General features: G+C 36.1%; 4 protein-coding genes across 6 annotated transcripts; 2 read left to right on the forward strand and 2 right to left on the reverse strand.

Moving 5' to 3' along the window:
* Nucleotides 1–12,680: 12,680 nt before the first annotated feature.
* On the forward strand, nucleotides 12,681–13,840 carry LOC107784558 (RING-H2 finger protein ATL8-like). The gene has a single exon (XM_016605704.2). It carries the CDS (start codon nucleotides 12,803–12,805, stop codon nucleotides 13,406–13,408), a length of 606 nt encoding a protein of 201 aa, XP_016461190.1. The 5' UTR covers nucleotides 12,681–12,802; the 3' UTR covers nucleotides 13,409–13,840.
* A 5,132-nt stretch (nucleotides 13,841–18,972) lies between these two features.
* LOC107784559 (uncharacterized) lies at nucleotides 18,973–26,602 on the reverse strand. The gene is made up of 6 exons (XM_016605705.2): nucleotides 26,371–26,602; nucleotides 22,067–22,127; nucleotides 21,814–21,949; nucleotides 21,385–21,709; nucleotides 20,128–20,256; nucleotides 18,973–20,030 (listed from the first exon to the last, which is right to left on the reverse strand). The coding sequence occupies exons 1-6, from the start codon at nucleotides 26,483–26,485 to the stop codon at nucleotides 19,579–19,581; spliced, it is 1,218 nt and encodes a 405-aa protein (XP_016461191.2). The 5' UTR covers nucleotides 26,486–26,602; the 3' UTR covers nucleotides 18,973–19,578.
* Nucleotides 26,603–27,517: 915 nt separating this feature from the next.
* LOC107784560 (monosaccharide-sensing protein 2) lies at nucleotides 27,518–34,422 on the reverse strand. 3 transcript variants are annotated; one of them, XM_016605707.2, is made up of 7 exons: nucleotides 34,189–34,422; nucleotides 33,944–33,993; nucleotides 32,628–32,775; nucleotides 31,635–32,201; nucleotides 29,568–30,463; nucleotides 29,007–29,194; nucleotides 27,518–28,344 (listed from the first exon to the last, which is right to left on the reverse strand). In XM_016605707.2, the coding sequence occupies exons 3-7, from the start codon at nucleotides 32,704–32,706 to the stop codon at nucleotides 27,909–27,911; spliced, it is 2,166 nt and encodes a 721-aa protein (XP_016461193.1). In that variant the 5' UTR covers nucleotides 32,707–32,775; nucleotides 33,944–33,993; nucleotides 34,189–34,422; the 3' UTR covers nucleotides 27,518–27,908. The 3 variants fall into 3 exon arrangements, with proteins under 3 accessions (XP_016461193.1, XP_016461192.1, XP_075085901.1); XM_016605706.2 differs by lacking the exon at nucleotides 34,189–34,422 and having other exon boundaries at nucleotides 33,944–34,182; XM_075229800.1 differs by lacking the exons at nucleotides 33,944–33,993; nucleotides 34,189–34,422 and adding an exon at nucleotides 33,684–33,823.
* Nucleotides 34,423–60,194: 25,772 nt separating this feature from the next.
* LOC142169159 (actin-1-like) lies at nucleotides 60,195–61,471 on the forward strand. The gene is made up of 2 exons (XM_075230391.1): nucleotides 60,195–60,291; nucleotides 60,583–61,471. Exons 1-2 carry the CDS (start codon nucleotides 60,229–60,231, stop codon nucleotides 60,898–60,900), a joined length of 381 nt encoding a protein of 126 aa, XP_075086492.1. The 5' UTR covers nucleotides 60,195–60,228; the 3' UTR covers nucleotides 60,901–61,471.
* The last annotated feature ends 10,618 nt before the right edge of the window (nucleotides 61,472–72,089 follow it).

The raw sequence follows: 72,089 nt of genomic DNA on the forward strand, positions 1-72,089 counted from the left end.
CTTTCGGTCTAATCTTGCATCAAAAGCAAAGCAAAAACTGGATTTAAAACTGGCTACAGTTTCCCCGTAATATCGAGCATAATTTGGACCAAATACGGCATTGACGGAAGCAGGAATCCATCTATGATCTCTTTTGATAAGGCGGACAAAGTGTCTCAAAGAAACTGAAAAGGTCGCCTAAGCAAGACTTGCTTCATGGGAAAAGTTGATAAGCACTACAGACAGAAATTTGTTCTGGGTGCAAGACAACTAAATTTGATTTTGAAGGAAAATTGCCTTGCCTTAGGGACAAGGATTAGCGGTACCATGGACATCCGGGTATGAAATAGCCAGGGGAAACGTAAGAAAGACAATGTCTCTAGAAAGCGATACAGAGTATCCGAGAACCTCGGTACCACACTGACAAAATCAGTTCTTCGACAGCGGAGGGGTGAATTCAAACTACTCAGGGCATCAAGGCCACAAACTGACCACCACTTTAAAAACTCACAAATTTTTCTTTGTTTGAAGCAGGATCAAAGTAGTGCAGAATGGCGATTCTCAAAGGGCGAATGTCACCGAAGGTAAGTTTCCTCAAAATCGCCACTTTCCTTTATTTGCAGTGTGCATCATTACTGTCCATACCTCCCATTTTTGTAGCTTAAACTAGGTAGAACATTTTCGCCTAGGGGGGTCCAGCACATAGTTCTGGGTAAAAGTACTATTCGCTCAGGATGTTTTACGTAGTTTAACACAGGTAGAACCTTTTCGCCTAGGGGGATCTAACTCATAGTTTCCGGGTAGAAGTACTCTTAGCTCAGGCTATTTTTTGTAGCTTAACCCAAGTAGAACCTTTTCGCCTAGGGGGATTCATCTCATAGTTCCGGGTAGAAAGTATTCGCTCAGATGTTTTACAGTAGCTTAACCCAGGTAGAACCTTTTTTGCCTAGGGGGATCCAGCTTATATTTTCAGATAGAAGTACTCTTCGCCCATGTTTGTTTTTCATAGCTTAACCCAGGTAGAACATTTTCGCCTAGGGAGATCTAACTCATAGTTTCCGGGTAGAAGTACTCTTCGCTCAGGCTATTTTTCGTAGCTTAACCCAGGTAGAACCTTTTTGCCTAGGGGGATTCAGCTCATAGTTTTGGGTAGAAGTACTCTTCGCTCAGGTTGTTATACGTAGTTTAACCCAGATAGAATCATTTCTCCTAAGGGGTTCCAGCTCATATTTTCGAGTAGAAGTACTCTTCGCCCATGTTTGATTTTCGTAGTTTAACCTAGGTAGAACATTTTCGCCCAGGGGATTCAGTATCCTTTCAGTAATACAAGGTGCCAGCCCCTGGTTACACTCCTTTATGTAATACAGGGTACCAATCCCAGGTTACGCTCCTTTCAGTAATACAGGGTGCCAGCCCTTGGTTACACTCCTTTCAGTAATACAGGGTAGCAACCCCTGGTTACACACCTTTCAGTAATACAGGGTGCCAACCCCTAGTTATACTCTTTTATATAATACAGGGTACCAACCCCTGGCTACACTCCTTTCGGTAATACAGGGTACTAACCCCTGGTTACATTCATTCTCAGTAATACAGGGTGCCAACCCCTGGTTACACTCATTTCAGTAATACAGGGTACCAACTCCTGGTTACACTCCTTTCAGTAATACAGGGTGCCAACTCCTAGTTACACTCATTTCATTAATACAGGGTACCAATCCCTGGTTACACTCATTTCGGTAATACAGGGTACCAACCCCTGGTTACATTCCTTCTCAGTAATACAGGGTACCAACCCTTGGTTACACATCTTTCGGTAATATAGGGTGCCAACCACTGGTTACATTTTCTTTCGATAATACAGGGTACCAGCCCCTGGTTACATTCCCTTTTCAGTAATACAGGGTACCATCCTCTAATTCCATTTCCCCTTGTAACATAAGTTACTTCCCCTCGTGGTTGCATATCCCCACATCGTTAGTTTATACTACTCCCGTTGTCTTCATTTCAACAAATTAGATACTTTATAGCTTTCTCTAACTCACAAAATTTTTCTAGCGCCAAATTGGGGCAGAAAAAATTTGTTCGTTTTGTTCGTCTTTGATGGCTTTGCAGGCCCCGCCGCATAGCACAAGTGATGATTAAAGCTTGCAGTTTCAGCTTTTTCATCAGAATAAAGAAGTTTTTCGGTCACAAGATAGTTGGAGTTAGCTTGAATAATGTGTCAGCAGCCCAGCTTCTCGAGTTTCATTTTCTCGAATTCTTATCCGGAAAGCAAGCAATCGAGAATGAGCCATGATCGTTTCCTCAAAGAGCATCAAGATCCAATCTAAGGTCAACACAAGCGAGCAGGTCAAGAATCAATATTTGACTCCACAAGACACATAGATTAGGAATTTTGTAACTCTTAGTTTGCAGACATATGTAGTTCTTTCTCTTTTCATTTTGATGTAAGCAGCACGTAACAGTAACAGCAACAACAACAGTAACATCAGTCTTAAATCTAGTGTCTGGTAGTCCCAGCTACCAAATTTTCCCATAACTACACTGACCTGATTCCTCTAAACAAGGATATGTAGGCAACCTCGGAAGCAGGGTTTGGTCACAATTTTAAAAAAAATGCTTTCATTGGAGTGATATGTGAGCAAAAATTAGCCATGGCTTTCACTTTTCTTTGCACGAAAACTCTTCATCTTCTCGAGCAAAGAGGGGCAGCTGTGAATACTTAGTTTTTGTACTGTTTTAACACCTCCTAAAGTCATTAGTGTTTTGTTGCTTTAATTATATTTTCCAATTTTTGTGTCTTTGATTGCATATTTCCTATCATAAAAATACCAAAAAAATAGTTCTTTCTTTATTTGTGCATTTTAGGAATTAACTAACTATTCAATTGATGAATTAATCTAGTTAATTGATCATTTGAATAAGTTACTTAATTAATTTATTTGTTTGTATAAATTTACTTTAATAAGTAGGATTAAGAAAGAAATTGGGTCAAATTTGAAAGAGAAAGTGGCCAAAAGTGCAAGATAACGGGCTGCCCTTGAAAGGGTCTGAAACGACATAGTTTTGCCTCAAAACTACGTCATTTCATTAAGTGACCTAAGATCAAATCTCACCCATTGATCACCTCTTGATCTAATGGTCCATATTTGATCTCTCAAGAGGTATTTAAAGCCTCAAAAATCTGAAAACATTCCCTCATTTCCCCCATAACTCTTTCTCTCTTCTCTCTTCTCTCTCTCTCTTCTCTCTCTTCTCTCCGCCGCCGCCGGAAATCACCCACCGGCGGCGGACCACCTCCAAACACCTCTAAATTAATACCATGTAATCTCCACAACCTCCTCTTCCCATATCTCTAAACCAATTCCTTCAAAAATCCCTCAAACTCCTTGAATTTTAGATCTAGGAAACTTTAGCCGCCACTTTTTGGTCCAAATTCTTGAAGCTCCGGCCAACACCACCCTACAACACATACATGAATGGATAGAGCTCCACGAGACCTATCTTTTCCTACCCATTTCATCCCCAAAATCCCCGTCGTCGCCGACCCGCTCCTCACCGCCGCCACGACTCCACTGCCTCACCACCGCCAAAATGCCCCGAACCCCCATCTTAGCTATTTTCTACTCAAAGACACTCATTTCTTTTGGCGAGAAGCTGGAACGCATTTCGTTTTAGCATCTACCCGAAAGAAACGTGCTTTTCGGAGTCGGGTAGTCGCCTTTTAGCATCTCCGACGTCTTCTCGTGGCTCGAACAGCTTCAAGCATACTTGTTAGGTATAACCGTCATCTCTTTAATTAATTTCTGATTTTTTATATTAGTAGATTAGTTTCTGATTTTTAATTTTTTCTGTTTTGGTTGTTTCTTGTTAATTAGAGTTTCAAGTTAGGTTTATTTAATTAGTTATCTCTATTTAGTTTAGTGGTTTGTTAGATTTGTTATTGATTTAAACATGATCAAATAAAGTCCCTTTTTCAGGCTGTCCTTTCACCTTTGGGACAGATCTTGAACAGTGTTTAGCACATAAAGTTAGTCTTTTGGATAGATTTTTGGTGAACCAAAATCTGTCCCAAGAAAGGGACTTTATTTGCCTATTTAAGGAGGCTTACTCACTGAAAAGGAACACACACTCTATTATACACTCTGATCTTACACTTAGACATCTCTCACTCTAAGAAAAATACACAACGAAGAGAGTGAAAAGTTCAGTTGAACATATCTAATATAAGCTGAAAATTGAGTGGTTTGAAGAGATATTCTGGAGAGCAAAAACTTTTCATATCAAATACTAGAATCCTTGAAGTTCTGGTTTCTGGTTTTCCTCAAAAGTACTGAATTTTGGGTCATCTTTCTGGATATTTTCTGGGGTCTGTTCTCTGCTGTTTTGTTGCTGAAAGGAGCTGTGTTCAAGTAGTTTTTACTGGTATCGAAGCCCTTTCTGTTTTGTCTTGATTTTGCTGCCGGTAAGGTACTCTCTCTTACCTTTGCGATGTAGATTTGAATGCAACAAATGACGAGATAATATCATGAGCTCGCTCCAGTTTATTTTAAATTTATTTGCTATTGGTTTTACTCGAAAGGTGCATACTATTTCGGTTCTGAATATCTGTTAAATTTGTCAGTTCTCAATAACATGCACTTGAGCCCCATATTAGTCAATATTGAGTTACTTAACTGTTATGAGATAAGATTTTACTTCAAAAGTTTAGAAAAAAGTACTTAATATTTGAGTTGAAAATTTGTGCATGGTGGAGTTAATGTTTGAGTTGAAAACCTGTGCATGGTGGAGTTACGCTTTTAGGAGCATTTTATTGGTCCTTTTTGGCCCAAGCTTCGTTCTCTTTTCTGACTTTGAGCTTTTGTTAGCTTGCTTATAATTTCTTTTTTAGATTTTAGTTTGTCTTAATCAAATTTCTTGTTTTGATAAGTTCAAAGTTTAAGGTATATTATTATGTTGAAAGATCATGATTAGACATATAAAATTTATTGGGTCTAATCCATATAAAAATTGGATTAAATTCAATTGGGTTAAATAATTAATTTGAGCTTTACATGTTAAATTTGTCCATTTTATTATTTTCGAGCCCAAGGTTCATTTCATCTTAAGGCCCAGATTCATGCCATGTGTCAAGTGACATGATTTATTTAGTCAAACTGTATGCCAAAAAGATGACACCACGTGTTAAATGATGTGGCAATCTAAGTCAAAAAGCAAGAACCAACCACATGTCATCAAGTGGCTTAAAATGGCATGGGCCAATCAGAATCAAGCAAGAGAGTTCATGTGTAGCTGGACTGTCCATCCTCTACAACTATAAATAGAGGGGTTGCATAACTCTCAAGACATTCAGAGTTGGAGAAAAACACTTCGCAATTGGTGAAGGCATCCACAAACAGAGAGATCAGTCATCAAGTGCATAGTTCTTCAACAAAGGAGTGATCAACGGAGTTCTTCCCGGAGATCAACCCGTAACAACAAAGTGCTGCTCAACGTTCTTGGCGATTAAATACATCACAAGGAGGTCTGCATCGTCCTACATTCGAGAAAGACGCTTCTCAAGCCCTCGAATCATGGAGAATTTTAGAGAGGAGAATCAAGGGATACATAGAATTGTACTCACAAATATTTATCAATAAAATCTCTTTTTCTTCATATTATTTTTGTTGCAGTTTATTTTCTGGACTACGAAAATTTGTTGCGAACAATTAGCTATCTCATTATTTTAGTATAAAATTTATTTCAGGATTAACTAATACTTATAATCAAACATGGGATAAATATAATCCTGAATTATATCCTGAAATTATTATCGTTATCCCATATACCAAACGAAGTCTTAAGGCATCGTCGAGTTATGGGGATTACCAAAAGCAATACCAGTACAAATCAAGATAAAATTTATATTTGATTGTGGGTATATATTATTTCAAATCAAGATAAAATTTATAGCAAAAGCTTGGGATTAACTATCCTATATAGGAGTTGTTGATTGAACCAAACCACTCCTGGAGGAATATAATTAAGATATATATACAGACTACAGTAGTTGACAAGTTTCTTAGCACATATATATATAAGTGAATCTCTTGTATATTTAAATGTAATAATTGCATAGTCATATTCTTCAACCACTCTATTTGCCTTATTTTGAAATTCTTCCTCAATGATTGGCGTATTTAATTTAATTACAATTTCTTTTTCAGGCATCCATAGTCAAACACTAACAATCGTTAAGTATTCAAGCATGCATGCCTACGTGGATAAAATTTATGCAATTCACTAACCATTTTTTGGACAAATTGACTTGCCAATAATGCAGCAATGCCCCTCCCCCCTAATTTTATTTTATTTTTCTTCTTTAGTTTGATACTACAAAAAACAATAATTACACCGCAGTTACAAACAAATTTGAAGTGACTATAGGTTATATGAATCCTTAATGTTATCATTCTTGTGAAAATTTGTCTCGGTTCAATTTTGTATTGCAAAACAAATTATAGGTATAAAAAGTAGTAAAAGATTATTTCCGCATTTTCTACAGGCATAATCAGCACTTCTTTAGCTTGGTACTTTTGCTATATAATTTGATAAATTATTCGTTCGTAACTAAGCAGATAAAGTACATTATATATATGGGCGTATCCAAGGTATGGGGTGTGGATTCACGAGAACCATACTCTTCTCTTATGGTGCTAATAGGCATTGGGTGCACGTCTAGGTTGAAGGTACAATTCCTATGCCTATCTTGTGTTTTAATTAAGTACTCTCTTTTTTGTCTTTCTTTTTATATTTGGTTTATTGTTTCAAAATCCTCAAGTTTAACACATTGAAATCTCGATTCTTTTTATTTAATTTTAAAACTTTATAATTGAACCAAATGTTTATATTACATCTAGTAGTAATGGAAGATGTAGCATATAGTCAATGGTTTCAACTGATTATTTGATATTTTCTTAATTAAATATATATGTGTGAAAAATTATAATTTTTAAAATAATAATTTGAACCTATAATATAAGAATGTATAATGAATTCAATGGTAAGAACCTAAAGAGTTGAATTATCAAATTTTAATATGAATTCGCATATTCATAATAGTACACTCATCCTCGTGAAATTCTGGATCAACATCTGATTACATAATTCAGGGATTAACTACTTACCTAATAGGTAAGGTAGACGTTAAAATGTTCTCAAAATAGAAACTATTGGGTAAAAACAATATAATAAACTGTTGTTTGCATTGTTTTATAAATTAAGAACAGATTAGAATCACCTTTTATGTTGAGGTAGAGAAGCAAATCACATGGAGCACTATAAGCAACATAAGTAATGGAATTTGCTTTTTGATTTGGTTCCATGTGCAGGAATTTATTTCCAGATATATGTCAACTTTGTTTAATTTTAGAAATTTAGAATTCTATCCTTCATTATTTCTCACTAAAGAACGATTTTTTTTTTTTTTTTTTGCTGAATGGATTTCAGTTCCAGTTCTGGACTACTATAAAATTATAATTTACAAAATAGGATCAATCTAAATGTAGTTGATAAAGTTGTAAAATTCCAAATAGAAAAAGTGAAAAAAGAAATGGATTCCATGTTTTGAAAGTTTTTTCGTTGTATGACTCTATTGTGAAATGAGCTTCCTCCACCTTAGAGAAAAGGAAACTGATGTTCGGGGGGGGGGGGGGCGGGGGAGGGAGGGGGGGAATTAATATCTCCCTAATTTTTGAAAGGAAACAATCAGCCAAGGAAGTTGTGTGTGTGGTTGTGCGTGTGTGTGCGCGTGTTTTTGTGCCGAAAATAATGGATTCAGTTGAATATATTGATGAAAGATTGCATCATCCTCTCGAGTGAATATATTGATGAAAGATTGCATCATCCTCTCGGGTGAACCGTGCACTTACATGTATTGTCATAGATAATACAAAGATGTTTATAGTCTATTTGATCAAGCTTTTTTTGATCAAAAATATTTTTTTTTAAAAGTATTTTTTTCTTAAAAACACTTTTTGAAAAAGAAAAAAACGAAATAAATTGATTTTAAAAGTTTGGTGAAACGAACTGTTACTATCAGTAGACCTTTTCTTTTAGTGGAGACAAATTTTCTTATAGTTGTGCCAAAGTGAGAACAAAGTTCATGGAGGAAACTTGAAAGTCTAATATATTAAAAAAAAAAAAAAAAGTGCACTACAATTATGTAAGGATTTTGTTTTTAAGCCCTATTCAGAAACTATTTATATTCGGTAATTGAAAAAGTGTATAAAATTTATATAATTTTGTATATAACATATATAATGTATATATATTTCAGCTATTATTTTGAGAGTAACTATACAATGTCATTTTCTTATCTAAGTTAAAGCAAAAAAGTAAAGATAAAGTAAAAACAGGACCATGGTGGGCTTGGGAGGAGAAATTGTCACATGTTGAAAGTATAGGCCAGTCCATTTATAAGCGATAAAAACTCAAGATTTAAATAACCGCTTATTCATTCATTTAAATTAAAAATAAGCCGATAAATATATAGTATACGCATAATATATATATAATATATGTATAATATATGTATATCATTTAAGAAAAGTAAGTAATGAATCCAGCGTCTATTTGTGTAAAAATCTTTAAAAACAAGAGGATATTATCTCCTCTAACCAGTTACAATTTGAATACTGAGTGTTCATTGTTTTGTACTACTAGAGGTGTCAATTCCCAATTCCCACTTTTAAAAGGAAATCTTAAGCCGAAATCTGCGCTTTATTTAGACAACTTTTGCTCTGTCGTATATGATATGATATTTTAACTTTTTTCCAATTGGACAAAGATAAGATAGGGATTATAGACGGATATAGGCTATTGGCAACGACGGCGAACAGATTCCGTTTTCGATTCAAATTATCCAAAATTATGTAAACAATATTTGTTTCCACTCTAACTTACGTAAAAATTACTAATTTATCACAGGCATAAATCATAATCCTATCTATTGTCCATTCTAACGACTAATTATGAGAAATTTTTAAAAAAACAATTATATATGGTGTTTATTTCAAATTAATTATGCAAGTGCCTTACCTTATGTACACGTATCACTTTGCATGTTCACTGTAATTTTTAATTACTAAAATTAAAAAATTCGATTTGATGTCAACATAATTTTTACCGTTACATAACTAACATAACTTATGTGAAGCTTTCTTATTACTAAAGTTCAATATTGAATGAGGTAGAAAACTTGTGTGTAACGACCGAGGTCTATCCAAATGGATTTTCATATTGAGATTGGATGCATTTGGGAAATTGTATACAAGAGATAGATTATTCAAGTGGGGTGGGGCTCAAGATCAATTTTGTGATCCCTTATGTGAGCAAGACCATGAAAGCTTGGCCCATTTATTCTTTACATGAGACCACTGCACAACTCTGGAAGAAGCTGCTTAACTGGATAGGTGTCACTAGAAATCCAATGGCCCGGGAAGATGAACAACAGCGGGCGATGCAATATGCTAGTGGGAGCAGTCCAAGAGCTGAGGTATATAGAATGCTACTAGCAACGGTTGTTTACCATGTGTGGATGCAAAAGAATTATAGAGTGTTTCAAGGCAAGCAACAGAGTATTGAGGTACTGGCTAGACATATAGCTCAGAAAATCCATTTTAGAGGTTCAATGAAGGTGAAGATTGCAAAGTGGTTGAAGAGCTTAAACTACTACCCAGCCTAATTACTTTTGTTATCGAGATGATCTTTTTGCTATTTTAGTTTCTAAGCTTAGACCGAAGGTTGAGATTTGATGTCCAACATTCGGTGTTTGTATATTGTACATAACTTCAATTTTGGTAATAAAAATCTAACTAATTACAAAAAATAAAAAGTTCAATTTTTCTTAATTAAGATATTGTAATAATAAAAAGACCACAAAAGGCAAGAAGAGGGTGAAAATATAGTAACAAAATATATCAGCTATTTCTTTCTTGTGTGAATCACCACATTATTCAACCATCAATTGATAGAAACAGAAAAAAAAAAAAAAAAAAAATAAGAGAACTGAAAAGTGAGCAATAAAATAATATAGAGAAAATGGTTAAATTTGTTCATAAACTATGTGAAATGGTTTAAAATTATCTCCATTAATAGTTGGGGGTCATTATGTCTATGTCGTTATTACATTTAAATCAATCCATCCTTTTTTCTTCTTTCTTTTTTTTCCTTTTTTTGAAAAAAGTTTCATATCGTCTTTGTAATTTTAAACTTTTATAATTGCTGCCTTCTAGTTGGAACATAAAATTAAATTGATACAGTTGATCTAAAATGCTGTGTCCTAATTGGACAGTCTATAAGCTCGCTTCTTTCTCTTATCTCAAGAGGTAAAGCTAAAGACAACTTTTCACGTACATATGCGACACATTATTTGGGAGCCAATCTTTTTTGTGCCTCTTTCTAAACCCTTATTTTGGAGTGGTTTTGTTGGTGACAACACCTGCCTCCATGTTTGACAATACCATGGGCATCATTACATAGGCAACCCACGATTTAAAAATGACGGGCGTCGTTGTCGAATAAAATTTTGAGCAAATGTTATGGTAGGAATCGAATCCAAACAGCACACTAAAGTCAAATTATAATCCCAAATCGATCAATGCAACTGTATAAACTTTTTTTTTTGAAATAACTAATATTCGGTTTAAAGTATACGTATTTTTATATATATTGCCTCGTATTGTGCTCATGTTTCGTAGATTTTGAATGTATAATATATTGATTTGTACTAATCTATGGTGTTTCTATGTGTGGGAATCATTCGGATGCGATTTGGCACGAAAGTACGTGAATTGGAGCGAAAATGGGAAGAAAATACAAAAGTGACCAGTTGAGCACCACAGGCAGTGTGGGGCGCTACCTGTGGCGCACAAAACAGAATGTGAAGAAGTTGAGCGCCAGGGCAAGCGCCCTACGCTGCCCTGGGCGCGCAAGACGTGAAAGTGTCCTATTTCGACCGGAACTCAGTTATTTCGACCCCAAGACGCCCCAACTCATATAAAAGCGAACATAAACCTATTTTGGAGGAAAAAATATTTTTTAGAGTAACTTTTGACAAGGGGAGAATATTTTTTAGAGTAACTTTTGACCAAGGGATAGCATAGAACCATCGTAGAGACCGAGTTTCATCTTTTCTTCCACTAAATTTAGTAATATTTATGTTTCTTTGTATGATTTGTTGTTTGGCTACCATGTCTATATGGAGCTAAATTTTACGTTCTAGGGTTGTGGTTCTTTCATAACTATTGTTATTCGGATATTGATTTTGCTTTCTTGATTTATTTATTCAATTGCGCTTAATTATTTGATTTCTTGATCACCAATTAAATAGTATCTACGAATCTAGAATTGAACTCGAAAGTGGGAATTCTAGATTGCATATAGGATTGAGTAGAGCAAGTTCTTGAACCCGGGCATCGGGGAACAGATTCGCGGTTAGGATAGACATATACCTAATTGCCTTGCTTGGTTGATGTACAGAAATTATAAATGTGTTCTTTTTAGTTCTAATTCCATATACATATAGGCGTTAGGTTAGCTTGAATAGGCGAGTAAGAACTCGACAGATTCTTATTAGCGATATTAACCCTGTCAACCAATAAGCTAGATAAATTAGTTAGTCAATTTAATTGAAGAATACAATAGGAATGTTAGATAGCCCATAACCCTAGATCGTTTTCATAACATTGATAACATAAAAATATGTTCTTCCTCTGTTCAAAATTCATTATGTGTTTTTCTTTATTTTAATTAGTTTAGAATGAAATACTTCTAATTTTAATTCTTGTTTAGATAGTTAGGATAGTCTAATTTAGTTAATAGTTAATCACAAGTACTCGTGGGTTCGATATCCGACTTTTAATCACTTTATTACTTGACGACCGCGTATACTTACGTGTGCGTTTGGCCACAACAAGTACCGGGGCCGGTGATTCCTACACGAAGGTAATATTGAGCTAATAATTCTCGATACTCGATGGTTAAAAAAAATAGTTCAAATTTATATGATATAATATATTTTACGAAAATTCACTTTCATATTTTAATACTTATCATCACTAATATAATGTAGTTATTTCTTATAGGAGTATCATATTTGGCAATACTCCACTTATGAACTAGTTTTCCTAACTGAATTTGATCAAATGTGCAATTTTTATATGATATCGAAGTCAGATCCATTTGTATTCTTGATTTACACTATTGGCTCCTATGATATATTATTGTTCATGCTACAAATATCTAATCGGTGGTACTTATCTCCTTATAACACTATGGTGTTAGACAATACTTACCATATTAGCTACGCATCTTTTAGTATTGATTTAGGTGATATATCAATTTTTATTTTTTACTTAATTTTCGTATTACATTGTTGTTGCTATTGCTTGTTGCTTTATTTTTATTATTTTTTGAGTCGAAAGTCTATCTGAAATAGTCTCTTTACCTTTATAGGATAGGGATAAGGTTTACGTACACACTATTCTCGAGAGACCTCACTTGTTGGATTAAATTACATTTGTTGTTGTTATTGGTGTACTTAATTTATACTTTTTTTTATATTTTTTACATAGATCTTTAGATTGTCTTCCCATACCACCCCAAACCACGTTCCTTTCAACCCTCACAACAACTCTGCCCACTATATATTTATAATATCCATAGCTGACCTGACACTTACATATATCTTAGCTAAACTGTGTCCTTTACCCATAACGACATTTCAACCTCTTGACATTTAAAACTCTTTTGCCTCAATTATTACATCTGTCGCTAAATTATGACTCGACCACCTAGATTTCTATTAACCACCACCAACTCTTCCTCCACTCCACCGCCGCCGCCAAATCCCGCTGCGATGGAAGCGGAGGCTGAGCCACCGTATTCGGTGACAGCAGAATCCGATTTCGTCGTCATCTTAGCTGCTTTACTTTGTGCAGTAATCTGTGTCTCAGGTCTCATTGTAGTAGCTCGTTGCACTTGGCTCCGGCGTGATACGCCGGAAATTCCGCCGCCGGCGAATAAAGGCTTGAAGAAGAAAGTTTTAAAGTCCTTGCCGAAGTACAAGTACGATCCTTCTTCTACAGGCGCGGGGAACAGTGCGCTGCCGGTCACGGCGGAGTGCGCGATTTGTCTGGTGGAGTACGTTCAGGGAGATGAAATTCGCGTGCTGCCGCATTGCGGTCACGTGTTCCACCTCCAGTGTGTGGACACGTGGCTTGCATCTCACGCGTCGTGCCCGTCATGCCGGCAGATTCTCGTCGGTTCTCGTTCTCGGTGCCGGAAGTGCGGCGAACTTCCTCCATTTTCCGGCGACTCCAACTGTGGTTCAATTACAACGCCGGCGGAATCTCGCTCTTGTCATATATCTTCCAGTACAAGCTAAGTAACCTTTGACTGTAAGAAAACGGAAAAGTAACGGAGTTAACACGTAAAGTGTTACCGACCATTATCGTAACTGTAAAACGTTAAGGGACTTTTGTCCGGTGTTGGAAACGGGGCCCACATGAGCTCGAGGAGAATTGGATAAGGATGAAGATATTCCGGTTCTGATTGTAATCAGAGTGTAGAAGGTGACAAAAGTGGCATGACCCGAAGAAAGCTGCAGGAGTGTTACATTTTTATTTATTTTTTTATTTTTGCCTAAAATATCTGAAATTTATTGTCCATTTAGTTCGAGATTTATGTGAAATATCGACACTAAACGGTGATAATTATTTTTCCTATTAGTTCGAATTTATGTGAAATGTCCGACACTACAAAAGGTGAAAACTCTTGCCAAGAAGTATTTTTATTAACAGAGGTTAAATTCGAAATCCCTCGTTGATTTCAACAATCTTCATTTTTTGTTTTGGTTTTCCGTTACGGATATTTTTTCTTAATGCTAGTTATAGTTGGATTAGTATCGAAAAGTTTCACATTAGGGTAAGAGGTGATTCTATCGAGGACTCAAACTCAAAATCTGTAGTTAAATATAAAAGACTACTTATCACTTAATTATTGGTACCATCTCTGATTTAATTGGTTAAAAGAAAATGTTTAGCAATTAAAATTCCGATGAAAAAGAGAGTTCTAGTCGGGGAGGCGTTGACATGACCATTCAAAAGATGTGCCTTAACGTAGTGCCGTGCATTATTTGGGTCAAATAGAAAATCCGAACTGATCCGTATTATTTGGATCGGTTCTGATCGGATTTCAACTCTTTGGATCGGATTTCAAATTAAAGATTTAATTATTTTGAATATCGGATACGGTTTGGCTTAATTTAAATTCTAACTGATCCGAAATCCTAGGGTCTACATATAAAAGTGAAGGTGTCATCAATTTCATGGGTGGTCATTCAACTTTATGTTCATTCCGCAAAAGTCATTTTTTTTCTTTTTGTTACGTAAAAATCATTTAACTTTGTGTTCATTACCCAAAAATTACTTTTCTTTCTTTTCTTATACAAAAAATATTTTACCTTGCTCTATTTATCATAAAAGTCACCTTGGCCATATTTTATAATATTTTTACTTGAAAAGTCTATTATGTCATTGACATTATAAATTCTCTCATTTATGTATAATACCTTTTATATTATATACTATATAATATAGTTTTACCTAGGTATTTTACTTATAATTAAAATAATATTAAATTATTTTATTTATTATTTTATAGTATATCCATACATTTAATTTTTTCATGGTACTCAATTTGTTTAATCATATTCAAACATGAACATGTTTTAAATATAAAAAAAATAATAAAATATTTATTTTTTAATATTTATTTAAAATAATAAAACATAATTGTTTAACAAATGATAATTTTTTATAGTAAATAAAAATTTTAAAAGGGGTGTCATTTAACTTTGTGTTAATTACATAAAAGTTACTTTTTTGTTACGTAAAAATCATTTAACTTTGTGTTCGTTACTCAAAAGTCATTTTTCTAAGTGGGTATTATTTATTAAATTAATGGGTATAACTTGGCTGATAAATCAATGAGCTTTGATTTTTTAAATTAAGTATGCTTAAGAACGTGGACTTGAGATTTGTTCACGGTAATGTTATTGACAAATTTAATAATGCTACTTATATATCTTGAAAATTAATATTAAGAAAAAATAAATAAATGTACGAATATATTATAAAAATAATAAATAAAATAAGATTAAGTTATTTTAATTATAAGTAAAATATATGGGTGAAAGTATATTCTATGTCATATAATATAGAAGGTATTACATAAATGGAAGAATTTATAATGTCAAAGGCATAATAGACTTTTCAGGTAAAAAATTTGTAAAATCTGGTCAAAGTGATTATTGTGATAACTGAAGTATAGTAAAATAATTTTCTTGTAACAAAAGAAAGAAAAGTGACTTTTGGGTAATGAACACAAAGTTGAATGACCTTTACGTAACAAAAGAAAGAAAAATGGCTTTTGGGTAATGAACACATAGTTGAATGATCACCCATAAAATTTACTAGATTTATCCAGCTATGTGTTGTGCGGCTCCCGCGAAGCGAATGAAGGGAAGCTCTTAGAGCTTCCGGGTGAGCTTACGCTTACTCTCAGCCTCTTTAATTGTGAGTGGAGATTCCCCTACAGAGAGCCAGATAGGGGAGACCCTTACGTCCGATTCAGAGGGATTCGATCTTAGTGAGAGAGTTGGGATTGAGCTTTCACTAATACTAATAGAAGAATTTTCAGTAAAGGAAGGAAAGAGCAGATTGCTTATCTCATGTCTACTTTTCGTGAAAAAATACCAATTGAAGTGGAGGGTTTGACGTTTTTAAGACCTCACTAATCAGCCAACCACGTTTTAGTTCATAATGAATGAACCCTCGTGCCAGTAGCCAACTCTGACGTGTCAGCTTAGTTATTCTCATCAAACCACTTACTTGATGTCTAGCTTCCTAACTGGTCAGTTCGTTCTTGACAGATCCGATCAGGTGTTCATAATCTGGAGTAAAAGGATTCGAACCTTTGCATGCCGGTACCAAAAATCGATGCCTTACAACTTGGCTATACTCCATAGGCTTAGTTGCTGCCCCCTACTTGCTCATTCACAATTACTACCACAAGAAAGTCACCCCTATCTAAGGGGCTTATGCGTTCCACGACCGCAACCCCTTTCTTCTTTTTAACTCGAACTATGATACACGACCTTCTTTTACGACGAGAGAAAGAAAGGAAATGAGCCCATTGATTCACCTATCTGAAGATGAAGGAATGAAAGCATTAAAGTCTTGATCCCCTGCTTAACCTGAAATGAAACCTCTCAAGCCAGGGAAAGATTGACCATCGGGTTCATTTCCGAGTCAGGTTTCATTTGTCTTACTTATCTCATATTCTTTCATCAAGAGCACGTAACGACAGAAATGAAGGCTCTCAATGGGGTCTAATACTAGTTGAGAAGCTTGCATCAATACTTGATGTTGATTGTCTTGTGCGAAATAATAGGAGAAGTTATTTAGACAGTAAGAGCATCAAAGTATATTTCATTATTTGGCAGCAATTAGTAAAAAATTTGGACAAGTCTTGTTTCTCTGAGTTTTCTTGCTGAGAAACACAAGTGAGGTTAATCATGTCCTTATATTTTTGCTCTGGCTTGGTATGTGATGTTTGAAACGGGTGTGCTTTTGCCTGTTTCTCAATCCAAGTATGTTGTGATCTTACATAGTTTCCTTATCATGAAAGATTTGAGTAATTATATGGAATGTTGTGTATGACTCGTTAGTTATAGCTAGTTATACTTAAAGTCTTTTATCTTAGCATCTTAATATATAAGGCTTACCATCCGAACCGTAATCCGAAATATTTATCCGATCCAAATATCAAAATCCAATCCGAGCCGAATTTAATTTGGTTCGGATTGTAATTTACCAAATCCGAAATCCGAAATTATAGTCCAAAATATGCCAAATCTGATCCAATCCAATCCATGAACATGCCTAACCACATCTATCGGGTGACATTTGAAATAAGGCCTTAGCTTCCGAGCATTTCTTGCCTGAGTTTTGACCATTACCTGACGTCACACGAGAGGACCTTAAGCAGTGGTGTTCGATGACTTCGATCACTAAGAAATTCTATTGATTCCATGCACCGAAAGGAAAAAATTCATGTGTTATACCCAATATGTTGAATTGAGAAAGGCAGGAGAATGGAGGATGTAAATTGGGATTCCGAAGACATTGTTTGCTCCAAGTTGCAGGTTTCATTTTTATATTTGTATTTTCAAGCACTATTTAGTTTTATTAAGGTACTAAAGCTCTGTTTATATCATGCCTTTTTTCATTTTTTGTCTTTTGACTATCCATGTTAAAGGACAATATTACTCTCAATTATTGAGAAATTGATACGTGGGTCGAATTAAATCCATATTTTTGCTCTTTTAAGTGTTTCACTATTTAAACTCAGATTATTAAATAAAAGTTAACAAATGAGATCATATACTCCTTTATAAAAAGAACAAATATTATCAACTTTTCAGACATCGCGCAAGCAATCGCATTAGATAATTTGCCTTAAAAGAAAGAAGACATTGTTCGCCTTAAAAGACAAAATTGAGTTCTGAATAAACGAAAGTAATAACAGCGAATTCCCACAAGTAGGTGAATTCTCACAAGTAAGGTATGTGAAGGGTAGTGTGTATGCAGACCTTAACCCTACTGAGAAGGGTAGTGTGTATGCAAACCTTAACCCTACTCTGGAGGGCAGAAGGACCGTTTCCGATAGACCCTTGGCTCAAGAAAAGAAGCAGTGGCAACAAGCAATAACAACAGCAAGATATTAAGAAAACTAACGCGAAAGATAGCAATCAAACCACATGTAGTAATAGAAATCCAAGAACAAGAAAGATACCATGCTAACATTAATACTACCGTTATTGGAAAGAAAAAGAAAAACGCTCGACCACCTACTAACCTTCTACCCTAATTCTCGACCTTCACACCCTCCTATCAAGAGAAGCTGAAGTTACGTCATGTCTTGCCTAATCACCTCTCCCAGTACTTCTTAGGCCTACCTCTACCTCTCCGCACATCCACTAAGGTTAACCTCTCAAACCTCCTAACTGAAGCATCTATGCTTTTCCTTTTTACATTCTCGAACTATGTTAACGTTTTGGTAATAAAGAGATCTTAAAAAACAGACTAACTTTTTGAAAATGAGGTTAGCCGATTGATTAATCAATCTAAGAAACACATTAGTTGGGAGTAAATGTTTTAGCATCCAGCGTCATCGATCGCCCTAGTGGTCCGGTCCTTTTCCGGACCCTGCGCATAGAGGGAGCTTAGTGCACTGGACTGCCTTTTTTAGTCATCGATTGCCCAAAGCTAAAGATGCTTCTATACAGGAATCAATTGTAGACCAATCCCATTTCTGCCAAAAAGCAATGAACCAAAAGGATATGTAAAGATAGAGAAGAAACCCACTTATCACAAATACCACCTATCATTTCATTGTGTTATAAAGCAATAATAATAATAATAATAATAATTGAGTTAAAAGGCAACTAAAGGTGAATCTTCTCAACTAGTATATGTCAATATCATCAACTTGTGTAGGTGAATGGAAAGTTGGAAACAAATCTAGCAAAGATTCCCAATAATCAATTATTTCATGCAAGTAACCAGTAGAACAAGCAGAAGGATACTACATAAAAAATGGGTTTGGAGATAATAAGACAGAAAAAGTGCAGAAGATATATCAAGAATGCAGACCCGCATTATAGCGACATACCAAGATAAAAATGAGGGTGACACACATCTCCTTTAGAAACTTGGTCTTTGCATTGCCTTTATATAAAACAGAAACCACTCTGTGAAATAACTTTCATTTGAGACAAGAAGCAGGGAATATTCTTGAAATGTGCCGTCTGTATGAGGTAAAAATTTTAGTGGACTTAAATGTATCGCCAGGATTTGAGACAAATGGGAACAGCAAGAGAAACTCACTGCTAAACACTGTCAAATAATCAGACAAATCCAATACATATTCAGACCCCACTTGTGGGATTACACTGAGTTGTTGTTGTTGTTGCAATACAGATTCATAATGTAGAGTTAGTGCGTTTAGAATGGGTACAATCCTAATATATGTAATCCATGATACGCCTCCGGACAAATCTCCGTACATTAACACTGTTGCCCCTTAGGTTTACCCACAAGAGAAGACAGCTAATTCTCATAACATAATCAGAAGTTCGATAAATATAGTCACAGCTGATCTCATAACATAACATACTAAACTTGCTAACAACACGCACATCGTTTCTGGGAGGTAAATCTGAAAAACTACATAGAAGCCAAACAAGCTAAAAATATATCTACCATCTCCAATCACCTGTTAGGACTCGTAAATATTGCTTTGTCTTTGGATCATAACCACACAGAAATAAAGCTTCAAATTCTGTAGCAGAGATCTTTGACAGATAGCTCAGCGATCTTACCTCATATGAATGCACAACGCGCTTATCAGATACCTTTACTTTATGAACAGCTTCGTAAGAAGTTAAACTGACAGGTATTCGTGATCAGTGAACTGTATAGGCGTCTCCTATCAATCAAATCCTCCTTCATCTCCACTGCTATCACCAAACATGGCCGCCATTTTCATTGCCAAGTTTGCAGCCATTTCCCTCCTTTGGAAGTCTGGCATTAACCTCAAGCTGTCTCGAACATTCCCTATCTCGGACATTAACTGCTCTAAATTCTCAAAATCAAATGTTGTTCCTTTATCATCCTCTGGTTCATCATCAGCTGCATCTACTCTGGGCATTTCTTTTCTTTCACTTTCTCCTTCCAGTTGAGATGCAGATGATGACGGTAGCATTTCTCGTCCGATTAACTCGGTTCCACTCTTTCCACTGGGAACTGATTCCTTTGTTCCACTGGTTTCACCGGGAACATCTGCAGATACCCATCCTAAATCTGTGTCATCCCAGGGATCGGCTGAGCCAGCAGATAAGATTTCGTATTCAAGTTCAAAATCAGATTCTTCATCTGACAATTCTGAAAGGTGAGCCACAGAAAAACATTCGGTCATTTGAATAGGCCCTCAAAAAGGTACAAAAAGAGTAAATTGCATCATCGACAGAAATATTAAAACCTTGCGGTTCAGGTAATGAAGGTTCAGTAATCCTATCACCAGACTTCAAGATCATTCCAGGCCACATATAAGCTGAAAGTGCCCCAAAGAGCCGTTCAACGCCCTGAGAATCACCATCCACAGAAAGACCTGTCAACAAAAAACATTCTTATTACTGAATTCTAAAGAATAAGAGTTAAAAAAAGTGGAAGAACACTTCCATTTTAGCTAGCATCAGTGAAAAGGCAAACTAGAACCAGCCCATGAATAGAATAAGAAGCGTACTCAAAGTTATGAACCGTGAATGGTTGCAAAATGGAGTAGAAGCTTTGCAGCAAGTCAGCAACTGATAATACAAAATGTGTTGTATCATGGATTACTCATGAATGATGCTAACATGGGCATTTAGGGCCAAGAAGTGAAATACTGGGGCACATTCCATCATCACATTACACATTCCTATTTGCCTATAAGTAGATCGCCAATATGCAGATTCATACAAAGTCATACCGAGGTACAAGTTCCAAGAAATATCTTTCTAAATACAGATTTCACAACCAATGTTATCAAAGGCGAAAAGCGCAAAAAAGCTCTAATGTCTGTTGGGGCTTTAAGCGCAAATAAAGCGGGAGCTTTAATGAAGAAAGGCGCAAATGGGGAAAAACTACAAATATGTATGTATACTCCAAGACTAATATCTATAAGCATGAATACCAAATATATGAACAAAGAAATTAAAGAAAATTTATGATAAATGAAATATCACTTGTTTAGTGTAGCCTCTTCGGGATTACGCTCATTGGCAAGGAAAAGTATGTCTTAGAGCCTTGATGACAATACTGAAGCGCCCGCTAAGCGAGGCGAAGCGCTCAACATGTTTTGAGCCTCGCTTTAGGGCTTAAGCGCCTTTGATAACACTGTTCACAGCAAGAGACAACCTTGGTATGACAAAAGACTCCAATTGGATCAACACTACGGAAACCGACAATGATTTATGCTGCCACATCTCATCAATAGTAGCACAGTAAAATAACTGGAATTAAAGTGAATAAAATTATCCAATGGGAACCTTCAGACACTCCCCTTAGCAATTATAGGACCATAAAAGCGGAATAGATGACCTTAGCCACCTAAATTCTCATCTTTTCACTCTTTTCTCCCGCATATAAGTGGATGCAGCAAAGGATTTTATCGTCTAATATAAATTCAAAAACAGGGGATTAAGAAAAGTTGTGACAAAGAAGGATAGAAATCTCATGACAAAAACAAGAGACATACATTTGTCAAAATCAACATTTGATGCACAGGCTTCAACATATTCTATGTTGTGTTCGAGGCACCAATCTAAGCAGGACTTCTTATACTCCAATGATGTATCATCATCTCCTAATAAGCTGCTTCCTTCTGTTTCAGAAATTCCAGAGTCCAATTCTATATAAGGTCTACCTGAGGAGTCTGCACTTTTTAACAGGCGTCGTCTGTATTCAACATGAGCTGAATGACCAGGAAGAAGGTCCAATTTGTTGCCAATGCACAACAAAATCTCAAACGTAAGGATGTCGGTGCGGGAAACCCAATCTTTCAGCGCAACAAAAGATGAGAGCTGCAGATGGTGTCAGACGAGAAGTCATCAGATTTCTGAAGTAGAGTGCATAATATCGTAAAGTAGGAAATGAAAAGAAGAGGAAAGAAAAAGGTCAGGCTTACATCACTAATATCGAAGACCAACACCAATGCAATAAGGTGGTCAAATGCTGGCAAAGCTCCAATGGAGAAGTCCTCATGAAGATGGGCCACCCAAATAGAAACATCAGCATTATAATACTTCGTGTTGATTGTCCACCTGACGAACAACTTAATGATGCATATTTGTAACATAAAAAGAAAATTCTAGATACTAGAGCATCTTTTGCAACAATATAGCTAATCAAGGGAAGGGGGATATACTTTGTTAACTTACGGATAGGCTAGGATGTCAGAAGATGAATCAAAGGCGTCTTCAGAATCAATTGAAAGTAGTCCTGCATTTAAAAATTGAAAATTATCTGGCAATGCTATATGAAATAGAATCACCTCCACAGATAAGAAAACTTTTATAAGTGGAAAACATGCACTGAGCCAGTGCTACAAAAGATAATTACAGAGAGCGCAATTCCCATAATAGAGCCGGGGGTCTATTGGAAACAACCTTAATTACACTGGGTATTATTGTTGTTGTTATGCAATTCCCCTAATAGATCAATTATTGCATCTACATCATGTACAATGGTAAGGTTGCACCAAAAAGCTAACAAAGAGATGCATCTATGTTAAAGGCTAAGAATGTTTCTAATTTTGTCTTCAAAATATCTGTTGTTTCTCTCTTTAGTCCACCAGATGGAAAGGGGTATGATAGTCTGAAGTCTTTAGGGACCTTTTGCTTAATCCCGATCTTTTCCAATGAAGTAGCAAGTTGAATGGGATTTTGGACTAATTAGCAAGTCACATCTCTGTCTTCTTCAGGACTCCACTAACAGGAAAAATTATAAGAATTGGGTCCTTCAGGAAAACTTTCGATTGGCATTATGGACATGTATTCAGAATCCACTCCATCTTAAGTGACTTACTTCACTAGCTTTGGACTCCCTTATATAAGTGATATACCAAAAAGTAGAGAAACCAAAGAACCAATAACAGACCAGTTTTAACTCCTAAAAAATAAGTACATTTGCAAAAGACTATTTCGTTTTTCATATACTTGCATAAGACTCTATTTCTATATACATCTTATGCTCGATTTTCCCCGTTCATGTTAATGAACCTATGGAATACATCAAAAAGACTCTTTTTTCCACTTCTGCATATGTATATGTAACAGCCCAATCCGCTAGTGATATTGTCCGCTTTGGGCATAGACCCTCACGGGTTTAAAACGCGTCATGAGGGTCTAAGGCATGTTTACTTATATACCCAGCATCTCTCCCGTGTTTTGTCGATGTGGGATTCGCCTAGGGTGTCACATACACCCCCGTCCTTGCTAAGTTTGCCCCACCACTGTTCAAGGTTGCACGCGGAGTGGCTCTGATACCATATGTAACAGTCCAGCGATATTGTCCGCTCTGGGCCTAGGCCATGTCTCATCAACCAGACTTGGTGTAGCCTCCAACCTTCGAACTCAAGGATACAGTGGTACGAGCCTATAGATCAGATCCTGTTCAAGTAAGGTCGTCCGCTCTAATACCAACTGTAACAGCTCAGCCCGCTAGTGATATTGTCCGCTCTGAGCCTAGGCCGTCACGGGTTTAAAACACGTCACTAGGGTCTAAAGCTTGTTAACTTATATACCCAGCATCCCTCTTGTGTTTTGCCGATGTGGGACTCTGTCTAAAATCTGGGGTGTTACATACACCCCCTCTTATAGACTCAGCGTCCTCGTTAAGATTTGCCCTACCGCATGGGATTCGCCTAGACTCAGCACTGAGGTTTGTCCCGCCTAACCGGGATTTGCCTAAACTCAGTTGAACTCTGACTCACCGTCGGCAAGGCTGACACAACAGTGGTTCTGATACCATGTGTAATAGCCCAGCCCGCTAGTGATATTGTCCGCTCTGGACCTAGACCCTCACGGGTTTAAAACGCGTCAATAGGGTTTAAGGCATGTTTACTTATATGCCCAACATCTCTCTCGTGTTTTGTCGATGTGGGATTCGCCTAGGGTGTCACAGTATAACGTAAGATGATCATTTGATCTCATTCTCTAATTTTCATTTCTTTCCGTACCTCATCAATGATTTAAGCTTCACAAAAGAATGGAGAAGCCAGCTAAAAATCCAATATAAGTTTCAAAAGAAAACAAAAACAACAAAAAATAAAACCAACAAGAAAGATGAACCTTGCCCAAATAGGAATTACCCCAATTGAACACAAATAAACAAGGAATCATACATACAACTTTATGCATCAATCAACGTCTCAATGTAAAATTAGTTGGCTCGACAAGTATTTCGATCTCACATAATCCAATCTTCAACAACAAATTAAGCTTCACAGAAGGATGGAGACCCACAAAACGACATGGATGTGGAAATGCTTACAATCCTTCCAACGCCTCTACTACCCTAAAAGCAGCTAAAAATCCTAAGACATTTCAAACTTAAACAAAAACAAATGCAACAAGAAAGATGAACTCGACCCAAATTGGAAGTACCCCAAGTAAACTCAAATACATTAGGACTCACATAAGAAATTAAAGATTACAACTTTATGTATCAATCAACATCTCATTGCCAAGTTAGTTGGATTGACTATATGAATCATGAGTACGCAACAAGACGAACTCGATCGAAATTAAAATTACCCCAATTAAACACAAATACACCAAACTTCATATAAAAAGATTCAAAGATTACAACTTTATGTATCAATCAACCTTTCTATATGAATCATCTGTATTTATTCCTCTCTCATCCTCGTCTGTACTCTCTACTAGCTTCAGATAAGCCGCTTTCTTTGCTTCCACTTTATCTTGGACCTCTTCATTCCGCCACCAGCCTCCTTTGTGGCCCCCAGGATAGCCCTTCGTAACCCCTAAGACCTCTCCATTCCACCACCAGTCACACGTGGATGTGAAGCTGATACTCAAGTTATCCCAAGAAAGGTAGTTTCAAGTATCTCGGGTCTATTATCTAGGGTAACGGGGAGATTGACGAGGATGTCGCACATCGTATTGCAGCGGGATGGATGAAATGGAGGCTTGCGTCCGGCGTTGTAATAAGAATGTGCCGCCAAGACTTAAAGGTAAATTCTACAGAGTGGTGGTTCGACCAACTATGCTTTATGGGGTGAAGTATTGGCCAATTAAGAACTCACATGTTCAGAAGATGAAAGTAGCAGAAATGGGGATGTTGAGATGGATGAGTGGGTATACCAGGAGCGATAAGATTAGGAATGAAGCTATTCGGGATAAAGTGGGAGTGGCCTCCGTGGAGGACAGAAGCGGGAGTCGAGGCTGAGATGGTTCGGGCATATAAAGAGGAGAAACATTGATGCTCATGTCAGGAGGTGTGAGAGGCTGACCATGACGGGTTTGAGAAGAGATCGAGGTAGGCCAAAGAAGTATTGGGGAGAGGTGAATAGACATGATATGGCGCAGCTTCAGCTTACTAAGGACATGACCCTTGATAGGAAGGTATGGAGGTCGAGGATTACGGTAGAAGGGTAGTAGGTAGTTATAAGTTTCTCCTTTTCCTACCAGTTTCTTTAGTAGCACTCAGGTTCCTGTATATGCCTAAGTAGATCGTTACTTCGTCATGTGATTTAGTTCGCCTCTGTTATCGTATTCCGTGTTGTTAGTGTTTAGTACTACTAATTCCCCACCCCCCCTTTATTTTTTCATTTTTATTTTTTATTATTATTTTTTTCCCTCGTCTTCTTCCTTTTATCGCTCTTTCTAAGCCGGGGGTCTATTGCAAACAGCCTCTCTACCTTACTAGGTAGGGTCCCAGACCCTACTGGGTTTGTTGTTATTGTTGTTGTATTTATTCCCCTCTATTCGTCCTGTTTAATAAGAATCCAGCTAAATATCCTAAGATATTCCAAACAAAAACAAATGCATCAAGAAAGATGAACTCGGCCCAGGTAGGAATTACACCAACTAAAAACAGATAGACCAAGATTCATACAAAAAGATTAAAGATTACAACTTTATGAGTCAATCAACCTCTCTATACGAATCATATGTATTTATTCCGCTCTATTCGGCCCATTTAATTAGAATCCAGCTAAATATCCCAAGATATTCCAAACAAAAACAAATGCAACAAGAAAGATGAACTCGACCCAAATTAGAATTACCCCAACTAAACACGAATACACCAATATATAAAAAGTTTAAAGATTACAATTTTATGCGTCAATCAACCTTTCTATATGAATCTTACATATCTATTCTGCTCAGTTTAGTTAGTTTTATAACAATTTAACTATACATAATAGCAATGAAACATGGAGTTGAATTGAACTCTGAATTAAGATATTTTCAAAAATAAGTAAATAAATGCATCAAGAAAGTTGAACTCGACCCAAATCAGAATTACCCCAATTAGAAACAAATACAGCAGGATTAGTAAATAAGGATTAGTTGGGCCGACTATATAAACCATATATACCTATTCTGCTATATTCGACCAATTTTTATTACAATTCAACTACACATAATAGCAGAAGAGAAATGGGGGTTGAACTGAACTCAGAATAGTAAAGAGAGAAAAGGGTAAGTTTACTTACGGGAGAGAAGGGTACGTTTGCCGACGTTGGGAGATCCAAGAATTATGATTCCGGGTTTATTTTCAAGCGATTTATCGTCAACTGTTGGAGGGTTCTGCTGCTGTTGTTGATCCATTTTGGTTCCTTCACTTCCACTGCTTACTCTTTCGTTGTAGTAGATGCGATCGCTGTAACACTTTGTTGCCCTTCTAACATAATTTTATGTTTTAAGATAATCTAACTTTAACTTTAGAAATTTGTATGGCTACATACTATATTTAAGATCACGATTAAAATAATTTTCTTTCTAAATTAAGGTCATTTAAATTGGAATGGAAGGAGTATGATACTGTTTGACTCTAAAAACTTATTCATACCCGTAATGTAATAACATAAACTTCTTTCACTTAATTAATTAATATATAATTACTTAACCATGATAAGTTGATATGGTTAGTGTAAGTATCAGGTACAAATAAAATTTGTATCATAATTCATTAGGCACAAAATTTGAGAAAATGAAAACTTTTGTTGTATAAAGTAATGTACAACTATATATTGTAAGATGATTAAAATTTTATGTCTTTATATGGTAAAACTAAAATATAAATATTAAAGAGTTTTTGAATATAGAAAAATATGCTACATTTATTTTTTTTCAAATTGATAAAATGAAAGTGTTATATAAATTGGAAGAAAAGAGACAGTGCATTAAGTTAGACGGTCTACATCACACCACTTGGATTATTGCTTATGATTTCTGTCTTCTCATATAGAAATAGTGACAGTTTAGTTACTAGCTTGTGAGTTCTGTTTACTTACTGTTTAACTTGCAACAAATACATATATATGTTACATATGCCATTTCCTTTTGTACATTTTTTCACTTTTCAAGTTTAATGGCTTTGGTACTTCAACCAAAAATTCCAAATACCTTTTTCAACTTCGACTTCAAATACGCTTTTTCTCAACTTCAACCAAATATTGGAACGAATCGCCTATTTCAATTTGAAAGCAACAATAAACACAATGTAATCTCACGGGTGAAGTCTGGGAAGGGTAGTGTGTACGCAAACCTTAACTCTTAAGGTAAAAGGAAGGACAACAACAAGCACACCAATCAAAAAGTCAAAGCAAAAATACAAAACTAAACTAGGTACTGCAATCAGAAAGCCAAAACCAAGCCTACTTCAATTAGGAAGAAAGGAGAATAAATAAGTGTATCAATAAAATGTTCAAAAATTAACATCAGATGGTGCCAATGACGCACTGATATCCAAATCTTGAAAGCTCTAAAGAGAGCTGAACTCATAATTGAAGCAAGCAGAAAGACCAAGTACAAAGAGAAAAAAGATAGAATATGGATTACAGTTAAGTGAGTTATCTTCTTCTGACCACAATCTTTTTGACTGATTACTTCTCTTCCTTCTGAAAAAAAACCATCATTTTCGTAGGTGCGCGAAACACCTCAAGTCACGATAAGACGTTTGAATGCATCGACATATAGCAATGCAGATTCCACGACAAAGAAAACAGTAAGTTTCAAATCTCTATTGTAGTTATTCTCTTGCAGCTTGCTTAGCTCCAACGGCGAAGAATTCTGTTATGACTTCAAGTGGCATGCCCTTTGTTTCAGGAACCTTCAAGTAAACGAAGACCCAAGCCAAAGCACACACAACAGCGTAGATGCCAAAGACGCCACCAAGTCCAATGGAGGTAAGCATAACGGGGAGCGAGTAGGTGACAATGATGTCTCCAAACCAAAATGTAAGAGCACATATTGCAATGCAGATTCCACGAACGCTAGTGGGGAATATCTCTGAGCAGAGGATATTTGGGATTGGACCAAAGCCCATGACAAAAGTGCAGAAGTAGACCACAACACTAATGGTGGAGATCACAGCATGCATGACGGCGCCCATGCTAATAACATTGCCAATGACAAGTACGATAAGTGACGCTAACAAGACAGGCAAAGTTGCCAGCAAAAGCCACCTGGAAAAGAAAACAAACAATTATACTTCTCTTAGACGGAAAGTTAAAGCGTTAACAGTGCATGGTTTTAAAAGATTTGGAATCTGTCACATAAGCAGATCTCTCAACTTCAACATGGTCAAAGCGCAAAGTAATAATTGTACAAAGTTGTGCTGAATAAGTGTTGGAAAATAGAGATTTTGGGCCTAGTATACCCATAAGGGGTGCTAGCTAATTAGTTGGCCATTAGTTAGTCTAACTGTAACCCTAACGATGTCTATATGAACACCACTACAGGTGTTGGAAGACATACTAAATTAGAAAACGGCTAGGGTAAGGTTTCTCGGCATCCAATTGAGGGATAATTAGGCTGTGGGATTAGGGGATTCATCTGCTACGTGAGGATTCCCAGCGACCAATAATCCGAGTCGAGATTGCTACAGACTATCTGCTTCCACCAAGGGAAACTACCGTAAATCTCCAAACTAGTGTTTACTCTCATTTTATTACAATAAGTTTAACCATAGTTAGGCCTCAAACTAAAGAAACAAGTCTTTTTAGTAACAAAAACTAGTTTATTGAGAAGGCAACTATGGTGCATGATGAGTAAATCACACATCAAGGATTGAATGTTATCATTTCTAGAGTTACATAAAATATAGCATTAATAGAATCAGGGATACCTTCTGCCAGCAAAGTCCATTAGTCTCATCGCAACAACAATGCTGGGAAGCATTAACAAAGTTGTGACAGCACTTATGAGGAGAGACGCAGAGTCAGAACCGATGCCCAAATTTGATAGCAGAATTCCTACTCCTGCTTGTTCAAGAATTTGAGGAGTGTAATACAGAACCCCGTTGATTCCGGAAAACTGTACAAGGACCAAAGCGAATCAGTAGCTGGATCAAAAGTAAATGTGGTTTGGTTCATATACTTACTTTCTAGACTTGATGCCAGTTTAAACTTCATATACTTCACTGGTTTGAGCATAACATCTGATTAAATAAAGCTTAATAGCAGGCCATTGCATAACAGAGCTCAGAAAATTCCATCACAAAGTCATGCACAGAAGAGTTAATTGTTATGTACTTTATTCTTTGAATGGTGAATTGCTATGCGAGCTGTAACAATTTCTACCAATAAAATCCGAGAGCAAAACAGCTATAAAACTATTTAGTAATCTTAATTGCCATACTTATGCTACCTATCTATAGGAAACAGTAAGTTCATAAAACAACTTTTACCTGCTGAAGTATTTGAATTCCAACTCCGACAATCAATGCATGCTTAACTCCTGGCTCAAATAGTGCTTTCCAGCCTGGCCTCTTTGTAACAGCGTCAGATTGTGTCTCTACTGCTTCTTCTATAGACTGTTGACCCAAGAGGCTCTCTGCTCGAAGAACAGACTGACTCACTAAAGCAGCTGCATGTATGAATTCGCCTTCAGCATGAGCATCACCTGGAAGGGAAATAATGGATCCACGTCGTGATCCAGCGCCTCCTTCTTCATGTAAATAAATCCTTTTGAGTGCTCCTTCCTTTTTCTCATCTTTTCTGTACGCTAGCTGCCAACCACCGCCAATACCCATGCTCGCTTGCTCGCCATTTGCGTGCACGAGATTGCTACCTTGTCTCATGCTTAATGAGGTTGGAGGCCCCATATTTGTTTCAGCATTTGTACCTTGACGTGAGAGCAACGGGCTTCTCAGATTATCATCGGATTCGGCCCCAGAACCATCGGACATATGATGTTCGTCGTCCTTTTGGCTTTCTTCATCCCATTGTTCATGTTTCTCTTGATTCTCCGTTATATTGAACATGCTGCCAACATTTGAAAAGAGCATGCTTCGCATGCTTCCCATCTCCGGAAGCTTCTCATGAACACTGCCAAATAGAGTGACCAACGGATCCATAAGCATGCTTTGGTTTGCCATACTCCCGTGACGTGAAGCCAGACCAAGAGTACTTTGTCCAGTCACAGGTTTGGCTATCCATGAAAGACCCTCTTCGGCTCCATATAACTTGATTTGATCTTTCTCATCCTGGTTGTCGACAAGTTCACTGTCTGGACCAATTATATATTCTTCTATAGATACTTCACCTCCAACACCTAAACCCTCAATTAGCAAGGCCATTTCTCCTATAGATTGAGAAGATTCCATTGGACATTAATATCTTGGTCGAGAGTGTTAAATCCCAAGGAGGACTGATCATTAACTTCAAGAATGAAAAAGTGTAACCTGACCTAAGAACTAAACCTTAAAGAAAAATATTATTCCCTCCATCCCAAATTATGTGGCACTCTTTCCTTCTTAGTCAGTCCCAAAAAGAATGTCACTTTTCATTATTAAGAAACAACTTATCTTTAGAATTCCTACTTTAACGTTAATGAATTGATTTACAGCTACACAAATATCTATGGTTTGTTTCAGACAAGAAGTTTTAAAAGTTTTCCTTTCTTTCTTAAACTCTGTGCTGAGTTAAACACCGCTGCATAAATTGGGATGAGAGTAGAATAATTCAATGGAAATACTGTATGCTTGGCAACAAATAAATGAGAAAAAACAAAGCAAGATTTCACAAGGCATAGAACCAACACATTATCTGAAGTGCATGAGTATATCTCCTGAAACCTAGTAAGCAACCCCAACCAAACATAGGGCTTTGAAGCGTGTGATGAAGTTGGGACGGCATTCAATTTCTTAAATCAAACAATTTGACTTTTTTCCATACATGGGATATGCAACAGCCTACAAAGTTCCTAAATTCTTTATGTTGGTTACATTTATATTATCTCGCGGCAGAGGCGGAGCCACATAGCTCCAAGGGACACCCCTTCGTTGGAAAAATACATTATTTAGATAGGTAAAAATTACTTATTTTTTATGTATATATGCTATGTATTAAATCCCCTTGAATTATTCGTACATTTACTTCGTTAAATTTTGACACCCCTTAATGAAAATCTCGGCTCCGCTACTGACTTGAGGTACTAAAAGCTAAGAAACCAGTACAAACTAAAGAAGCTGCCTTAATTTCAACGAAATCAATAGCAAATTGGGGTTAAAGCTCTAGCAGAAACTTCTTTATTTTTCTCGACAAGTAAAGCTTTAAAACAAATTTCTATCTTATGCATAGTTGATTCTTGTAAAACAAGGCATTAAAAGAAACATTGCTGATTACACAAAGACTGAGAGTGTCACAGATTTAGCTCAATTGTATGTTAAAACTATTCTGAGGAGTAAATATATTCTCTGGTACAACAAAGGAATAAATTAATTGTGCACAAGGAAAGGAACGATGAAACAAACCTGAGACATCTTCCCTGCCACGTAACCTCTGTAAAACTTGTTTAGCCTCTTTCATTCGACCTTTGCTGACCAGCCACCTTGGAGATTCGGGCAAGTAAAACAACGTAAAAAAGAAATAAGCAAGAGAAGGAATCGAGAGAACCCCAAGCATTAGCCTCCAACTTGGCGACGGCGTCAATGACATTCCGAAAACCATGCAGTATGACAAAAACATTCCAACACATCCAGTGAACTGCGGAAAGGTATTCAATTGCCCTCTTATTTCTGGCGGGGCAGTCTCAGATATATAGACGGGAACAAGTGTCACCGCAAGACCAATTCCAAATCCATCCAAGAGCCTTGCTAAAAGCAACACATAAACATTTGGAGACCATAACATCACTAATCCGCTAAGGAAATAAAGTACTGATGAAATTATCAGCATCGGACGTCTCCCAAGCATGTCCGATACAGGTCCAGAGAATGTTGTGATCACTGTTGCTCCAATTAGAGACATCGCAACAATTAGCCCTTCCATTGTTGGCTGTGTTTGCAAATTAAATTCCTTCTTGATGTAAAGAACAGATCCTGAAACATATTAGATACATTTTCTTTCAGAATATAGTAATATGCTAAAAGTTGAGATTTGTGAGCGAAAACTATAACTTCACTGGAAATACTCATCGAAGAAGTTTCTTTAATATTTCACCGGTATTTCAGATGCTGATGTTTTGTAGTTGCAAATACTGATGGCCAATCCAAGCCAGGGTATTTCCAACTACTGAATTTCAGTATTAGCAAATGCTGGAATATTTGAAATGGGCAAACTTGTTCATATGTAATAGAATTTGGGCAGACAATTTGAGAAATGCGATGTTCACAATATACTGAAACTGATGGCCATATTAGGGATCGCAATTAGCTTTCAAGAACACTGCAAGACATGTTTCTCCTAGAGGAGAAAACTAAACACGAAAAAAATTAAAGAACGACAGGAGTGCAATGAGGTAAAACCTGCGATTGTCGCATTGTCCCATCCTTGCAATAAGTTGCCAATAGCTGCAGCAAGTGCAATTAGCACAGCTCCACTCATCCTTAATAATTCAAATTCTTCCTTTTATGTATAAAAAATGAATGTCCAACTCTTCCTAATTAGAAGCACCTGCAATCAGAACATGTAGAAGATTAGACTACAACAAACAACAACAACCCAGTATAATCCCACTAGTGGGGTCTGGGGAGGGAGGGTAGTGTGTACGCAGACCTTACCCCTACCCTGGGGTAGAGAAGCTGTTTCCGATAGACCCTCGGCTCCCTCCCTCCAAGAACTCCCTACCTTCCTCTTGGGGTGACTCGAACTCACAACCTCTTGGTTGGAAGTGGAGGGTGCTCACCACTAGAGCAACCCACTCTTGTCTTGAAAAACAACTATATGCAATGATATGCATAATTTTCGAAAGATCCAACATGATTAATATAACCAGTCAATGCAAAACACAGGATCATGTTCCTGAATCAGAACAAGAACAAATAGAAAGATTCTAACTTTAGACTTCAGTAAATCTCCTATGCTACATTTGAAACCATTATACAACAAAAGCAATAACAACTACACCACAATCCCAAACAAGTGGAGGCAGGGGCGGATGCAGCGTGAAAGTACCGGCTTCATTTGAACCCATTACTTTCAATGCGGTGTATAAATTTATATATCAAAATCAACTAAAACTGCAATAAATAGTATATATGACCCTCATAACTTTAAAAATATAACGAGTTCAATGCTAAGAACTTAAAGGTTGAATCCATAGAGCTTAAATTTTTGATCCGCCTCTGAGCGGAGGTCGGCCATATGAATCTTTCCCGACCATGTTCCCCATTTAAATACATCTATTTGAAACCATAGAAAAACTGATAAAATTTTAAACCCCACTTTCGTAAAGATTCAAAAAATGATATACTTCAATCAGGAAAAAAACATACACAGAGTGCATAGTCTTTGAATCTTGAAAAAGATCAAACAAACCCTTAAAAAGAGTAACTTTATCAGATCTAACTATATTACTCAACTGCATATGTAACCATTGCCAAATTTCCAAAATGATTCTTTAATACTAGCAAAGAGCACTGATCTAAGAACAGATTTTGAATATACAACAACAACAATAACAACAACAAACACAGTGTAATCCCAGAAGTGGGGTTTGGAGAGGGTAGTGTGTAAGCATATATTACAATGAAATCCCATAAGGTAGATAGGATGTTTCCGTTACACCCTCCAATCAAGGAACAGTGAAAAGAATGGCATGTACAAGCAACCAAAAAAGTACCTGCTAAATTCTTCAAAGAATCAGTTAAAGGCTCCCAAAATTGGAAAAACCTGCTAAATTCCAAATGTAAAGCTTAAAATTTCAAGAAAGACTATAACTTTATATAGAGACAAGACAATTGGTCTTGAAACATTCAAACCCCAATTGCCTTAAAAAGAAAAACAGAACTAAATGCTCTTTTGAAAGGGCAAGAAAAATGGGGTTGTTAAGTTAAAGTGAGTAATATAGCAGGCAAAAAGACAGACCTGAATATGACACAAATGAAAGAGAAAGAAAAGAAGATGGGATCTTAAAACCAGTTCAAAAAAAGGGGATGATGTGTAAGATGTGATGTGACCGAGGAACGTGGTTAGCTGATCTGTTAACATAGCCAACTTCCAAAATTATATACTGACTCAACTTAGTCCTCTTATTATTCAATGTACAATCTTTTGGAAAGATTCAGAATAATTTCTGTGTTTGGTCAGTCACTTTTGGACATGATCAGTTGGGATCTGTAACTTTTCTTTTCTTTTCTTTTCTGAGTAATGATGATATCACTTCCCAAATTTACCAAAATTCTACTTTATATATTGATTTTGAGCCGTTTGGACAATTTTAGAAAAAGTTTTTGATGTGTTTTTATAGTTAGAAGAAAAAGATTCAATTTTATTCTATTAGAAATTGCATAATAGTTTCCGGGGCAAAGGGCGAAGCGTTTTATTTATCACGGGGCGAGGCGAAAGCTTCGAGACACAGGGGTAAGTTCTATGTGTATTTAATTTTTAATATTTTATAATTTATAAATTAAACATATAAAAAATTAAATTATAAAAAATTCAATAAAAATTATAAAATCAGTAGGAAAATGTATGTATCTATTATAAACATGCTAACATATGCATGAAATATACAAAAGAATATTTTTTTTTCTTAAAAAAGTGAATAGTTAGAGGAAAAGATTCAAATTTATTCTCGTATTATTAGAAATTGCTTAATTTTATCATCGTTAAACCTTTGTTCACTGATCATTAGCAAATTGTTTTATTTTGCTCTTGTAATTAACAGAGCGCTAGCGTAAAATGAGATGAACTTCATGTGTCCAAATTCTTCGAAAAAAATTAAATTTACCTCCCAACTCTTAGTTATTGATTTAAGATTTAGAAGATTTATTTTCACATTCAAAAGGTGAAGAAAATAGTATTTCCCGAATACAAAAGATTAAAGGAGTTAAATGGAATTTACTCAAAATAATGCGACCCTACCTACCGATTAATTACTACAACAACACGCAACATAATCAGTGAAATCTAACAAGTGGATACGAGGAAGGTAGAATGTATGCAGACCTTATTAGTGACGGATCTAGAGTATTGTTACTAGGTTCCTCGAAACCCAATAACTTTTGCATAGACCCTGTATTTCTATTAAGAAATCCTCTAAATATTATAAATGTATAATTGTGAACCCAATTATTATTGTATATTAATCTGAAATTACGGTAGAAACTCATAAATTTCAAATTTTTGATCCGCCTTTGGACCTTACCCCTATCTTGTGGAGGTAGAGTGACTGTTTTCAATAGCCCCGGGCTAAAAAAAAAAAGCGATTCCAAAATAGGTTTTGAAGAAAGAAAAAAGATAACTATGTCAGAAAGTTCGGACAAAAACAATACGATCGTACTAGTAAAATGCCAATTAATTACTCAAAATAGTTAAAATTCTTTCATTAATTATATTATTTCTGTTGTGGGGTAGGGGGTTTGGGATACTTTTACACATAAACACAATGGAAATATGAGCTTCACATTGAAAAAAACGATTGCGAAAAGTATCTTGAAAAAGAAACAAAACTTACAGATCTTCTAAAAGAATGTCAACGAATAAAATCTACATAAAGATCACATCACATCAAGAAAAATAAAATAGATAGGCTAATTTATTTAGGTTTTGAAAAAAATAAGATTTATTAGATTTAGCCATTTAAATTTAATCGTATTTTAGTCTTTGTATCAAAGCCAACAATTTAACTAAAAGATTCATTGAATAAAAAGAGTTTATAAAATACTTAACCACAGTAAAAGAATAAAAGTTCTCATCATAAACATATATTTTATATTAATTATTTTTGTATGAAATACGGAATAATTTTTTCCCTTGTATTTATTTAAGGATACATTGCATGTCTTAGTAGAGTATTTGTAGTATTATATGATTTGTTTAAATATTTGCTTTAATTGTTTAGTCAATTTCTTATTAGATTTTGTCCTTTGCCAAATTCAGCTTAATAACAATAAATGCTCATCTTTTTTCCAAGTATCACAGATTTCTTACAATCGTGAATCGTGCACAATAATTTGTTATCATCTTTTTGTTTTCTTTTTCCTTTTGTTGTCCCCATAAGCCATGCATAAGAAAAAGGTCTAAATTATATATATATATATATATATATATATATATATATATATATATATATATATATATATATATATTCTTAACGGGTTAACGGATTATCCGTTAAGAAAATTGAGCTTCCATTTTTTGAGTGGTTTGTTGGTATTTCTATTTGTTGTTACTCCTTTCTTCTTATTTTTCCTGAGCCGGGGGTATATCGGAAATAGTCTTTCTGCCTTTTCAAGGTAGGGGAAAGGTTTGGGTACACTCTACCTTTCCCAGAACCTACTTGTGAGATTACACTGAATTGTTTTCTTTACTGTTGTTATTGTATTAGATCATCCAAAAAAATATTTATAGGTAAGCCTCCTTATATGTAAAATTTCTAAATTTAAAGCCTCCTTAAATGTAAAATTAACATAAGTCATCTGCAAAATGACATGATGATATAAAAATTTCTTACACTAATGTTGTATAAAATTTAATCTCGACTAAAAAGAACAATTGAGAAAAGAAATTTTTTTATTCAAATTTATTGTCCTCCTCACACCTGAGTCAAGCATACATGGAATGATAGCTTCAATGTCACAATCAAGCTAGCACCATATTACATTTGACATTGATGACATAATTAGGAAAATAAAGAAAACAACTTGTTTTTAGTTTGTGGCTAAATAGGTAGGAGCCTAATTAAAAAGTAAAAACAGTTTTTCAATTAATTCGTGGCTGAATTAGAAGAAGCATTTGTTCAAAGATTTTGATGGCTTCATATGCCTTGTATAAGTAATTCTTTTAAGTTTTTTTTTTGTTTCTTTGTGTCCGATATTCGTTTTGGTTCTGACTAATTCGAATTTGCACGGCTTAAGACATATTAAATAAGAAAGTGCTTTCCCTATCAGAACCTTTTCATTGCTAATAACCCAAGACCTTTTATTAATGATAAAAAAATTCTATTTATTCAACCATAATTTTTTATGAGATTTTAATTTTTTTTTAAATAAAATATTATATACAACGAATTTTGTTCTTACATACTACAACCAATTCAGTGAGTTTACAGAGAATATGTAAATAATGCTCCAAAAGAACATTAGGACAAAGAAAATTTAATAATGCCACAAAATGACAGTCCCTTTAAAATAACTTTGGTAACAATATCGTCAAAGACAAAATGGCTGTGTTCATTCATCTTTGTTGCTATTATAACCATTCTGTTTATAAATGTTGGATTTATTCTATATTCATTGAATTTTTATACAATCTTAAAATTCAATATATGTAGAAGGCTATTTGTTTTAGTTTCAAGTTATTAATCCCACATAATGAATTACTACCTTTAATACCTTTATAGTAGTTTGATCGTATAAATAAACTTACTATCAATATATAAAAGTTAAAATCGTAAATGTTTGCGGTCATCATATTCGTATTGGACGAAGCTAACAACATAATAATTAATAATTTATAAATAAATACTAACTATGATAATTATGGCTCGATCGATCAGTTTCGAATCAAATAAAAAAAAATTAAAAAAATTATCCTTGGAAAAGCGCGAACACCTAATAGCTTAAATCGTTGTTCTCATTTCCTCGATTGCACATGAATGGCATGTTCGTAACGTGAGTTCACAACAAATTATGAAACTCTTTCCTCTTTTCCAAAGTAATTTCATAATTTAAAAATTAGAATATTGGTAATGACAGTACAGCTATAGAAGATCTGTTTTTATATGATTTGTGAGTGTACTTTTACATCATCACTATTATTATTTTGTGATATTTAAAGAAAAGCAGATGATGGTCGATCTTGATCCTCATTCTTGACTATGTCCCTGACTTGACTTGTAAACATTATTGAATAATTAATATTAGTTGTTAATGATTTATATAAAGTATATATAGATCGTGATGTGCTGTTGACAAAGACGTGAACATGTTTCACACTTTCATTCATCGCAAAAAAAAAAAAAAAAAATTGTTAAGAGAAAATAGCCCGAAATATGTAACATCATAAAACTAATTAAGTACTTAAATACTGTAAAATAAAGGAATACCAAGATCTTATTTGGAGCTTAGTCATCCAAGTTTAGCTATATATGTTTATGCATTTATTTAATATAAATTGATTTTGCAACTTTATTATGTTGATTTAGAATTTTGACTTTGTGAATTCTAAATTGAGAGATCAATATCGATATGTGATTGTAACTTTGTTTGCACTAGTTTCTTCGGCGTGCGTATGGAGTTTGATCTGATGCATTGGATCCCTGCTAAATTAATCCGCCACTGTACATTATGAATTTGTCATTTATTTTGCAGGTTATTAATAGTTGATTAATATTGTAATAAGGTTATGAGTCATCAATTTATGATTCTAGTTTCAAAATCTTAATGTTGGAATTACGTGGTGCCAAATCAATGACAAGAATGTGAGGCAGACCAATTCATTTTGTAGGTACTTGTATATGTGCAAAAAAAAAATGGTGTAAAACTGCTATATAATTTTAGTTGTTGGCTTCTTCTTAGTTGTTAGATCAAATTTAAATTGGATCTACGTGGATATGACCAAGGGTTTTTGATTTATAATTTAATTCTATTGCATCTCTATCTCTTGGGGGAGCCGCCTTTATCAAAGGAGAGTTAATTGACACTGAAAATTAAATTATATACGTAGCTAGGTAATTTTATTTTTTTTTTTTATATTTTAAATCCTCTTAGTGAAATTCTTGGCTCCCGCCACTGATCATGACATCATGTTTTTTGTAAGAAGACCGATATGTGAAGCTGAATAAAATTTCCAGGACCAACAACGGTTGTGGTGTAATGGTAAGTATTTCTTCATCCTTAACCAAAGGTCTCGAGTTCAAGCCTCGGATATGAACTCGCCTTTGTTAAGGAGCGCTTTACCTCCAATGCGAGTCTTTCCAGCGCGAATCCAGATTTTATCGGACACCAATGTGGATACCGAATACGGGGCGAGAAACAAAAAAAAAAGAATAAAATTTCCAGGAACTTGTCACTGTTTGGGTTTCAAATCAAACCAGGTAGACGTGAATATGCATGTCTAATTCTTCGATTCCACTTAATAATATTTATGATTTTGTGGACATAATAGCTACATTATCCTAACAAGTTGCTTAAAGTAACTGCTGTATTTAGTTTTTCAGTCTTTTTATAAGGATGATTGAATAGTTCTATAAGTAGAAATCTAGCTATAATTGTTATAAAGAAGTATATAGATCGTGATGGGCTATAATTATATTTATATTTATGAATAATGGTTTCGTGAATATAATAGCTATATAATCCTAACAAGTTGCTTAAAGTAAATGTTGTACTAGTAATTAATTATTCAGTCTTGTTGTAAACATGATTTAATAGTTTTATAAGTAGAAATCAAGCTAGATTTGTTATAATAAAGAAGTATATAGATCGTGAGGGGCTGTTGACAAAGACGTGGACATGTTTCAAACTTTCATTCATCACAAAGGAAAAAAAAGAGTAGGTTGTTAAGAAAAGACAACCTTAATGTGTAACATCATTAAACTAAGTACTGTAAATTGAAGGAAGAAAGAGAACTTATTTTGAGATTGGTGATCAAGTTCATTAATTATGTCTATATTTTCACTAGTAAATTTTTCTATGCAGCGGCAGATTGAAAATTTAAACATTGTGACTCCTAAATTAAATGAATGAGTGCTAAAATATATACATTTATATAACTTTATTTAAACTCATTTTTCACACACATATGTATAGATTTTGATCAGAGACGGACCCAAGATTTAAAAGTAACGGGGTACATGAGCGAACTGCTCAACCAGTATCCCAATTAAGCTTTTAATCTTAAGGGTTTCAAGTAAAACATATAATCGTTTTAACATATATGTACTATATATTCAAAAAATTAAAGTTGTCGAAGTTAACGGGTTCGATGACCACTCTTCGGTAGGTCCGTCTCTGAGTTGGACCCTAAGTGGATTGAACTCAGTTTGAACCTGCTGCGAGCTCATTTTTAAATTAATAATCTACCATTGTCGTTATGAATTTGCCATATGTTAATTAGCAGGCTATTTGATTATTAATATTTACAATAAAAAGTAAGCTATCAAATCATCATTACAATTTCAAAATCTAAAGATTGGCACTACATGGTGACAAATCAATGACATGTATGTGAGGAGGCAGACCAATTCATTCATTCATCTAATTCTTTGAATAGTTGTATGCAACAAATGTTCTACCACTATATTGTTATAAAAATAATTATATTGTGAATGTTCATTTATTACTCCGCTATAGATAATCTTCCTGAAGAAGATTATCCATTTAGTACTCTATTGAAGTTTATCTACAAGCAGCTGATGCAGGCAGGTTGCAAGCAGCTCAATGAAATGATTTGCAGCAGCTTCTTATTAAACAGGCAGGTTGCAAGCAGCTCATGCAGACAGCTTACAAGCAGCTAAAGAAAAGCCTCGCAGCTGCTTTCTGAAAAGCCTCGCAGCTGCTTCCTTTCTTTTATAAATAGAGGAGTTTTCAGTTCATTATGTACATGAATTTGAAGTTGAATAATATATCAGTTTCTCTCTATACTTGTCTTCAGTTTATCTACTTTATAGTATTTATTTTATAACACGTTATCAGCACGAGACTCTGTCATTTTGAGCACTTACTTCGAATTTAATTTCTATATCATGTTCGTCTCCGATGTAAGGCGACACTCTTATGTCCGTGGTTAGATCTTGTTCATAATGAGTATCATAAGGCAGATTATATCCATGAGGTGGTGAGTTTTTCTTCTTGGCAGTAGTGATATAGATATCACTTACATCTGGTATGGCCAAATTTGCATAATTTAATTTGAGTCTTTTGCTTATATTTTAATATCATTATCATCGCTTGCTTGGTTATATGTTACGTATATAGTACCTATTTTGATATTTGTTTTCATCCTAATTATCTTTAAAAAGGATTACAAAGTGGATAACATTGTTAGATCCACTTAAACTCCAGCAGAGTTTGCAAGAAATATACAACCATCAGAAGTGGTTATATTTTGTATATCTCATTGTAACTAAAATTCGTTAACCACCAGAAGTGGTATATGCCTATGACCACCAGAAGTGATAATTTAGGCTTTCTATGGTTACAATTAAAGATAAGCTAGAGAAATATTCTCTATACATGCACACATCGATTTGCTCCTGAAGTAGTAAATATTTTAAAAGAGGTTGAAGCATCACAATTGATGTGATTAATGCGCGTTCAGATAATTATATTCGATTTCCTGAAGGATGAGAATTTCTAATAAATATTAATCCATTACATGAAATGAATGTGATAATATTAATAAAGTCGTAAATATGAACGTGCTCTTGATGTAAATATATTACAATTCACCTCCAGAAGAGGTAATATGATTGAGAGAATATATACTCAATTTTTCGTATTTCAATTTGCTCCTGAAGAAGTAACACAATTGAAATTTTCTCCCGAAGCAGGAAAATATTATGAAACTGTATTTTTCTGTGCGTAAATAAAATAATGAGCTATTCAAAGTTATTTTTGAAGCATATTTTCATTCCCTGTAGTGAATGAAGAAATACCATAACTCACCTCCGAAAGAGCTAGAATAACAGATGATATAAATATTATTTTTGTGGCATAAAGATCATTATCGCACGTACCTGTTGTACGTAAAACATCTTGGATAATTTTATTAAGTATCATTCTAAGGCAAAATCATTCTTGTAGAATGCTTTCTACTACAACTACATTGATATATTATGGTTAGTTATTATTAACTACCCCGAAGAAAATAACAACTCATGTATATTTCCCTGAAGGGTGTAATGACTATGTGGTTGCCGCTTTGATATAAAATATTCATATGTTAATGGCGTTTCTCCCTGAAGGAGACACAAAGTTGGTGGTAAAAATATTGAAATTCTTGATTTCTTACATTTATAAATTTAGAATTGTCTTTATATTATTTATTTGATTATGATTTTCTCTCATGATACCGAAAGTGTCTGAGCAATATTTGATAGTACAAAATGTATCAACAACTCCTGAAGAGCTAGATGTTTGTCTAGAAGACACATGACACCAGTAGTGTCCGATAAATATTAGATTGTGGATAATAAACGAAGGCTCTCGGAGAGCTTATATACAAATATGTCATTCTTATTATATGATTATGGTCAAAACATATGATGTAGTAAACCCGAAGTTTACTGATACAAATGGCTATCATATTGAGACTACAAATGATTGAAAGATTGAAAATCTTCACGTTTCCACAATCATATAGGGTAAATATGTATGTGAAAAGTTACCCGCCTTATTCTTCAAATTTGTACTACATCATGTATCACAGTATACCAGAAGTTTACTAATGCAAAAGCAGCCACAGTAAATCAAAAATTTACTGATACAAAAATAGCCACAGTAAATCAGAAGTTTACTGATGCAAAAGTTTATGCCATAGTAAATCAGAAGTTTACTTAGAGATAGCACATGTCATGATAAACTTTAAGATTTTATTCGCCATTTTTAAATGAGCTATTTGAGAATTCAGATAAGCATATACTGAAGAACTAGAAGATTCTTCAAAAATTCTCTTGTGTTGCTTGTTCTCGTAATAACTTGATTATACCAACTAAAGTTGGGACTAAAATCCCCGAATTCTGAAATATATAAAAGGTGAATATGAGCTCATTCACCTATCATGTGAACCACTTATAGATGCATATATAAGATGGTTATATATATGTTTATTGTCAACCTGCAGTTTGACATTTGAAATTGTCTTTCTCAATTAAGAGCATAATTTTCAGATTATGAAATCAAGATAATTCATCTTGATGATGCTGGTTTATATTCAAGCTAGTTTAGCATTGAATACCTCCTATTAATGGCTAAACTATTACTTATGAGAACAAAGCCTCATGTGTTGGTCTAAGATTTCCTAAATTGCATACATCAGCACTTGTATGCATCAGACCAACAAAATATGATAAGTCATCCCCTCACAATTGGTTTAGGATCAGAAACCAAATATTTTTACTATCTAATAACTTTTGATGTGTGGTATATTATTAATTTCTCTACCACAATACACAAAGATATGTTTTTCAAAGAAGATTTGGGATATATGTTAGTTTTTCTAACATTTGGGGGATGGAATAAAACAGTTGGAAAATATACTATATGAATTGAATTATCATTAATATGATCCTCGCTTAAAAGATAATTCAAGTCAAATGCCGGAAGCATTTGCTGATCCAAAATTAAATATCATATTTCAACTGCAAATGCTCCTATTAAAATTAAGTCCCTGAAGGATAGAGTTTACTATACGCATGAAGCGTGGTAGATCAATCGGTTCCAAAGGTAACAATCCTTGAAAAGAATAGGAGCAAATAATCAAAATGATCATAATAAGGAGGAAATAAGCTCTGGAAGAGCCCACGACATAAAATTTCATGAAACTCCGGAAGAAGTTCAGGTACCTAAAAATAAAGAAAGTGATGAGATCTCAACAAGTTATGTCGCTTGCGAACCGATATGAAATGATCGTCGACGATATATTTGATACAATATAGTGCACAATATTGTAAAAGATTGTGAGGATCGGACCTGTAGTCCAGACACCTGAAGATGTCATGCCATCTAAATGCAAGGCATAACCTATATGACTCATTTGATTAAGTCTATATGAAGATCCCTGAAGGATTTAAAATGCCTGAAGCATATAGTTCAAAGCATCATGAAATGCATTCAATCAAAGTATAAAGATCTTTGTACGGTTTAAATCAATCTGGGCGCATGTGATATAATCGCCTCACTGAATTGATGAATGAAGATTATGTAAATGAAGGCATTTGTCCATGCATTTTTACAAAGAAAACAACATCATAGTTTGTTATACTTGTTGTTTATGTTAATGGCATAAATATCATAGGAACTCTAGAAGAGCTCCAAAGGGAAAAACTTTGTCTTAGTCTGCAAATTGAATATTTAGCAGACGAGATCTTTATCCATCAATCTGTCTATATAGAAAGGGTCTTAAAATGCTTTTACATGGACAAAGCGCACCCATTAAGTACACCAATTGGGTGTTCGATAACTTGAAGTGAATAAGGATCCGTTCTGATCACAAGAAGAGGATGAGGAACTCCTTGGTCCTGAAATACTCTATCTCAGTGCAATTGATGCACTTATGTATCTTGTTAATGCTACAAGGCCTGACATAACATTTTCTATTAATTTACTAGCAAGATATAGCTCTTCTCCTACACGGAGACATTGGAATGGGATTAAGCATATATTGCGATATTTAAAGGGAACTCTTGATATGAGTTTATTTTATGCTAACAAAGGTAGTGCAGATCTTGTTGGTTATGCAGATGCATGTTATTTATCCGATCCCCATAAAGTTCGATCTCAAATCGGGTATGTGTTTACATGTGGAGGTATTGTCATATCATGGCGCTTCACAAAGCAATCTATTGCTGCTACTTCTTCAAATCATGCTGAGATAATAATTATTCATGAAGCAAGTAGGGAATACATATGGTTGAGATCAATGATTCATTTTATTCGAGAAAAATATGGGTTGGAATGTGATAAAAGACCCACAATTTTATACGAAGACAATGCTGCATGCATAGTCCAATTGAAGGGAGGATTCATAAAAGGAGATAGAACGAAGCACATTTCACCAAAATTATTCTATACACACGGTCTTCAGAAAAATGGTGACATTGATGTGCAACAAATCCGTTCAAGTGATAATCCGGCAGATTTATTCACTAAATCTTTACCAACTTTAACTTTTGAGAAGATGGTATACAAGATTGGAATGCGAAAACTTAAATATTTGAAACAAGGTTTTCATTAGGGGGAGTAAAATACGCGATGTACTCTTTTTTCCTTACTAAGGTTTTTTCCCACAGGGTTTTCCTTATAAGGTTTTTAATGAGGCAGCTAGCAATGCGTATTACTAAATATGTGTACTCTTTTTCCTTCACTAGGATTTTTTCCACAGGGTTTTTTTCTAGTAAGGTTTTAATGAGGCACATTATCTTTTAATGAACATCCAAGGGGGAGTGTTATGAAAATAATTATATTGTGGATATTTATTTATTACTCCGCTATAGATAATCTTCCTGAAGAAGATTATCCATTTAGTACTCTGTTGAAGTTTATCTACAAGCAGCTGATGCAGGCAGGTTGCAAGCAGCTCAATGAAATGATTTGCAGCAGTTTCTTATTAAACAGGCAGGTTGCAAGCAGCTCATGCAGACAGCTTACAAGCAGCTAAAGAAAAGCCTCACAGCTGCTTTCTGAAAAGCCTCGCAGCTGCTTCCTTTCTTTTATAAATAGAGGAGTTTTCAGTTCATTATGTACATGAATTTGAAGTTGAATAATATATCAGTTTCTCTCTATACTTGTCTTCAGTTTATCTACTTTATAGTATTTATTTTATAACATATATATAATTTTAGTAACGTTGTTGGCTTATTCTTCTTAGTGATTAGATCAAATTTGAGTCGGGTCTACGTAGATATGGCCAATAATTTTGGATCTAAAATTTATACTATATCTTTATCCTTTGGGATGGGTCTTTATCCGAATTCTGCATGAACGCAGAATACTTTATGCTCCGTGCTATCCTTTCTATATCTCTATCCCTTGCCAAGGCATCGATCATGTTTTTGTAGGAAACTGACCAAATTGGCTGAATAAAGTTTCTAGGAACTTGTCCAATTTATTGGTTCCACTTATGGTTTAGAATCTCGAAATTTCATAAAGAATATTCGATCACAAATATATCAAAGACATCAAATACTGTAAAGATGCCAAAGTGATCCAGGGAAAGTTTTAGCTCAAAATGAACTTAAACTCTAGGTTGTTATCTGATATGTTCCAATGAAAATAATTTACATACTAAAACAAGAAAATAACAATGAATCGGAAACCAAAAGGGTAAATTAAAGGAAGGGGTTTAATTGAATTTCATTCGTCAAAAAAATTATATTGTATAAATAAGGGATAAAACTAGCCCTTTTTCCCTTTTTGGTCATATGCAAGCTATTGAATATCGATCTTTGACACAAGGAAAACTTATAGTAAAGTGGTAAAGGAGGTTCTAAAATTATTTTTTGAAGTTGGTTCAAATCCTAGTATGATATTTTTGGATTCCTTTGTATAAATTTCTATCTCTTGGATAAGGATAGATTTTACCTCAACAATTAGAGCAAATTTAAGGGCAACCTTGAATCTTTAAGAGAAAACATACCACATTATTTTAATAAAAAAATATAATATTCAAACCAAAATGATCACAATATTCTATTTTAAATACAATATCAAACTAAACATAAATTTGAAAGACAATATTCAAAGTTAACATACCATAATACTCTAATTTGAAATATAATATTCAAACCAAATATACCATATATTTTAATTTGAAATACGATATTCAAACCAAATATATAGTATTCTAATTTGGAATACGATATTCAAGGTAACTATACCACAATATTTTAAAATACAGTACTCAAACCAAACATACTATAATTTCCTAATTTGTATATAATATTCAAACCAAACATACTACATTATTCTAATTTGAAATACAGTACTCAAACTAAATATACGACAATATTCTAATTTGGAATACAATTTCCATTCAAATCAAATATATCGTTATTCTAATTTAAAATACAATATTCAAACCAAATATTCCATAATATTTGTAACGACCCAACCGGTCGTTTCGACTTTTAGAAACTCGTTCCCTAAAATAAAACTCTCCGAACATTGCTTTTATTAATTTATGACTCGCGAGGATGGTTGGTTCGGGATTTGAAAGTGATTGGGTTGAAATCGGAACACTTGGTTCCTTAAGTTAACTTTAAATGGACAAGTTTGACCTCGGTCAACATTTTGAGAAAACGACTTTGGAATCGGGATTTGACGGTTCCAATAGGTTTGTATGCTGATTTCGGACTTGGGCGTATGTTCGAATCGAGTTTTGGATAACCCGGGAGCATTTTGGTGCTTAATAGTGAAAATTAACTATTTGAAGGTTTAAAATTCTTTAAATTTGGTTTGGAGTAGAATTTTGAGTAATTGAAGTCCGTTTGGAATTTCGAGTTTGGAAATAGTTCCGTATATTGATTTAAGACTTGCACGCAAATTTTCGTGTCATTCCGAATAGTTTAAGTATATTTCGGTGCATTGGAAGTAAATTGAAGAACTTGAAATTCTTAAGTTTGAATCAATTTGGTTTAGGGTATGATTCTTAGATTTGATGTTGTTTTACGCGCTCCGAGAGTTCGAGCGAGTCCGTTTTATGATTTCAAACCTGTTGGTATGTTCGGGCGGGGTCCCGGGGGTCCCGAGTGTTAACTGGACGAGGCTCGGACCAATTTTGGGAAGTTGAGCAAGGAACTGAAGCTCCCAGCTACTGTCATAATCGCACCTGCGCTTGGACAGCCGCAGGTGCGAGCTCGCAGGTGCGAACGAGAGAAACCTGCCTAGCCATCGCAGATGCGAAGCATTTGGCGCACCTGCGAACGCGCAGGTGCGATGGCCTTGTGCGCAGAAGCGAAAAAATGCGCAGGTGCGAAGGGATGGGCGCACCTGCGCTTGCGCAGAAGCGAGCATTTCTTCCGCAGGTGCGGAACCAGGAAAAGAAGGAAAATGCGCACCTGCAAGGAATTTCCGCAGGTGCGAAAGTCGCATGTGCGATACTCCTTCCGCAGGTGTGAAAAACCTGTCTGGGCAAAACCTTAAAACGGACGAAAACTCAGTCCATTTCTTTCTATTTTTTATCCATTGTTGGGCGATTTCAGAGCTCTTTGTGAGGAGTTTCAACTATCAACTTGGAGGTAAGTTAATTCTACACCCTTTGAGTTAAATACATAGATTATAAGTAGATTATAACTAGTAAATCTTAGAAATCAAAGAGTTAGATGAAAAACCTAGATTTTTATAAAAATGAGATTTTGACCACGAAAATAGTTATGGAATTGGGTAGAAATTATATATTCAAGTTCTTGAGATTATGGGTAACGTTTTCATCCGAAAATTTTTAGAATCCGAGCACGTGGGCCCAAGGTGAATTTTAAGAATTTTACCATTTTGGATAGGGTTATTTATTTAATAGATGAATTTTGAATTTATTGAACATATATTAATTATTTTATATAACTTTTGGATAGTTTCGGATTTTTCGGCATCGAATCGAGAATTTTACGCGACGCGATAATTGGAAAGTGGACTTTGAGACGAGGTAAGTCTCTTGTCTAATCTTGTGAGGGAAAAATTATCCCATAGGGATTAAATTGAATAATTGTTGCTAATTGCGGGGGCTACGTACGCACGAGGTGACGAGAGTCCGTGCGTAGCTACTATTAATGCTAAAGTCCGGGTAGTTTAGGACTCAAAGTATGGATTACTTGTGTAAATTATATTCTTTGATTAATTAATATTAATTGATATATATGAATATATTGTGAATTGTTAGATAAAGATATTAAAGGATGGAAATCTCATATGCTTGATTTTCTGTTTAAATCAATTAATTGTTAAAAGAAATTATTCTCCTCCCGAATTTATCTCATAATAAATATACTCTCCTTCCGGAGGTACCTAAGAAAATGTCCTCCTTTCTTGTGGAGCGGGCCGAACGCCTCAGCAGGATAGATGCATCTATGGATCGCGCCGCACGTCCCTCGACAGTGTACACGACACTCTGGATCGGATCGTACGTCCTCGGCAGAAATCGTGCTTAATAATAATAATAATTACACGATACTTTAATAATTTATTTCAGCTTGCGAAGCTAATTGATAAATTGAAAAATTCTTGGAATTTAATGAATTATTATTCTTGCTTGTTAAGGAATTAATTATTATTCCTGTAAATGAGATTTAATTGATAAATTAAAAATTTATTGAAATTGAATTGCAGCTGTAAAGCTATTTGATAAATTGGAAGTTTTATTGAAATTGCATGATTTAAATAAATAAATTGGAAAATTATTGCATTTGAAGGATTTTTTATTATTTCTGCTAATTGAATAAAATTATTGTTAACTCTGTGAACCATGTTGATTTGAATAATTACAATTTATTCCAATTATTATTATTGACCCATAGTGAGTGTCAAAGGCGGCTATATCGTCTCTACCACTTCGAGATTAGGCTTGATACTTACTGGGTATACGTTATTTTCGTACTCATACTGCACTTGCTGCACATTTTATTGTGCAAGTACATATATGTATAGCGACCTTGTGGGCGCAGATGTGTGGTTAATAATTGTGGGGACACAGGTGAGCTGCATTCTATATTACGATCTACAACTAACAGAGTCTCCTTCAGAGTTATTATATTTTCCTGTCTAATTTGTATTCTGGACAGATGCTGTATTTTATTTTTAATTCCCTAGTAAATGCTCATGCACTTGTGACTCCAGATTTTGGGAATGGTTGTGAATTGTTTAGAAATTTAGTTGCTAAAAATATTTATCATTTACTCTATGAGTTTTATCTTTACAATTTCATTGAAGAAATTTTTATTTCAAAAATACTAAAATGGGTAATTAAGTTAATTGATTATGGTTGGCTTGCCTGACAGTGGTGTCCGGCACCATCACGGCCTTTAATTGGATTTTGGGTCGTGACAACATGGTATCAGAGCCCTAGGTTCACGTAGGTCTCACGAGTCATGAGCAAGTCTAGTAGAGTCTTGCGGATCGGTATGGAGACATATGTGCTTATCTTCGAGAGGCTACAAGGCTGTTAGGAATACTTTCCTTTTTGATTCCTCATTGTGCGATTCGATTCCTTTGAGGCTTATGCCTACATTTTCTTCATATTCAATCTTATGTGAAGTGAAACGCTTGTTATAAATTGTGGATCGAGGAAATTTTTAATGGTACTACAAATGTAGTGCGGGATGTTTCTCCCTGTGTAATTAATTGGGCTATTGTCGTCGCCTTGCGGAAGGCCGCTCTATCATTTCAGTTCAGTATCAATACTACCTAAGGTTTTGAGATTTGGTATTGATTGTTATGTCGATTCATGCATTGTTATCGCATAGTGTTTATGTAATGGTAGAATGCCTGTCTATGTGTTAGGGCAGTAAACGACTTGAAAGAGGGTTTTTCTCAGTACATTCAGAGGTTCCATGTTTTAATTCTAGCAGAGAAAAGGCAATCGAACTATGAATGTTCAGGTTTGTGGTTGATGAAGTAACGAAGCTTGATATTTTCGAGTGTGGTAGAATTCTCAATTTTGATGTGGTGTCATCGCCTTGTAAAATGCATTAAGGTTCGCCAGTGTTATGGTTTTCTTCAACTCGCCTTCACGACAGGGTGTTAGGAATTTGTATAGGGGAAACAATCGTTAGAGATCGAGGTGTGCAGTGATTTAGGATCGAAGCAATGTTTCTAGCGTTGATATCTCAAGAAGGATGATCGTCAAGAAGGTTTAAAGCTGGTAACGAGCTATTGGTTCAAGTGCTATAGAGACGGATTTTGAGTTAAAACAACAACTGGACAACGAAGGATGAGGAAGGACATGTGGTAGGTGCCTTGCAGTGGTTAGGCTCTGAAAAGGCCAAGTGTAAGAAAACAGAAGCAGAGTAGTTGCTTAAAGGAGATGGTTGACCAAAGTGGGAGAGTGCCAAGGTGGCACATGGGTTACGTGGTAGGATGATTACATGTCTTGAGGAACGTTTGGAGTGATTTGGGATGTAGAATGGACAATGACTAGGTCTACGGACTTAAAGTTGTAATATTAGCTACTATATTGAGGAATATTGGATACAACAGGAGGAAGTTCCTTGATATGAAGAAGGATACAACATGACTTTGGATTGGAAGGTATTGTCGCACCTCTAGTTGACGTCCATGAGGAGTGAACGGACTGGTGCAACTGGTGAATAAGCCTGGACTCAAGATGCTCTACCGATTTCGTAGTATTTGCACCCAGTGCAGCGGCGTTGGAATATGTCGGCATGTAATTTCCACAGGTGGGTTATCTCCTGTGAGCAGGTTAGCGGTTGCGTGGTATTGACGAAGCTTTCGGTAAGAAATTTAATATGTAAATGTGGCTAGTGGTTCGGAGTATTTATTAAAGGTTAATAGAATGATTTCGAGAAAATTTGGCGAGTTGTGTGTGCAGGATCATGTGAACAATGAATAAAGAATCTCGGTGGATTCCAACAATTTTATAATTGTAGCTTCAAGCTAAGTGGGAGAGCCCCACCGTCTATGATTGGATTGCGTAGTGTCAACTTGTGCGGTTTCTGGTTATCGGTGTATTGGCGGGTCATTGCAACTAAGAAAAGAAAACATCAGTGGTAATTTGAGCAAAGTATTTGGGGAATGTGTGCCATATTTGGCCTTATTAATTCATATTCAAGTTTTTGAAAGACTCAGAGTTTATGCTTCGTGTAGATGTAATGCACGGGAAAGTAAAATAGTCGGATGTTTCCTTGATAAAGTGTCCATGTGCTAGCAGGGCCTTGGAATTGATCATGTTTTGGAACAAGTCAGAGCAAGTGACTCTCAATAACGATCCTAGTGGATTCAACAATTTAAAGTGTGGTATCTAAGGATCTCGAGTCTATAGTATGGTTGAGTATCGAGCTTTTGCAGCAGATTATGAAACGGGGCTTGGAGTATTCTGTGTTATCTTCAGGTTGTGGTATAGCATTAGAGAAATGAAAGAAAATAACTTCGGATTCATAAAAGAAGTATCAGTATGGGTGTACCAATTGAAGATGTAAAAGTGCGCACAAAGAGGGATATGAGATGATTAGTGGGTTTTGAAACAGCGTGGTCTCGTGAAATAAGGTCACTCGGGGATCGGGGCTGCCCGCCTGCAGTAGGCCTTATAGGCTTATTTATTATACGGATCGGGACTGCCCGCCTGCAGTAGGCCATATCGGCTTTATATTACGCTTGGGCTGAAGGAGCCCCTCCGGAGTCTGTACACACCCCCAGTGAGCGTAGATGATTATATATATATTCGGGATAAACTTCCCAGGGCATGGGCTTGTATTATTTATTTATATTATGATGAATATTTCTTGGACATGGATCTTGTCCGTATCATTTAGATGTGGGGGTAAATTACCTAGGGCTGGATTGGCCTTATACGGTACTGAGGGACTGACTGTCAGTCAATGTGAATATATATACGAGATGGAATATCCCTGGGCTGGATTGGCCATAGACAGTACCGAGTGACCGAATGATTTGTGACCAGTAGTACAGGAAGTCTTTCCACTGAGATGTCACATTCCTCATATCATGCAGTATTGATCTATTTTGCTTGTACCGAGTTTAACTGTTGAACTTGAAAGCATGCCTACATTTTTATACCATTATTTATGTATTGGACTGTACCTGCGGAGCTCGTCACTACTTTTAGCCCAGGGGTTAGTCTTGTTACTTATTTAGTTGGTTGTACTCATACTACTCTCTACACCTCGTGTGCAGATCCAGGTGCTCCCGGATACGACGACTGCTTGATTTCGGAGTTATTTCTTTTGGATACAATCAATGTAGCTGCTTGACGTCCGCAGACTTGATTCTCTTCCTGTTTAGTTATTGTACTATTCTATATTTTAGATAGTGATTTTTATCACTCAGACTTTGTATTCATTTAGATGATCTTGTACTTAGTGACACCGAGTTTTGGGAGTGTTTATATTTATATTTGTGAGATTTCTTCTGCTGAATTTAATTATTATGTTTTTAAATTTAAAAGATATGGTGTTTCATTGGGATTGTCGGCTTGCCTAGTATTGAGTTAGGCGCCATCATGACAGGTGAAATTTTGGGTCGTGACAAGTTGGTATCAGAGCCTAGGTTACATATGTCTCACGAGTCATAAGCAGGTTTAGTAGAGTCATGCGGATTGGTACAGAGACGTCTGTACTTATATTCGAGAGGCTGCCGAACCCTTAGGAAAATTTCACTTTCTTATATTCTATAGTGCATAATTGATTCATCTTGAAACATAACTCTTTGAATTCCTTCCATGCATTCGTGTTCGCATGTGAGTGCTCCGTACCAGTTGTGCATCGCTGGCTTATGATTCCATGAATGGGGTTCGAGATGTGTTTTCTATGTTTTGGTGATAGGCCAGTCTGGAGGACTTGAGGCCAGGATTAGACCGCAACTTAGGCTCGGTAGTTTCAGTTGTGTGAACTTATACAATTGGACTCATATGTACGGTAGTGTCCCTATGATTGGAATTTATGGCTCGATGAACGGATAGATGACCATATGGTGATTATATTGTGACTACGGGATGTGTTCAGATGGTTTGAAAGTGAGACAAAAAAAATATTTGCTTGAGATGTAAAGAGGACTATTAGGTATTTGACTTCTGTCTCGAATTGACGTAGAGTCTGGAGTTATGAATGTATTGAAGGATCGTTCACATGGTGTAATTGTGGAACAAATTAAATTTTTGTGTCTTGTTGATGAGTTCAAACTAATGAAGGTTAAGTGATTACGTAGTAGTTGTGGCAGTAAAGATGGTATAGAAAGATGCTAGTTTGAGGCTAAACATGCGGGTTATCACCTGCAGAATAAACTACAGAGGTGTAATCTTTATAATGTTGTGTGAAGAATCTTCTTTCCTATTAGTAAGGCAGATGTATTGAGATTTGAATTTGAATTAGTCAAGAAAGTTGACCTGAACATCACGGGAATTGAAGGTGAGCTTAGTAGACGATTTGAGGTACCATATAGGTTATGTTGCATGAGCTTGGGAAGAATTTAGTTAAATCTAACTACGGTGTTATGGAAGTAATTGAATATGGGTATTGTGAATTATTGAATATTTTGATCTATGGCCTTGAGCCAAGTGGGGGAGCCTGCTATTGACAATTCGATTTCATGGTTATATGTTAAATTTAGGTTTTGGTCCGAGACATACTTGTGGAACAGTTATGAATGCATAGGCTGAGATCAAGGATGACTCAAGTAAGGAAATTTCCCGAATACGGGATATAATACACTTATGAAATTATGAAAAACAAAATCATGGAAGGATTAAGTTGTTAATTGCAAAGAATGTAGCTCGCATGGAATATGAATTCGACCGGTGGTGTTAAGGCAGGGTTACTTCTTTGAGTATTTTTGTGCTAATGGGGCATGTGTCTTTTGGCCCGTTTGGGTGGTGCAATTCAAGTTTGAGCAGAGTGGGTGACTCTCGAGAAGGTTCTAATGGGTTTGAGATTTATATATGACAATTGAGAATTTTTTCGGACTTGTGTATGGATAGAATATGAGATTTTCGTTTGATGGTGCCGGGACTTGTGGTAATTCCGTATGACTATGGATTCTATTCTCGAGTATAAGAAATGTAAAAGAACAATTTTAAGTCTCCATAAGGTCTTTTCAGAGTGGGTGTCTCGGTTGTGGTATTTATTAGAGTAATTATGATGTGGTGAGGCTCTACAGATGTTTGGTGGTAATATTCTTGGGTTTGGTAACCTACGTGGCTTGGTCGAGTTAGAGGAATTCAATCTTGATAGCTTGATTATGTGCAAACAGATTTCAAAGTGTTCTTGATGGTTTTTACCATGAGTTGAGCCGGATATTTTCTATCGGTGTGAGGAACGTGTTATGTATTGTGATTTCCTCCTACAAGGGAACAGATGGAAAATTTCTACTAATCTGGTATGTATTTTACTGGTGACTCAGAGTTGATATGAAATTCTCGTACTCTTCGTATGGTGACCTAATAGAGGCGGTGTGTCATGTGAGATTGAGAATTGCACATACAAGGTGGTCAGTTCAGTTTTGAAGGGAAGGTCATGAATTATGGACAATATGATTAGTTCCGAACATTTAGATGAATGTTATAACTGCTCAGTAATTCCTGAGAATGGTGCACATTTCAGAAGGCGCATTGTGTTTTGACTTACGGATGTTCATTAGTATTGCGGTACACACCTGGTTGATAGACTGTTGATATTCAAATTATTGTTATGTGGTACTGAAGAATCATAGAAGTATTCCTCATGGGATGATCGTGTATGAGAGATGTATTAGACATTCAGGCGGTGGAGTTGGGATCAAATATGGTGATTCGTGTGTTCTATGGATTTGGAGACTGAGAGTTCTCAGAAACAGGTTGTTTCGTGGTTGTGGACTGTGAAGATGTGGCCAAGCCTAGTCAAATGATAGTATGTGTTATGGTTAGGTCATTATGGACTTTTGGAGGGCTATTTGTCCATTCGTGGATGGCCGGAGTTGATTTGGGGGCCCATTGATAGGCCCAATGAGGATGTGTATTCTACACCGGGTCGGATTTGTTGACTTCGAACTGCTATTGTTGAGGGATATGCCATTCGGTTAGAATTGATTTTTATTCGTATCGGATATGTTCTATGTGTTACTCTTCTATGCTTCGAAAGGTTGTGATTCATTGGTTATATGTACACATGGTGCGGTTCTGTTTGGGCCTTATAGCAGAATTCGAGTGAGATGGTGATTGGGGTGTGGAATGGTTGATTGCGCCTTAGTTATGGTCTTTCCAGATTGTGGTATATTATGTTATTTGTTTCTCCATGGTTATGGTTATGCACTTCATGTACTTGATGTCAAATTGCATGTGGTTGTTGATTTTGAGCATTGTGGCTTGAGGTATTTCATATGGACCACTGCTTGGATGGGGTCACGCATTGCAGCTGGGTTATGTCGGGAGATGATCCTTTGTGTTAGATTCATGTATCTTGGTTTTACTAGGTATGATGGGTTCGTAGCATTTTGGTTATGGTGGTACTTATTGAACTTTCGGGATGGTTCCCTTATTTGAGTCATTTTCCATGATTGAGTATATTTGGAATGTTGCTTATTCGTGCACAAATTGCACGGGTTATGGCTTTAGATTGATTGATGTGGCATGTCACTATAGTGGTTGTATTGGATGAGATGAGGTCATTGAACCTAGAATGGATTCTATCAGATTTGATTACAATGTGTAGGAAGAATAATTTAGAATTTGGCTTAAATAATTGGCTATGGTACTTGTTGAACGAGGGAAAGCTCCGTGACTTGTTGATCTGGTAAGTGGTCATGAAATTTTGTGTGTTTCTTTCATTATCGGTAGTGTATGAAGGTTTTGGAGTGAGGCGTTGTTTGATATGTGGTTTAATACCGGTATCGGGTTTGTTTTTAAGCAACTATAATGATTAGAAACTATTACGAGTATACGGGTTATGTGGTATATCATGTGATTACATCTGGAGTTATGGCCAAGGCTTAATACAACTTGTTAAGACTCATACAGAGTGTAAATATGAGATTCGGGTCTTTAAAAGAAATTTTTGGATGTTGGAAATTAGATTCCAAGGTTTATGGGCTAATGCTAAATTAGTAATTTTCAGTTATGTGATATCATCAGGCCTATATGGAATAGGGTGACGTGGGATCACCCCCGGGTATGTGCGTGATAAGGTGAAATAGTGATTTGAAGGTTTAGGAACAACTCTTGGCACGTTCGAGGATGAACGTATGTTTAAGTAGGGGAGAATATAATGACCCGGCTTGTCATTTTGAGAATTAGCATTCCGTTCGATGGCTTAAGATCTCAAGCAGCTTTGAAATGTGTATTATGACTTACCGGGTTAGTTGGTTCAGGTTCGGAGTGATTTCAGAATAAATTGCGACACTTAGTCTCTTAATTGAAAGTCTAAGTTGGAAAAGTCGACCGGATATTAACTTATGTGTAAACAACCTCGGATTTGGATTTTGATGGTTCTGTGAGCTCTGTTAGGTGATTTTGGACTTAGGAACGCGTCCGGATTTCGATTTGGAGGTCAGTAGTAGAATTAGGTTTAAAATGCCGAAAGTTGGAATTTTAGAAAGTTTGACAGGGAGTGAATTTTTTGATATCGGGGTCGCATTGGATTTACGGAAGTTGGAGTAGGTTCGTGGTGTCATTTATGACTTGTGTGCATAATTTGAGGTCAATCGAACGTGATTTGATAGGTTTTGACGTCGTTTGTAGAAGTTATAAATTTCAAAGTTCATGAGGCTTGAATCCGTGGGAAATTCGTATTTTTGATGTTGTTTGAGGTGATTTGAGGGTTTGCCCAAGTTTGTATAGTGTTTTAGGACTTGATGGTATCTTTGGTTGAGGTCCCGGGGGCCTCAGGTAAGTTTCGGGGTGAGTTTTGAGCGAGTCCGGGCATTTTGACATTCTGATGTTGTTCTGGAACATTGGAAGTACGGACCACACAATTTCATGTGCAGAGGCATATTTTTGAGTGTTGTAGCAGATGAAAAAGTGCTGCAGCAGATGAAAATGTGCGGATCGCAGAGGAAAAATGCGGACCGCACAATTTTGAATACGACTGCACTTCAGGGTGTTCTGCAGGTTCGCTGGCCCGACTTCGGAAGCTTATATCTTTTGATCCACAAGGAATTTGGAGATGATTCAAAACGGAACGTAGTAGCCCTTCGTGTCTATTTTCCGGAAAGATAAAGAAATCATCATTTGGACATATGCAGAGAAGGTTATGGCCAATTTACAAAAGCCTGGTAGTGGAGAGGCTGTGAAGTGTAGCCGCACAATTTTTGTACTACCACAGAACTTGGAAATGTGCGGACCGCACATTGGGAAGTCAGAGGGTGTACTATATAACCGAGGCCTAGGGTATTATTTTATTTTTGGACCTAGAGAGCTCGGGTTGTGACGATCTTTCGTAGGCTGTTCAAGAAATTCATTGGGGTAAGTGATTTTAACTCGGATTTGGTTAATATACATGAATATATCATTATTTTCATCATCCAATTAGTATTTTGAGATGGAAATTTGGAAAAAATTGTAGAAATTTTATAAAATATATTTTTGGGATTTAAATACCGATTCGAAATCGGATTTGAGTGAAATTAGTATGGTTGAACTCGTAATTGAATGAGTTGTCGGATTTTGTGAGTTTCGTCGGATTCCGAGATGTGGGCCCCACAGGCAATTTTTGAGTTAAATTTCGGACTTTGTTAGAAAATTAGTATTTTCATATGGACTAAATTCCTATGATTTGTATTGACTGAATCAAATTAATTGTGACTAGATACGAGGCTTTCAGAGGCAAATTTGCAAGGCAAAGGCATAGCGGAGTAAAACATTACACGGTTTGAGGTAAGTAACACTTCTAAACTTGGTTCTGAGGGTATGAATCCCCAAATCGGTGTTATATAAATTGTTCTGAGGTGACACACACGATAGTTGACGAGCGTGTGGACGTGCACCATTAAAATTGTGACTTGAATAAATTCTGTGAAGTTGTAAAAATTAAAGAGTCATGTTATTATCTGAACATTTCCCACAAGTTAGAGAAATTGAGCTGAGACTCTTATTAAAGATCATGTTTAGGCTTTCTGCCGATATTTTGGGACCCATGGGGTCATGTAGCTGTTAAATTAATTATTTTAAAATATATATTTCATACTTAGTCATGCTCATATATTGTGAGGATATTTATGGGATCGGGGCTGCCCATCTGCAGCAAGCCATATCGGCTTTATATATTATTATTATTATTATTATTATTATTATTATTATTATTATTATTATGGGATCGGGTTGCACGCCTGTAGCAGGCCTTATAGGCTTTATTATTATATGGATCCGGGTTGCATGCCTGTAGCAGGCATTATTGAATTTATTATTATATGGATCGGGACTGCTAGCCTGTAGTAAGCCATATCGGCTTTATATTACGCTTGGGCTGAATGAGCCCCTCCGGAGACTGTACACACCCCTAGTGAGTGTAGATGATTATATATATATATTCGGGATGGACTTCCCAGGGCATGAGCTTGCCTTATTTATTTATATTATGATGAATTTTTCTTGGACATGGATCTTGTCCGTATCATTTACATGTGAGAGTAAATTACCCAGGGCTGGATTGGCCTTATACGGTACTGAGGGACTGACTGTCAGTCGATGTGAATATATATACGAGATGAAATATCACTGGATTGAATTGGCCATAGACAGTACCGAGTGACCGAATGATTTGTGACCAGTAGTACAAGAAGTCTTTCCACTGAGATGTCACATTCCTCATATCATGCAGTATTGATCTATTTTGCTTGTACCGAGTTTAACTGTTGAACTTGAAAGCATGCCTACATTTTTATACCATTATTTATGTATTGGACTGTACCTGCAGAGCTCGTCACTACTTTCAGCCCAGAGATTAGTCTTGTTACTTATTGAGTTGGTTGTACTCATACTACTCTCTACACCTCGTGTGCAGATCCAGTTGCTCCCGGATATGACAGCTGCTTGATTTCGGAGTTATTTCTGTTGGAGACAATCAAGGTAGCTGCTTGACGTCCGGATACTTGATTCTCTTCCTGTTTAGTTATTGTACTGTTCTATATTTTAGATAGTGATTTTTATCACTTAGACTTTGTATTCATTTAGATGCTCATGTACTCAGTGATACCGGGTTTTGAGAGTATTTATATTTGTATTTGTGAGATTTTTTCCGCTGAATTTAATTATTATGTTTTCAAATTTTAAAGATATGGTGTTTCATTGGGATTATCGGCTTGCCTAGTATTGAGTTAGGCGCCATCACGATAGGTGAAATTTTGGGTCGTGACACTTCCCAATTGACCTTTGTTATTTCCTCCCTTTGCTTGTTTTTGCAGGAATCCCCTACTTGTTTTTTCTGATTTTAGTCGATAAACGAGAGGTTCAAGTTAATAGCTGGTGATTGCTACTTGAAATATGAAAGATAAAGGAAGAAATTTCTCACAGACTGAGCTGATTTTGTGAACAATTTTCACTTTGACTCTGTAGTTGTTCCAGTGATTTCTCACCTTAAATTATACTTGCAAAATGGCTGATCATGGTAAGTATATCCAACCACTTGTTATTGACAACGGAAGTGAAACGAGCAAGGTTAGTTAGAAAAAATGCTTATAATTTTAGCTCCATATGTATAGTGTATAGTGTTAACTACAGTAAGAGGTAGACCTATGTATAATATTGAGGGGTCACCAGACCCGTAACTTCGGTTTGAAAATGGTTTATTTAAAAAACTTGGTACCATGAACACTAAAAGACTTTAGGGGCACTGGTTTTGCAGTATACTAGTGTCCTCGTTGCGTTAAAATCCTGGATCCACCTCTAATTACATTGCTCCTAATGTGATCTACTAATGAATAATAACTGTGTCGTTTGTTTCTTTAGGTTGGCTTTGCTGGAGATGATTCTCCTAAGGCTGTTTTAAGTATAGTTGCTCGTCCTCGTCACACTGGCGTCATGGTTGGAATAGGACAAAAAGATGCCTATGTTGGTGAAGAAGCTCGGTATAAAAGAGGTTATTTTTCTCTCAGATATCCAATTGAAGATGGTATCATAAGAGACTGGGATGATATGGAGCAAATGTGGCAACATACATTTTACAATGAGCTCGACTATGTTTCCTGGCATAGCAGAACGTACGAGCAAGGAAATAACTGCTCTTGCTCCGAGCAACACGAAGATCAAGGTGATTGCACCACCTGAGAGGAAGTACTGTGGCTGGATAGGTGAATCAGTTCTAGCTTCCCTCAGTACTTTCAAACAAGTTAGTTTCTGGTCGCCTTTTTAAGTCTTAGTCTCAAATAATTGGTTTAGCACTAAGATCTATATGTTACATGCAGATGTGTTTAGCAAAAGGCGAGTATGATGAATCTGGTCCCTCAATTATCCACAGATGGTGTTTCTAAGCTTGGTGAAGATGTTAATACTGGTTTTGTTATCAGTTTACAAGGCAAAGGTTTTTGTTCATACTTTTCTATTGTGGTTTGATAATTCAATAGACAGAAGAAGCATTTTGTCCAACTTTGGCAAGAAAAAATATTCCCTCCGTTTCAATTTATGTGAACTTATTTGACTGGGCACGAAATTTAAGAAAAAAGAGAAGATTTTTAAATTTGTGGTGTAAAATGAGTCACATATTTTGTGTGGCTATAAATGATTGCATAAAGGTAATTTCTTTCCAAATAGGGAAATAAGTCATTCTTTTTGGCATGGACTAAAAAGAAAATAGGTTCAAATAAATTGAAACAGAGGGAGTAAGTGACAGTTGATTTCAGATCACAGGTTTCTTATTTTTTTAGAGAAAGGCAACACAAGTAATTATTAACAGCTTGTTTGGATGGTCGTTATATATCGTTTCATAATGTATCATATCATATTGCATTATATTGTACTGTATCGTTTGATAAATATAATGTTTGGATAAATGTATCATTTGCCGTTGTTTCATAATGTCACGCACCCAATGAAACGAAGAATTAACTTGCAATATTACATAGAAAAAGTATGGTACAAGATAAAATTATTATATAAAAAAGTAGGGTAAATAATATAATAAAATTATTTAATAATAATAAAGGACAAGATGAGAGGAAAAAACAAGGTAACGACACGACCATACTAAATCAGTCGTTATATAAAGTGACACTTTTCGGTGTCATATAACGACATATTTAACGATACAATATAATGAAATTTAAGTAATAATCAAAATAAAAATTACATTTAAGGTAACAATTTGATACGACACAATATGTAACAATCATCCAAACAAGTTGTAACTGCAGTTTACTGTACAAAGAGCTAACAAAAAGGTAGGCCTCTTTCCATTTGAGATTTAAGCGTGGATTTTTTGTTTCTTTACTTTTTCCTTTTTTTTTCTTCTTCCTTTTTTGTATGTACTAACCTGATTTTAAATTTTGTTACTTCGTCATTGTTATTTTCTGTAAGTTATTTTGTAGTTTATTCAGTAACTTGGCAACTCATCAAATTAAAAAGCTTACCATTTAATGATCGATGCAAGCTCGAAGTTCCATTAATAACAGAACTACAGAAGGGTTAATACTAAATACACCAAATAAAGAAGGCATAATAGTTCGGGACCTTCTCAACTTAGCCACTGTTTTTTCGATGCGCACCTGAATTATTTTTTTGTCCTAATTATCCTTCTAAACTTAACAGTTTGATAAATCTAAGTCTTAAACCTTTAGATGTAGACACGATGAAGAGCATGAATACACTTTCTTTGGATGCGTGAGAGCGAAGAAAAATAAAAAAATCATTCTTTATTTTTCAATTTAATTGCCACATAGAACTACCAAAAATGACTCTTGAGCATACCAGTTAGTTCCTCCAATTCCTATGCGATGGTGAATAAAAGTGCACCTGTACCTTTCTAACATTTTCAATCTCCATTTTAATAAAGAAAAAGTAAAATTCTACAAGAATATATTTGTCACGATCCAAAATCTCACCCCTCGTGATGACGCCTATCTCGATACTAGGCAAGCCGTTAATGTCACTAAACCACAATTTCTTTTAAGTTTGAGAATATAATATTTAAATACAATTCAAAATCTCCCAAATACAATACGAACACTCCCCAAAATCTGGTGTCAATGAGTACATGAGCATCTAATATGAATACAAATATGGGAATGTACGGTCTACAATAGTCTAAGACCAAAAATTACAGTAATACAGAGATAGGGAAGGAGAGACAAGGTCTGCGAAACACGGCAACTACCTCTGAATCTCAGAAAAATCAGCTGTACGGAAGAATCAACACCCGCTATGTCCGGGAACACCTGGATCTGCACATGAAGTGTAGAGTGTAGTATGCGTACAACCAATTCAGCAAGTAACAATAGTAAATAAGGAACTGAGGATAGTAACGAGCTACACAGTTATGGTTCATTTTCAGTAATCCCAGCAAAGAATAGACATGGTATCAAATCTGACAGTTTAATGTTAAATCAATTTTAATACAGTTCCTGTCCATGTAATCTGTATATCAACAATCTTTTAGAGATTTCACAACAATGACAGATAGCAACTAAATGCAACAACAAATGGAATTTAAGTACAACCTCTTAGAACAATAATTACTCACTAGGCTCCCAGCCCTCATCACTCCCTTGGCTCCCAGCCCTCACTCAATGGGTACCCGCGCTCACTGGAGGTGTACAGACTCATGAGGGGCTCCTACAGCCCAAGCTCTATAAGAACGGACAACTCAAGTGCTGCACGGACAACTCATGTGCCATAATATAAATATCTGGATCTGCACGGCTAACTCACGTGCAATAATAATATCTGGATCCGCACGGCCAACTCACGTGCTGCACGGCCACCTCACGTTCAACAATAATATAAGGAACCGCACGGCCAACTCATGTGCAATAATAATATAAGGAACCGCACGGCCAACTCACGTGCAATAATAATATCTGGATCCGCACGGCCAACTCACGTGCTATAATAATATCTGGATCCGCATGGCCAACTCACGTGCAATAGTATAATATATAGATCTGCACGGCCAACTCACGTGCTATAGTATAATATATAGATATGCACGGCCAACTCACGTGCAATAATATAATATATATATAAAGCCAACATGGCCTACTACGGCGTGCAGCCCGATCCCAAAAATATCTTCACAATCAGGCCTTCGGCCTCACTCAATCATAAACCTCTCAAGCCACTCGGGCATTTTAGTAAAACAGGGCATTTGGCCTAAAACATTTATATGCATAAAAAATAGAGTCACAAAAACTGAGTTATGTGGTAAACAAGTATAAACATGACTGAGTATAGATTTTCAATTGAAAACAATGAGAGGATAGTAAGAAAATACCCCTAAGGGTCCAAACAACACTAGCTCAAGGCCCAAACATAGCATTCAACCCAATTTACAGAAATTCATTCTAAAACATATAAGTATCATATAATTTTCATAAAAATATTCAACTTTATAGTTGTTACGGGACGGACTAAGTCATAATTTCCTCGGTGCACGCCCACACGTCCGTCACCTAGCATGTGCGTCACCTCCAAAAAATATAATCACATGATACCAAAATCCGGGGTTTCATACCCTAATGACCAGATTTAAAACTGTTACTTACCTTAACAACGTAAAATTCCTACTCCGGGATGCCCTCGTCTCTGGACTCGGTCTCCAAAAGCTCCGAATCTATCCATAATCAGAATAATACTATCAACATAGGCTAAAGAATCGAATTCCAACGGAAAAACTACATAAATAGGCCAAAAATCCGAAATCGGCCAAAATTCGACCCCCGGGCCCACGTCTTGAAACCAGTCAAAAATGGCCGAATAATAATCCTCGTCCTCTCCCGAGTCTAACTATATAAAATTCATCAAATTCCGACATCAACTTGACCCTCAAATCTTCAATTAAAATCTTGAAGATTTCTACCATTTTTAACCCAATCTATACCCATTTGAACTCAACAATCTTTCCATAAACCTTATTGATATGTATAAATGATACTGTTACACTCAAGAATCGTACTCTTAATCATCCATCTTTACCCAAACTCGAAATTGAAGACTAGGGGTTAGAACCTTACCTCTTGGGGTGAAGATCTTGTGATATTTCCTTGTTGGATTTCAAAGCTTGAACAAGATCTTAATGAAGAAAGTTCTTGAGCTTCTACCTCTCTCTAGAACACTCTCTATTCTCTCTAAAAATATCATATTTTTGCTTCAAAATGAGCTTCAAAGCGTATTTATCGAAGTTGGGTCGGGTTATAACAATAAAAGAATGGATACTCCAAATATTCCGGACCAGGAGATAGGCCTGGCCTCGCCAGGCCAAAGCCTGGTTATACCTGGCTTTTGGCTGGCCTCGCCAGGCTAAAGCCTGGTATTACACCTGGCCTCGCCAGGCTAAAGCCTGGTCTTACACCCGGCCTCGCGAGCTCTGTAGCGAGCTACAGGACAGCCTTTGGGTATTTGATCATAACTTCTTGTAGGAATGTCCAAATAATGAATGGTTTGAAGCATTGGAAAGTAGACTCGAAGATCTTTTATTTGATAGGTAGATCATCACATAACTCCATATATATATATATATGTAGATATTCTCGTTCAAATTTGGGTCTTGCCCGAACTCACTTGAAACTTTAGTCTTATGAAATTTCCAACTTCTACATTCGATGCCGAAACCTATCGAATCAAGTCCGATTGACCTTAAATTTTGCACGCAAGTCATAAATGACATAACAGACCTATTCCAATTTACGGAATTGAATTCCAACTCCGATATCAAAAAGTTAATCCCCCGGTCAAACTTTTCAAAAATTTAACTTTCGGCATTTCAAGCCAAATTCCACTACGTACCTCCAAAAACTTTTCCGGACCCGCTCCTAAGTCCAAAGTCACCATACGGAGCTATTGGAATTATCAAAACTCCATTCCAATGTAATTTACACATAAGTCGACATCCGGACAACTATTTCAACTTAAGCTTCCAACATGAAATTCATTCTTCCAAGCTAACTCTGAAGTATGTTAAAACCAAACCGATATTTTACACAAGTCATAATACCTCGTAGGAAGCTATTCAATACTTCAAATAGTTGAAAGGAGTGTAAATGCTTAAAACGACCGGTCGGGTCGTTACAATCTCCCCCACTTAAAGATATGTTCGTCCTCGAACGTGCCAAGAGTTATTTCCAAGCCACCACATCACTATTCCATCTTACCACGCATGTACCCGGGGGTGATCTCACGTTACCCTATTCTATATAGGCCTGACCACACAACATAACGGAAAATCATTAATTTACCCTTAGCCCAAAAACCATGGAGCCAAATTTCTAACATCCAGAATTCTTTTCAATACCCGAATCTCATATCTACACACTGTATAAGTATGAGCAAACTGTATCCAGCCATAACCATAGTCCCAGATAAAATCACTTTCTATGCCGACCTTCAATATGTTCCTCCCAATATACCAGAATCCAACCTGATAGTATCCATTCTTAGTCCAATGACCTTATATTACTAAACACAACTATCCGATTGACATGCCATACCAATACAACTCAATCCACAACTGCGCAACTTTGTACACAAAAATGGAAAATGTCTCAAAGTAGAGAATCGTATTGTAAGTTCAACAAGAACCACCACCACTATAATACTATAATCTCATTATATATTGTACAACTGATACACACAAGTTTAATAACAGTAACCAGCTCTTTTAGAGCTCACATAAACATCACTCGCACGGAAAACTCACGTGCTATCGTATCAATAACGTAATCCGCCAGGCATGGTCACAGACCTCCAGTCCAAGCATATCATAGAGGAGAAATAAAATAAGGACACATGTATGTGATACATGAAATGAGATTCATATGCTCCTGGACTGGTATAAATAACGCGCCATAGCGTAAGCATGTGCAAAGTCTGGTGTTACACTTCAAATTGGCATGTTAATGCAAAAATAGTAACTACCCATTTATTCAGGGGAATTAACCTTTTTTAAACCTCAAATGTAACCCAGAAAGTTCTCAACAAAGGTACGAACATGAGAAACGTTATAACTTTACGCTCAACAGTCAACTCTAGGCATATCATAGCCTAAGTATTCTTTCGAGTATGAGTACTTGCCCTGATGCCCGCACATTGGCTCAAACCCCGCATATATGCACACTTATAGCGTGTAGCTATCACAATTAATTAACACAACTAGTGCCTCCACTGAGTAAAAATTAAAATACTCACCTCAAACAAGCCGCAACCTGAAATAATATACTTCTGAGAACTCCCAGTCCCCAAATTCATCAAACACATGAATCACCGTAACTGATCCCAATTCCAGCACTAGAATGATTAACACGTCTTCTTTTCATGATCTTCCCATGACGAATACTTTCATAATTCTTTCGTGCCACATAGAAATAATTTGAATATTAGCAGTCTATAGCCCAGGTGGGTACTGCAATATCGATGAATATCCGTAAGTTAAAACATAACGCGTCTTCTGAAATGCACACCCTTCTCAGGGATCCTCGGGCAATTATAACATTCCTTTAAATATCTGAAACTAACCATTCTGTCCAAAATTCGTGATCTTTCTTTCAAGAATGAACTGCCACCTTATGCGTGTGAATCTAAATCCTGCACAACATACCACATCTACCATGTGAGGCACAAGAATCTCATTATCAACTCTGAGTCACCGGCAAATTACATACCCGATTAGTTAGAAACCCTTCTCTCGCTTCCTTCCAGGAGAAAATCATAATATACAATATGTTTCCCACACAGGTAGAGAATATCTGGTTCAAATCGTCAAGAACACTTTGAAATCCATCTGCACATAAGTAAGCTATTAGAACTAAATTCCTCTAACTCGACCAAACCACGTAGGTCACCAAAACCCAAGAATATTACCACCAAAACATCTGTGAGTCTCTCAACATCATAATTACCGTTATAAATACCACAACCGAAACACCCACTCTGAAAATACCTTATTTGATTCTAAGGCCATTTCGTTCACCTTCCTGATACCAAAATATAAAATCCCTAATGATATACAAAAATGGCACAAGTCTCGACACCATCCAACTTAAATCTCATATTTTAGCCATAAACAAATCCGCCAAAAATTCTCAATTGTTATATATTAATCTTGAATCCATTGGAACTTTCTCGAGAGTCGCCCCCTTTGTTCAAATCCACATTACACCGCCCAAATGGGCCAAAAGACATGTTCCCCATTAGCACAACAACACTCAAAGGAGTAACTCTACTTTAATACCACCTATCAGATTCATACTCCGTGTGCACTATATCATTCACAAATAACAACTCACTCATCCCACGATTTTTATATACTTATAAAACGTAATATAACCCGTATTTAGAAATTTCCTTACTCGACTCATTCTCGAACTCCACCTCTGCAAGTCATCATCGATTCCCAAGTATACTTCAGACCAAAACAAAAAAAATATTTGACACATAACCATGAATTGAATTATCAATAGAAGGCCCCCCCCACTTATCTCAGAGCCATAGATTAAAACACTTCATAACTCAAAATACCCATACTTTATTACTGCCATAATACTACAGTCAGTTCAACAAAAATTCTTCTCAAGTTCAAGACACACTAACCATAATTACCTCAAGTATCCGCTAAGTTCGAATTTATTCTCGTGACAGTCAAGTCAACTTTCTCAACCAGATTCAAATTCAAATCCCAATACATCTGCCCTACTGGTAGAAAAGAAGATTCTCCACATAACATTATAAAGATCACACCTTTGTAGTTTATTCCGCAGGTGATACCACGCATGTTTAGCCTCAAACTGGCATATTTCTATACCTTTTTTACTCCCACAACTCCTACGTAATCACTTAATCTTCATGAGTTTGAACTCATCAACAAGACACGAAAATTCAATTTGTTCCACAATTACACCACATAAAAGATTCTTCAACACATTCATAACTCGAGACTCTATGTCAAATCGAGACAAAAATCAAATATCCAATAGTCTCTTTTTACATCCCTTAACCATCTGAATACATCCCGCGGTCACAAAACAATCATCATATGGTCATCCAGCCATTCATCGAGCTACAAATTCCACTCATAGGGACACTACCACCAGATATATGAGTCAAATTGTACAAGTTCATACAACTGAAACTACTGAGCCTAAGCTGCGGTCTAATCCTGGCCTCAAGTCCTCCATACTGGCCCGTCACCAAAACACAGAATACACATTTTGAAACTCGTTCATGAAATAACAAGCCGTGATCCACAACTGATATCGAGCGCTCATGTCCGCATACAAATGCGTGGAAGGAATTCAAAGAGTTATGTTTCAAGATAAATCAATTCTGCACGATAGAATACAAGAAAGTAAAATTTTCCTAAGGGTTCAGCTGCCTCTCGAAGATAAGTACAGACGTCTCCGTACCGATCCGCAAGAATCTACTAAACCTGCTCATGACTCGTGAGACCTATGTTACCTAGAGCTCTGATACCAACTTGTCACGACCCAAAATCTCACCTGTCGTGATGGCGCCTATCTCGATACTAGGCAAGCCGTTAATGTCACTAAACCACAATTTCTTTTAAGTTTGAGAATATAATATTTAAATACAATTCAAAATCTCCCAAATACAAATACGAACACTCCCCAAAACCTGGTGTTACTGAGTACATGAGCATCTAATATGAATATAAATCTGGGAAAGTACGGTCTACAATAGTCTAAGACCAAAAATTACAGTAATACAGAGATAGAGAAGGAGAGACAAGGTCTGTGAAACACGACAGCTACCTCTGAATCTCCGAAAAATCAACTGTACAGAAAAATCAACACCCGCTATGTCCAGAAATACCTGGATCTACATACGAAGTGCAGGGTATAGTATGAGTACAACCAACTCAACAAGTAACAATAATAAATAAGGAACTGAAGATAGTAACAAGCTACACAGTTATGGTTCATTTCCAGTAAACCCAGCAAAGAATAGACATGCTATCAAATCTGACAGTTTAATGTCAAATCAATTTTTGTACAGTTCCTGTTCATGTAATCCGTATATCAACAATCTTTTAGAGATTTTACAACAATGACAGATAGCAAGTAAATGCAACAACAAATGGAATTTAAGTACAACCTCTCAGAACAACAATTACTCACTGGGTTCCCAACCCTCATCACTCCCTGGGCTCCCAGCCCTCACTCAATGGGTACCTGCGCTTACTGGAGGTGTACAGACTCATGAGGGGCTCCTACAACCCAAGCGCTATAAGCACGGACAACTCACGTGTTGCACGGATAACTCACGTGCCATAATATAAATATCCGGATCCGCACGGCCAACTCACGTGCAATAATAATATCTGGATCTGTATGGCCAACTCACGTGCTGCACGGCCAACTCACGTGCAATAATAATATAAGGAACCGCACGGCCAACTCACGTGTAATAATAATATCTGGATCCGCACGGCCAACTCACGTGCTATAATAATATCTGAATCCGCATGGCCAACTCACGTGCAATAGTATAATATATAGATCTGTACGGCCAACTCACGTGCTGTAGTATAATATATAGATATGCACGGCCAACTCACGTGCAATAATATAATATATATAAAGCCAACATGGCTTGCTGCGGCGTGCAGCCCAATCCCAAAAATATCTTCACAATCAGGCCCTCGGCCTCACTCAGCCATAAACCTCTCAAGCCACTCGGGCATTTTAGTAAAACAAGGCATTCGGCCCAAAACATTTATATGCATAAAAAATAGAGTCACAAAAACTAAGTTATGCGGTAAACAAGTTTAAACATGATTGAGTATAGATTTTCAATCGAAAATAATGAGAGGATAGTAAGAAAAAGCCCCTAAGGGTCCAAACAACACTGGCGCAAAGCCCAAATATGGCATTCAACCCAATTTACATAAATTCTTTCTATAACATATAAATATCATATAATTTCCATAAAAATATTCAACTTTATAGTTTCTACGGGACAGACCAAGTCACAATCCCCTCGGTGCACGCCCATACGCTCGTCACCTAGCATGTGCGTCACCTACAAAAATAATAATCACATGATACCAAAATCGAGGGTTTCATACCCTCAGGACCAGATTTACAACTGTTACTTACCTTAACAACGTAAAAGTCCTACTTCGGGATGCCCTCTTCTCTCGACTCGATCTCCAAAAGCTCCAAATCTATCCATAATCAGAATAATACTATCAACATAGGCTAAAGAATCGAATTCCAACGGAAAAACTACATAAATAGGCCAAAAATCCGAAATCGGCCAAAATTCGACCCCCGGGCCCATGTCTTGAAACCAGTCAAAAATGGCAGAATAATAATCCTCGTCCTCTCCCGAGTCTAACCATATAAAATTTATCAAATTACGACATCAACTCGACCCTCAAATCTTCAATTAAAGTCTTGAAGATTTCTACCATTTTCAACCCAATCTATACCCATTTGAACTCAACAATCTTTTCATAAACCTTATTGATATGTATAAATGATACTATTACACCCAAGAATCATACTCTTAATCACCCATCTTTACCCAAACTCGATATTTCCTTGTTGGATTTAAAACTTTGAACAAGATCTTAATGAACAAAGTACTTGAGCTTCTTCCTCTCTCTAGAACACTCTCTCTTCTCTCTAAAAATATCAGATTTTTGCTCCAAAATGAGCTTCAAGGCTTATTTATCGAAGTTGGGTCGGGTTATAACAATAAAAGAATGGATACTCCAAAAATTCCGGACCAGGCGATAGGCCTGGCCTTGCCAGGACAAATCCTGGTTATACCTGGCTTTTAGCTGGCCTCGCCAAGCTAAAGCCTGGTATTACACCTGGCCTCGCCAGGCTAAAGCCTGGTATTACACCTGGCCTCGACAGGCTAATGCCTGGTATTACACCTGGACTCGCTAGGCTAAAGCCTGGTATTACACCTGGCCTCGCCAAGCTAAAGCCTGGTCTTACACCCGGCCTCGCGAGCTCTGTAGCGAGCTATAGGACAACCTTTGTGTATTCGATCATAACGTCTTGTAGGAATGTCCGTATGATGATTGGTTTGAAGCATTGGAAAGTAGACTCAAAGATCTTTCATTTGATAGGTAGATCATCACATAACTCTATATATATATATATATGTAGATATTCTCGTTCAAAGTTGGGTCTTACGCGAACTCACTTGAAACTTTAGTCTTATGAAATTTCTAACTTCTACATTCGATGTCGAAACCTATCGAATCAAGTCCGATTGATCTCAAATTTTGCACACAAGTCATAAATGACATAACAGACCTATTCCAATTTACGGAATTG

This window comes from Nicotiana tabacum, chromosome 14 (genome assembly GCF_000715075.1).
Source record: "Nicotiana tabacum cultivar K326 chromosome 14, ASM71507v2, whole genome shotgun sequence".
NCBI lineage: Eukaryota > Viridiplantae > Streptophyta > Magnoliopsida > Solanales > Solanaceae > Nicotiana > Nicotiana tabacum.

Coding starts and splice junctions, on each gene's coding strand:
- LOC107784558 (XM_016605704.2), top strand. CDS start 12,803: ATGACTCGACCACCTAGATTTCTATTAACCACCACCAACTCTTCCTCC.
- LOC107784559 (XM_016605705.2), bottom strand. CDS start 26,485: ATGGATCAACAACAGCAGCAGAACCCTCCAACAGTTGACGATAAATCG. Junction 20,257..21,384: donor AAATGTTGATTTTGACAAAT/GTATGTCTCTTG, acceptor TTTTGTTGACAG/GTCTTTCTGTGGATGGTGAT. Junction 20,031..20,127: donor TTCATTACCTGAACCGCAAG/GTTTTAATATTT, acceptor CTCACCTTTCAG/AATTGTCAGATGAAGAATCT.
- LOC107784560 (XM_016605707.2), bottom strand. CDS start 32,706: ATGAGTGGAGCTGTGCTAATTGCACTTGCTGCAGCTATTGGCAACTTA. Junction 30,464..31,634: donor TGGCAGGGAAGATGTCTCAG/GTTTGTTTCATC, acceptor CTCAATCTATAG/GAGAAATGGCCTTGCTAATT. Junction 29,195..29,567: donor GAATTCAAATACTTCAGCAG/GTAAAAGTTGTT, acceptor GTCCTTGTACAG/TTTTCCGGAATCAACGGGGT.
- LOC142169159 (XM_075230391.1), top strand. CDS start 60,229: ATGGCTGATCATGGTAAGTATATCCAACCACTTGTTATTGACAACGGA. Junction 60,292..60,582: donor ACGGAAGTGAAACGAGCAAG/GTTAGTTAGAAA, acceptor TTGTTTCTTTAG/GTTGGCTTTGCTGGAGATGA.